The sequence below is a fragment of the Cryptomeria japonica genome, chromosome 4 (assembly GCF_030272615.1).
Source record: "Cryptomeria japonica chromosome 4, Sugi_1.0, whole genome shotgun sequence".
Classification (NCBI taxonomy): domain Eukaryota; kingdom Viridiplantae; phylum Streptophyta; class Pinopsida; order Cupressales; family Cupressaceae; genus Cryptomeria; species Cryptomeria japonica.
The window spans coordinates 412,840,000-412,912,088 of record NC_081408.1 but is presented as its reverse complement, the minus strand read 5'-3'; the positions used below and the strand labels follow the sequence as shown (position 1 = coordinate 412,912,088).

General features: G+C 35.4%; 1 protein-coding gene across 8 annotated transcripts; it reads left to right on the top strand.

The window, feature by feature from the left end:
• The first annotated feature begins 23,409 nt into the window (after positions 1-23,409).
• Positions 23,410-70,736, top strand: LOC131030933 (SKP1-like protein 21). 8 transcript variants are annotated; one of them, XM_059219855.1, is made up of 13 exons: positions 23,410-23,801; positions 24,233-24,344; positions 24,668-24,952; positions 25,083-25,274; positions 25,386-25,496; positions 27,002-27,080; positions 42,560-42,666; positions 42,814-42,992; positions 47,347-47,503; positions 54,048-54,186; positions 69,530-69,628; positions 69,902-70,254; positions 70,420-70,736. In XM_059219855.1, the coding sequence occupies exons 2-10, from the start codon at positions 24,309-24,311 to the stop codon at positions 54,093-54,095; spliced, it is 1,194 nt and encodes a 397-aa protein (XP_059075838.1). In that variant the 5' UTR covers positions 23,410-23,801; positions 24,233-24,308; the 3' UTR covers positions 54,096-54,186; positions 69,530-69,628; positions 69,902-70,254; positions 70,420-70,736. The 8 variants fall into 8 exon arrangements, with proteins under 8 accessions (XP_059075838.1, XP_059075837.1, XP_059075840.1 ...); XM_059219854.1 differs by having other exon boundaries at positions 69,902-70,673; XM_059219857.1 differs by lacking the exon at positions 54,048-54,186 and having other exon boundaries at positions 47,362-47,503; positions 69,902-70,673.
• The last annotated feature ends 1,353 nt before the right edge of the window (positions 70,737-72,089 follow it).

The following is a 72,089-nucleotide window of genomic DNA, read 5'->3' as shown; positions in this document are numbered from 1 at the left end:
TGAATTCTGGTCTGAATCCAAAAGGTTCATACCCAGTATTGCACATTTTTGGGCTTCTTGCATTTCAGAATTTGTCATGAGCGGTGAAGAGTCGGTCTTTTCTTCTTGGGAGCCAGGGATCTCCCCTTCCTCAGGTTGATCCTCTATCGTTTGCGTTTCCTTACCCACATAAGTGTCAGCTACCACTTTAGCTGTGTCATTTGAAGATTCGGTTTGTTTCAGTTCCTCTTTTTGAATATGCTATGTAACAGAGATGTTTACTTTGGTAGACTCATTTCTCAATACTTCCTAGGTTGGAGGATTGGAGACAGAAGTTGAGGACACTTCCTTATTTTCCCCCAATGGTTCAAAACAATTATAGTTAGCTTCCTTATTCTCTGAGTTTTTAACTTGCCATACCATTTTTTCTGGAGCCTTTTTACTTTCAACCTGGGGTTTAGTCTGCTTGGGCTCTACTTTCGGCTTGATTGGACAAGATTTTACCCAGTGACCTACTTTTTTGCAATGGAAGCTGTATACACCTAAAAATGGTCTGAAGATAGTTAATTAAATACGCAGTTATTTGATTGATTCCCCTTCCCAATTAATTGAATTCACAAGCAATTTAATTAATTTCTATTCATCTACTAGTAAATAAATCTAAATGATTTATTTATATAGTTCATCTCACATCCCCCTTTGATTAATTAATTCTCAATTAATTAATGTCTCCCCATACTAATCAATTCTTCTAATCCCTAATTAAGATTAACAAACTCAAGTTTGTTGAGATTAATTACCATTTTTCAATTATTTGAATTTCTAAATTCAAATGAGCACATGGCTCCTAACTTTAACCATCCCCTAACCTAACCCATTCAATCTAATCTTGGGTCTAACTAACCCTATCCTATCTTGCACATTCTAACCTCCTTATCCTAACCTCTCATGGTGTGGATATTCTCTCCTTGAGACACATGGCACTTTTGCCACATGTCTCCTCCCTTGGACACTTGCCCTCTCATGAGCAGGGCTCCTTGACACTTGTCACCATAGAGATGACAAGTGTCCCTTCCTCCAACCTCTTCTCCAACTTCCTCCATCTTGGCCCTTGATATCTTCAGATCAAATCCGAACAGTCGATTCTTCCCACCTCAGCTTTGGTATTGGAAATCCTATAAATACCCCTCATTTTGGAGCAATAAGGATCTCATCTCATATCAATTTAGGCATTGTTACTATAGGCATTTGCATTTCACTTATCTAGTAATTAGCTTTGGATTTATCATAGCATGTTCATCTAGGTTCTTAAATCATGCATTTCATATCATCTCCATAGTTAATCATGATCAATTAGCTACTCAACTCTTGAGTTGTCACTTTGGAGGTCATTGCTCCGCTGAGAGCCCATCAATCCAACACCTTCTAGGTCCTCAAGAATAGAGGAAAATGGGACATTTCAAGGAAGGCTTATGGTTTGCATCTTTGATTTAGTTTTCAATTAAGCTTTCAATTATGTTTTTATTTGTTAAATTAGGCACATAGACTAATTACAATGGAAATGAACAAACATGTCTTACGTGTCTTGATGATAGGCGAGTATGCTCTCACCTTTCTTAGGTGATCAGAAAGCTAGACTCATCCTTTGCTTTCAATTGCATATCTTTAGAGGGCCTGTCACAGTGGGAAAAAGTAATCACCCTGTGAGAACGACCCAAGTGAGTACAGCTGGACCTGAGCATTCCAACTCACTATAATAAATAAGTCTATGATGATTAAAGTCTCAGAGAATGGGATTATTTGAGTTTTCTCTTTGAGATCTCTCATATCGGGCTTTTTGTAGGGCCTCACGGTCTCAATCACGTTTATGTGACTACAACTTGTTTCAGTACCTTGTTGGGCTATAGGCCTCAATCATGCTTGCGTGACTTCGAGGGGTAATTTCAAACGAAATTCCTGACTAAGAACTTTAAAAATAGAAGCTACCCGATTCACCTCCGAAAGGGTGATAATCTTTGTGCAAGAGAGATAGTAACTCTCCCAAGACACTTGCCATATCATGCCCCCATTAGCGTTTGGAGTCAGATAATATGGCGTTGAGAATCCATTGCGTGAGACTCAACGACCGTAATCTGATTAGCTAGTGGGTGTGTACCTAAGTCAGCAAGCAAAGGTTTTCGTTCTCAGCCAATCTCCTTAGGATAGACTGATTGATGTGTTTTTAACAATTAAAACCCTTTGAAACAAAAATATAATTTGTTTTTTGTGTTTGTAAGTCAAGTCAAGATATCATCCATTAAAATACAACAAACATTGAAAACTCAAACTTCAAACTGTCAAATTCACAAGTTTTGCAGCAGATTAGCTCTTTCAATCCAAACAGCCGCACCTACAGTCCAAACAGTCACATCTACAGTCCAAACGGTCTCACATACGGTCCAAATAGTCGCATCTACAGTCCAAACGGTCTCACATATGGCTCAAAAAGTTGCATCTACAGTCCAAATGGTCTCACATACGGTTCAAACAGTTGCATTTACAGTCCAAACATTACCGTTTTCAGCCCAAACAGTTGCTCTTTCAGTCCAAACATTAGCGTTTTCAGCCCAAACAGTTGCTCTTTCAGTCCAAACATTAGTGTTTACAGTTCAAACATTAGCTCTTTCAGTCCAAACGGTCGCACCTTCGGTCCAAACAGTCACATTTTCAATCCAAAGGTCAGCTCTCTTGGTGTTAATGTCAAATTTCTCATATTTCAACATAACTCTCAAAGGTTGAGCATATTACAGAGTTGGGTCAAAATTGAAATCTCCTAAGTTCAAACACTCAATTTGCTAAACCTACATATCATTATTTGAACTTTAGAGTCACTGTATAGCAGAACAGAGTTCCTGGTTTGTCTGTCAATGTTTCTAGTCTGTATGTCAGCATTTTTGGTCAGTATAGTAGCGTTTTTGATAAGTCTGTCAGAGTTTCTGGTTCAAACAACAACATTTATGGTCTAAACAACAGTGTTTCTGGTCTAAACAGCAGAGTTCCTAGTCTAAACAACAACATTTCTAGTCTAAACAGCAGAGTTCCTGGTCATTTTGTCAGCGTTTTTAGTAAAATACATCAAAATCAGAAAACAAAAACAACCCATTTCTCAAACAGTCAAACATAGAGAATAGTTCATCTTGTTGGGTCATTTAATCAAGTTATCTTCTATTAAAAACATATTCACGAACAAGACACACAAAAAAAGCCTCAAGTATTCACCTCAAACAAGTTAAAGATCAAACACCTTAAAGTGCAACAACACATTATATTTGATAAACTGATTGTTCAAACATAGTTTCTCATCAGGATCTATCATCCTTTAATCACGAAACTACAATGCTTGATTAGAATAACCTCGTTCTTTATCATAGGATATATCATTCCTATTTGAACCTGGTCATATCAAAAATCACAAAATTTACACTCCAAAAACTAAGATCGAAAAACTTGTAAACAAGAAAATACTTGAAAAAAAAAATCATTTTGTGTCTATACATCTACAACTTTCACCTCAACAATTGATCACTTATAACGACACATTACTCAAGACTTAAACCTCGAAAAACATTCAAAACACGTGTATGCTCGTTCTAACTAGGGCTCAGAGACGGAAAATTGCGGAAACAGAAACAGAAACGTTTGAGATAACTAAAGACTATATAACCATGGAACACGAAGATGAAATACAAGTTGAAGATGAAATACAAGTTGAAGAGGAAATAACAGAACAAAATATCAGAGACATCAAGAAAGATCCTCAATTCAACAAATTTATGAAGAAATTATTGGAGGGAGAAAAAGAAAAATATTTCCTAATGTTAGCCAAATCCGGTGCTACACTCCCACAAGATTTTGATGTAAACAAATTGAAACAAAAGAAAAGTGGTCCTCCTCCTAATGATGAACAATATGAGGACATCTTTGGTCTCAAAATGAATAACACGTCAATTCCTAGCAACACCAGAAACATTGAGGAAACTTACATTCCCACAAGGGAGGAAGTAGAAATTCTAAATAACGCTCAATCCAACGAAGATACAAGAAGGGATAGAGATGATACAAGAAGAGATCAATATATTCCTAGAATGCAAAATCATGGTCATACAAGAACAAATCATGTTGATAATCCTATCATAACTCTCACACAACAACTACAAACATTGCAAACACAAATCCAAGATATGCAAAGAGGAAATGTTAGGCGATACTCACTTCAAGAAATATGTCCTTATCCGTTTGACAGAAACCTCAACATGATACCTTTTCCTATAGGTTTCGAGACTCTGAGGTACGAAAAATATGACGGAAGCACTGACCCTCAAGATCACATAAGAGAATTTTGCACAATGAGCATGGAGTTTGCACATGAAGATACATACTTAATGAGACTATTTCCAAAGAGTTTAACTGGATTAGCCATGGAATGGTTCTCAAAACTTCCACCAGGAATCAAATCATTTTCAGAGTTGGTGGATAAGTTTGTATCCCAATACACTTATAACATTCAACACGAAATAACCATGCTAGACCTGCGTAACACAAAACAAAAAAGTGGAGAACCCTTCATGACATTCTTACAACGATGGAGGCGGTTAGCTTCGAGGTATCCTCGTACAGTGCCGGAGTATGAAAAAATGGAAATTTTCATAGACAACTTAAACGATCAAATGAGTTATTACTTGAAAATGCAAGGAAATCAAAGTTTTGCAAAAATGATTGATAATGGAATCAGAATGGAAGAAGCCATGATAAAGAAAGGTGAGTTGAAAATATTCAAAGAAGGAGTTCACCCTCCTAACAACACTAACAACAATAATCACAATGATAAACCAAAATTTTGGAATAGAAATCATAATGTTGTCAATGACGGTATAGTGGATAACAACAATGTAAAACCAAAGCAACCGGTTTTCAATTTATCCAATCACTCAGCAACAACTCAACAAGACAACAATCACCAAAAAGCAACTATCAAAACTTTCTTTCGAAGACAATTTACAAACATTGGTGAACCCCTTGGGTCCGCATTAAAAACACTTATCGCAAACAAATTGATTACATTACCAGAAGAAAGAAACTTTGAACCCAAGGTAAAACCTGCTTGGTGGAATGACAACCATTATTGTGATTTCCATCGAAACAAAGGACACAAAACAGATGCTTGTCAACAATTAAAACATGTCATCCAAGATTTGATTGATAACAGAATAATAACTGTGGATGGACATACAACAAATGAATCTCACACAGCTTTCAAAACTTCGCTTCCTAATTATGAGAAAGGTGAATCATCAACAGGGCAAAATGGTAAAGGTAAAGCAAAGGTAAACTATGCTCATACATATGACAATGTGGTAAATGTAATCGTCGTTAAAGAACAACAACATCATGAACCTGCTCATGTTATCACACGAAGTAAAGCCAAAGTTGTTTTGTCGGGTCCTACAATGAACACGTCATCCACTACCAAACAATACAATCTGGTGGGTCACTTATAGAAAACACCCGCACAAATATCCATCTTAGAACTTTTAAAACTGTCACCTGCACACAAAGAGATTCTTGAACGAGCATTAGTAGATACCACGATGTCCAAAGATCTTGATATTGATCAATTCCAAACCATGGTGGGATAGCTCACAACTCCTCACTGCTTATCATTTACCGAAGAAGATGACATGTCCTTGCAACACCCCCACAATGCTCCTTTGCATATTGAAGTACTCGTTCACAAAACGTGAGTTAAACGTGTTCTAATAGATGGTGGAGCTGGCCTAAATATTTGTTCATCAAGTCTTGTTCGTGCCTTAGGATATTCAAAAGATGCAGTTGATCCCCGTAAAAAGATCACCATAAAGCCTATGACGAAGAAGAATGTTCCTCCAAAGGAATTGTCATACTACCATTAGAGTAGGACCTTTACAGAAAAACACAACATGCCAAGTTCTGGACTTGGACTTATCATATAATATACTCCTGGGGAGACCATGGATACATGACTTGCAAACTATCCCATCAACCTATCATCAATGTGTCAAATTTCCCTGTGATGGACAAGAAATCACAATATCTGTAGATTCAAATCCATTCCAGTATTGCAGAAATCTAAAAATAGCTCAAGAAGTCATTGTTCCTCATAACAGGGAGGCGTCATCTTCGAACACACAATCCAAAGAACAATCCTTTGCCTCTATTTTATCAAGTATGGAAAAACAAATGCAGTTAAGAGATCGAGGAAATGGAGAATACTCAATATCACAATTACCACTCTCTCCTAAATCCTTTGGGAAACCATCAAACCCTAAACAACAACCAATTGTGAAAGATCTTCCGATATTTGATGGAGCATTCATTAGTGCTGGAACCTTGTCAGAGGAGACAGAAGACAAAGATGTGCTACAGTGGCTATACAAAGATGAAGAAATTCAACAAAAGGTCAACAATGTCAGAATACCTATAGAAAAATATGGAAAAGGATTCAACATTCTTCAAAAGATGGGATACACTGGAATAGGTCCTATAGTAAAAAGAAAAGAAGGTATCTCAGAACCTATCCAACCTCATAATCAGCAAGCTACAGACAAAGCAGGCTTAGGGTATGGACAAGTTACTCTACCAGAAGACACATCTTCTAACCAACAAAAAGAAGAATATGAAAACAGACAAGAACAACTTGCAATTGAAAGGGAAGAAGCATCTGCAAAGCAACGATCACAACCAAACATGAAATGGCAAAAGAAACAATCCTCAAATCAACAAGAGAAACAAACCAATAATATCTCCCAAGCAGCATTAACTCTCAATCAAAACAAGCATGAACCTAGTACTAATCAAGGAGAATTGATAGTAAAGTTGACAGAACTCAATCTCAGTCCAGAAGAAGTTGAATATGAGAGAAGGAAAGATATAGCAAGACAAACAGAAGAAACACATCAAAAGCTATATGAACAAATTTGTAGATTGCAAACTGCAAGTGAGACAGATTCTGACGAATGGGAATGGGATTCCTATCATTTTGAAGAATCAGCTGAAGAAAATTGCTTTTAAGAAGATGTAGGAGTCGATGTAGTTCACACGTATGCAGGACAAACGTTAGGAACTAGTTCACTTGAATTAGAATCACATTCGGCTGACTTGGAATTAATTGAGGATGATCAAGAACTTCCTGGGCGAGGTAATTTTGATGAGGGTACCGTTCTGGACATTGACATACATATCGAAAACTTTGATAACTCAATCATGACCCTAAATACTCTCGAAACATCTCAACCAGATGATCCTTTACCTCTACTCCACCCCGAACTTATTGAATGGGAAAATGAAGGACATACTGCCATTGATACCTTTCCAATTGACTATGCCATATCTGTATATCTTAATGCAATCGAACCCGCAACAACTTCAACCAGGAATTTCAACAACACATCTTCCAATCAAGTGGGTGCCAAATCTCCTAGTCGCAAAAGCGAAAATAAAGAAAACAATATCAGGTCTAATGTTGAAAACCATTTCTTGGCAATATTAGATCAGGAAAAAGTAAAAAGAAAGGACGTATCTAATGGCAAAAACCTCCTCGAGGCGCCGAAAGATGGGAGATTTGACACTTTACCTGAGTACTATCAAGAAAGGTCATCAATTTTGATTGAACCAACAAAAGCAGTTAACATTGGGACATCAGAGCAACCCAAGATCCTACATCCAACAACTTCTCTGACAGAAAAGGAAAGGAAAGAATATATGGAATTCTTTACACGAAGACAAATCAATTTTGCCTGGTCATATGCAGACATGCCAGGGTTGGATCCAGAGCTTATTATGCATCACTTGAATGTCAATCCAAGAGCCAAACCAGTCAAACAAAAATTAAGAAAGATGCATCCACATATTGCTCTCTTGGTTAAAGCAGAACTAAAAAAATTACTGGATGTCGGATTCATCAGACCTATAGCATATCCTCAATAGGTATCAACAGACAAAAGTATCAGAGTATGCACAGACTTCAGAGATCTTAATAATGCATGTCCAAAGGATGACTTTCCTTTACCTAACATTGAAATCATTGTAGATTTAACAACTGGACACTCCATGTTTTCTCTAATGGATGGTTTCTCTGGATACAATCAGATTAAAATAACACCTGAGGACCAAGAAAAGACAACTTTCACATGTCCATGGGGTACTTTCTACTGGAACGTCATGCCTTTTGGATTAAAGAACGCAGGTGCCACATATCAGAGAGCTATGACAACAATATTCCATGACATGATGCATACATTCATGGAAGACTATGTGGATGACATCTTGGCAAAATCATACAATAGAGAAGAACATATTGAAATACTAGAAAAGATCTTTGATCAGTTAGAACAGTACAAGCTACGACTAAATCCTAAGAAATGTGTCTTTGGTGTCACTTCAGGAAAGCTACTGGGATACATTGTTTCAACTAGAGGTATCGAAGTAGATCCAGCTAAGGTCAAAGCAATCATGGAAATGGCATCTCCCAAGAATATAAGTCAACTCAGATCACTACAAGGAAGATTGCAGTCAATCAAAAGATTTATGGCTCAACTAGCAGATAAATGTCAACCATTCACCTATCTATTACATAAAAATGTTCATTTCAAATGGGACCATCAATGTGAAGAGGCATTCAACAAGATCAAGGTATATCTCATGCAACCACTCGTTCTAATGTCCCCAATTCCAGACAAGTTGTTATTGCTCTATGTCTCGACCACTGAAGTATCATTAGGAGTTTTGCTGGCACAACAGGATAATGAAGGAAAAGAACGAGCCATCTACTACATCAGCAAAACACTAGTGGGATACGAACTCAACTATTCCCCAACAGAAAAGGCATGCTTGGCGGTAGTTTTTTCTTCTCAAAAATTAAGACACTATCTATTGTTTCACTCCATCAAGTTGATAGCTAAAATTGATCCATTGAAATATTTGCTCAACAAGGCAACATTGACAGGACGACTAGCAAAATGGATCATGATCCTAAGTGAGTTTGACATTGAGTATGTAGATAGAAAAGCTATCAAGGGACAAGTCATCGCAGATCAACTAGCAGAGGCACCGCTTCAAGACGATCATCCTCTATAGATTGAGTTTCCTGACACTGATATCCTAACAGTCACAACAAAAGCATGGCAACTATAATTTGATGGTTCATATACACAACACGGATCAGGAGCGGGAATTCTATTTATCACACCACAAGGTCACACCATCCCGAAAGCATACAAATTAAGCTTTCCATGCACCAATAACACCGCTGAATATGAAGCTTTGGTTACAGGTATCAAAATGGTTGTGGAATGGCACGTTACACAACTTCATGTCTTTGGAGATTCTCAGCTCATCATCAATCAAATCAATGATGACTATCAAACAAAATATGACAAACTCATGCCTTACAAAAAGATGCCAAATGACTTCAAGAAATGATAACAAAGCAGCAGATGCCATGGCCACACTTGCTTCTCTATTACAAACACAAGAAAATCATGAGCGTTATGAATTCCTGGTTGAAGAGTTGTTTTATCCGTCTCATAATTGTCCTGATTCCCAAACCATTTGTCAACTTATAGGACATGATTCCTCCCGCTATGGCCAAACTTATACATACCTAAAAGATAACATCTTACCTCCTGACTTATCGAAAAATCAAAAGAGAAACTTTATTCGCCAATCCTCCCATTATACTCTTGTCGCAGATACCCTATTTAAACGAGGTCTAGACGGTACTCTTTTAAGATGTCTTGAACAAGAAGAATCTGAGAAGGCCTTAAAGGAAGTCCATAACGACATTTGTGGCACTCGTTCAAGTGGTCTTACCCTTTCGAAAAAACTCATACGCTTGGGCTATTATTGGCCGACTATGGAACGAGAGTCTTTTCAGGTAGCCAGAACGTGTAAACAATGTCAGATCCATGGAAACTTGATCCATGCACGAGCACAAGAACTTCATGCTTTGGCAACATCCTGGTCTTTTTGTCAATGGGGTCTTGATCTAGTAGGAAAAATAAATCCTTATTCATCAAATGGTCACAAATTCATCCTTGTAGCTACAAAATATTTTACAAAATGGATCGAGGCAGTACCTCTCACAAATATCACAGGAAAACAAATTGCTGCATTCATCTTGAATTACATCATCTGTCGCTATGGAATACCAATGACCATTATCACTGATAATGGGTGACCATTCAAGAATCATGATGTACAAGAGCTATGTGAGAAATTTAAGATCCAACACAGATTCTCCACACCCTATTATCCACGAGGGAATGGGTAGGCAGAAGCATCTAACAAAACTATTATGAAAATCCTCAAAAAGACAGTGAATGATGCTAGGAAAGATTGGCATATTCAACTAAACCCTGCTCTCTGGGCCTATCGCACCAGTATCCGCACACCAACAGGTGCCACACCTTTCTCTCTTGTATACGGATCAAAATCCATATTGCCTATCGAAGTAGAGATTCCCTCTCTACGTGTATCACTAAAAGGTCTCATCCCAGATGAAGAACAAAGAGTGTTTAGACTACAAGAGTTAGAACTGATCCAGGAACGAAGACAAAATGACTTTGACCATTTAAAGGTATATCAGCAAAGAATGTGCCGAAGTTATGCAATAAAAACAAATGGTGAAAACCTGGCAAACAGGCGCTATCTGTCGACTAGCTCTGCCATCTATTGGTTCGCGCTTTCTTCCACTTGCATTCATTTCCATCAGCGTCGTTCATATTCATCATAAAGCCTTTTGTACATATGCAGGCATCCCAGGTGATTCCTCATCATGGTTTGGATCATTTACTATATCATAATAAGGCTTGTTTCTAGGCTGGGGACAAAATCCTGAACCTGGCTGGAGACAAAAAGTTTTGATCATTTTGAGCTTAATCAAAGCAGGTAGAACAACAGTCAGACAATGCTTGTCAAGCGAAAAACTAAGACACATCCAACATTGAACATAAGATCACATTATCAACCATTAACTATCACATATCAATCTAAACATGACAAAACACATATCAATGGATGATATATCTTGACTCATGATCTTAACACTTCGGTAATAATGGTTCAACAGTTTTATTTGGATTTTCGCTATCATGATTTCTGAGTAACTCCAGGATGTCTTTGACTAGAGAAACAAGGAAGGAACATGATATTTTTCTTGTCTACTGTCTGTAAGTTAATCATTAATATGTGCAAAGTTGTCTAAGGAAATGATCATCAAAATATCATGGAAGACATTTCGGACTTGCATATAGAAGTGGTTAATACTACCTATTTTACGCAAGCAACACTCTGGTAATCTTAGTTCAATTATACCTCGATGCTTGTGCTAACTTGCAATATCAAAACCCAGGAAAGTAGTGCTCAAGTCATCATGGTTCAATTATACCATTGATGTTTGCACTCACTTCCCACATTTTAGAGGCTCAATGATGAAACAAAGCAATGACTCCATGACTGGTCCGATCACTGCATTGCATTGCATTTTAGGATAGATTTGCATTTCATTCTGCATGGGATCACAATGCTCATCTTTTCCAAGGCCAAAGCTAACATGGTGTTATCTCTCTTATTATGTGATTGAGTACATTGGACAATAACAAAAATAATCAATTCATTCATCCTACATGATAAGTTAGTTCATCTCAAGTAACCATTGCATACCAAGGCATCATTCATATAAAGCATCAAATCATTAATTCATTTAATAGGATCATTGCATGACATTCATCAAATCTCAAATCATATAAAATAACACCATTGCATTGCATTGCATCCATCTCATATTAACATGCATGAGAAAATTATAAAAATATATATCATAAACATGGAAAGCATTGCAATCGCGCATACATCACATAGAAATTATAAGCATCACCATACATGTTTGCATACATCATGTAAATACTGCATCATCATATATCCATCATCTAGAATTCATAAGCATATAGAAATTAAAGCATACATCATGAAGTAACTGTACATCATAATCACATACCAAATAGAATGCATCCATCATCTCATAGGACATGTAGAACAAATAGGATCGACTACATATCATATCATCAAAACAAGACCAATGTCCAAGGCACAATGATATCACAAAATATATGAGATACATCACAAAATATACATCGCAGGAATCATCAATATCTCATCACAAAAAGGTGTGTACATAGATAGATCAATGTCCCATATCAGTGTGACCACTCGGACGCGGAGCAAAACTCTGTCCTGATGCGACAGGTAGAGTAGCACCAGCTAATACCCTTGTACCTGAGTCCCCACCTGGGGGAGCTCTCTAAAGTGGCCTTGTCACTCCTTGACTCTCAGTCTGGCTCTGTCCCAATCTCCTGCTCAGCTGTGAAAATCCTGGAGCCCTCCGCTCAGGAGGAACAATAGTAAAGTATAATGTCCTGTAATACTCAGCCTCTCAGATCCCCTGGCGCATCATCTTCAGGGCGTTCTTCCCTGAAGTAGACCCTCCTGACAACTGTACCTGTGTCTCATCCTGCCGACACCTATCCATAGCTGCATCTCTCTCGACTAGGAGAGAAGCCATCCAAGTCTCTAGTTGGGCCATCTGAGAGTCCCTCTCTGCTAGTCGACTCTCTAGCTGCTGAACCTGAGCCTCCTGCTGATGCGATGACATCCTAATGAGGATCCGCCGAGGTGCCTCTGCCTATGGCTGCTCAGCCCGTGATATTGTCGTAGGTACCTGCTCAACTGGGGGTCCCTCCTGCTCTGGAACCTGATGCTCCTGCTCCCCTGGACCTGATCTCCTGCATCTGGCCACCCGGGCCATCCAATCTGTGTATACATCCCTAGCAGATCTAGAACTGCCAGCTCCTGGTGTGCCTGTCGCTACCACTACCATTGCTCGACCATCTCCCTCGTCATCATCTCCCCCATCCCCCCCATCATCATCTCCACCATCATCATCCCCAACACCCTGATCTCCTGCATCTCCTCCATATCCATCTCCATCTTCGCTATCATCTTTGTCTCTACCATCCCTCCGTCGTCTAGGAGCTCTGCGTCGTGGCCTCTCATCATCCTTATCTAACACTGGCTCTGGCTCATCTGGACATGTCAGCCTCAGAAACCTGTGTGCAATACAATATATGATGTACTCATGTGTCATCCCGCTATCCATCACACCTGGAAGATAATCCTAATCCATAGGCCCCAATGATCGATACTCTGCGCAGGCATGGTCATATGAAATAGAAGGCCCCCAAGTAGCCACATCCAATCTCCGACGAGCATAATGAGTTGTACCCTGTGGCATCCCCTGTATCCTGCCATACTGTCTCAACACCCTCATACAAGGGAATCGCTTGATGACGTAAGGTGTCGAGCCAATCAGATATCGCGTCATGAATACATATGGCATCTCCAATGCATCCTCGGGTGAAATCTCGTAGTCCCTGTATGGCCTCCATATCACAGTATCTAGGTCATCCAAGGTCCGTCTCCAATGCTCTAATTTGCCCAGCTTTCACTGGACAATGACATCGGGATACCCCTCCGCATAAGGCCTCCCTACAGGCCTATCTCTGTCAGCCAATGGTCGTGTAATAGGTAAATGCTCCCAGGCCTATATCTGAAGCACAATCACCCCTGCTGATAATGCAGCTGACCCCTAATAGACAACTCGGTGCAAGTCATGATATAAGTGTGCTAACATACATGACCCCCATGAAAATCGGGTCCCCTCTGTCACCATCTGCTTAAGCAGACAACCCCATCCAGCAAATAATCCCTTTGACTGGTGATCAGGACAAAGGAAGCCGCCAATAAATCCAGCGAGTACAATCGGCAACGTGGCATACCCTAGCTCCAACATCTCCTACCATGCAATATCGTACCCACCTATCTCGTCATCCTCAAACACGCGACAAAGTGCCTCTGTCCCACCCCGCTCGCTCAGATCATAGTATACTAAATCGCCCATCACCGGGATACGCAAAATTCGGTAGACATCCTCAGGTGTCACCGTCATCTCTCCAGTCGGCAAGTGAAATGTGTTATGTTCACTATGCCAACGCTCTGCTAAAGCTGTCAGTAATCCCCTGTTTATCAAAGGTCGGGGCATGTGAAGAAGGGAAGCTAAACCACACCTGCCAATGTGGTCTCGCTCTGCCTGGCTAAGATGGGGTATCAACATCCATGTCTTCAGGAAACATTCCCGAGACTGAAGAACAGAAAAGTGCTCCTGCAATCAAATCAACTCATCATATCAGTTTCTTGATTTATCTATCTATCAAATCAATCTATCTATCAGTCTATTTTACTCAATTGAGATTTTTGTCAAATCTCGTTGGGCCCCTATCAATGACACTCATCTATCATGAGGTCATTATCAATTTTCTCTCATCTCACGCGTGCATCGAGATAATCGGAACCGATCATCAAATTTATCAATCAGAAGCGCTTAATCAAAAATCAAATCTTACCTTATCAAAAATCGAAAAATCAGAAATCAAATCTTACCCTTTCAAAAAATCGAAAAAAAATCAAATCCAATTGACAGCAAATCTGACGAATCAAATCAATTTATGGAAAAATCAAATTAATTCATCAAACTCGCGAAAAGAACTCATCACCTAATTGACAACATCGAAAAATCGAAAAAAACGACAACATTGAAAAATTGTTCAAAAATCGAAAAATCAAATCAACGCATCAAAATTGAAAAATCTAAAAATCTAAAAATCATCAGAAAACCCAAAAAATCGAAAAATCATCAAAAACCGAAAAAATCACACAAAAAAAAAAACCCCAAAAATCAAAAAACTAAAAAAACTAAAAAAATAATAAAAAAATAAAATTCTAACCCCTGTGGTGGCAGGCGGTGCCGGCGGCACCCAAGGTGCCCGCGGCACCCAAGGTGCCCGCGGAGCCAGTGGTGGCGCCGGTGGTGGCCGCCGTTGGGCCTCCATCGCCCCGCCTCTTCCCTTCCCGCCCAAATTTTCAAAAAAAAATATTTAAAAAAAAAAAAATGCATGTATAAATAATTTTTTGAGATGTGAATCGATTTTTTTTTTAAAAACCAAAAAAAAAACCATTTTACTAATTGAAAAACCCATCTCAAAAATGCAATTTTTTTCCCAACCCAGCTAGCGAAAACACAAAAAAAATGATTTTTTATGCTAACAGCTAATTTTTTTTTTTAAAAAATCAACAAAGCTGGATTTTCTCGAAATATGTATAGGTGGACCATATGCCAGAGGACGCTCATATTGCCGAACTCGCTCGAACCTATGCTGGTGATATGGGATCGCCATTTCCTTCCTCTAGAGCAATTTTCTCCAACAACTGCAGTGCACAAATGAGGAGAGGAAAAATGAATTCACCTTTTTAAACTCATAATGGGGCATTTAAGTGGGATTTTATTTCACTTATTGTTAATCATCTAATCAACTAATCAGTCTGGCAGGACAACATTTTCAAATTTCTTATCGGGAAATGAATAGGATTGACTCTAAAAATTAGAAAATCATTAAAATTTACAAATTTCAAAAATTTCAAAATAAAAAAAATAAAAAAATCGCGAAAAATTGAAAAACATTCTAAAATTATCTGATTCATCTCCCGAGGGGGCATCCTCGCATCAATTTTTATCAACCAAAGTATGGGACATCATATCGAGATTTATCATCTCCAAGATCAAAACCGCATCATATCGAGATTTATCATCTCCAAAATCAAATCGATATCATATCGAGATTTATCATCTCCAAATCAAATCAGTGTCGCATCGAAACCAAAACCGTATCATATCGAGATTTATCATCTCCAAAATCGAATCGACATCATATCGAGATTTATCATCTCCAAATCAAATTAGTATCACATCGAAACCGAATCCGCATCAAATCAAGATCGAATCAACAACATCATCAATCAAGTTTTCTTTGAACCAACGCGTCCTCACACATCGCTTCAAAGAGGGGCAGAATGTATACACCAAAAAATGGTCTGAAGATAGTTAATTAAATACGTAGTTATTTGATTAATTCCCCTTCCCAATTAATTGAATTCACAAGCAATTTAATTAATTCCTATTCATCTACTAGTAAATAAATCTAAATGATTTATTTATATAGTTCATCTCACATCCCCCTTGGATTAATTAATTCTCAATTAATTAATGTCTCCCCATACTAATCAATTCTTCTAATCCCTAATTAAGATTAACAAACTCAAATTTGTTGAGATTAATTACCATTTTTCAATTATTTGAATTTCTAAATTCAAATGAGCACATGGCTCCTAACTTTAACCATCCCCTAACCTAACCCATTCAATCTAATCTTGGGTCTAACTAACCCTATCCTATCTTGCACATTCTAACCTCCTTATCCCAACCTCTCATGGTGTGGATATTCTCTCCTTGAGACACATGGCACTTTTGCCACATGTCTCCTCCCTTGGACACTTGCCCTCTCATGAGCAAGGCTCCTTGACACTTGTCACCATAGAGATGACAAGTGTCCCTTCCTCCAACCTCTTCTCCAACTTCCTCCATCTTGGCCCTTGATATCTTCAGATCAAATCCGGACCGTCGATTCCTGCCACCTCAGCTTTGGTATTGGAAATCCTATAAATACTCCTCATTTTGGAGCAATAAGGATCTCATCTCATATCAATTTAGGCATTGTTACTATAGGCATTTGCATTTCACTTATCTAGTAATTAGCTTTGGATTTATCATAGCATGTTCATCTAGGTTCTTAAATCATGCATTTCATATCATCTCCATAGTTAATCATGATCAATTAGCTACTCAACTCTTGAGTTGTCACTTTGGAGGTCATTGCTCTGCTGAGAGCCCATCAATCCAACACCTTCAAGGTCCTCGAGAATAGAGGAAAATGGGACATTTCAAGGAAGGCTTATGGTTTGCATCTTTGATTTAGTTTTCAATTAAGCTTTCAATTATGTTTTTATTGTCTCATTATATGTGTATGCCTCTTATACTAACCACATTTTTAGCATCACAGAAGCAGGCAAAGGGGATAGATTCATATTCAATTTGTTGTTTCCATGTTCCCAACTTTGACACTAGATCTATCTGTTCTGACATGTCTGCATCATGGGCTATTCCTACACAAAATCTAGCATGAGTGAGTCTCCTTTTTGAAGTTGTGACTGGGTCTATAGAGGAGTTCACCAAAGGAGCTTGCAATTCTTGAGAAGATGCTTTCTGCCCAATATTCAAGAGGCAAACCTGATAACTTCACCCATATTGGGACTTGTGCCCAAAGAGAGTCATTCATGTTCAAATTCAGATGCCATTTTCAAAGAACCAAAGTTGTCTTTCCTACCATCCAGGGACTTCCACAAAGTATCCTTAATTTATCTTCTTCACATGAAAAATTAAAAGACAAGAGGCCTTTAAGCAAAGCCAAGATTTCAACATTACCCTTCAGAGCCCATTTTCATTTGACATAAGCCCTAACAACTTCGATGTTTGGACGCGAACCCATAAATTTGCCTATTAGGGAGTTCGACATATTGTTTATATTATGATCTAGAACCAGATCAGGAATAGAGATAGCGAACTTTCCACCGGAAGGATCAGAAATATTCTTGACAGGAGGTAAAGAGGATTCACCAGATGGTTTTGTTCCAAAAAGGGATGACCATTTTCTAGGTTCTTTTCCGATCTCCAAGGTCTCTTCACGTGGGCTGGGCCCCCCGCTGGACCCCTCCCCCAGAAGCCTGAAACCCTCTTTCTTCTTTGGCAGAGTATTGCCAGTCTGCGGAATGTCAACAGCCTTCAGAATGTCCGGAGGCTTGTCTTTCTCTCCCATGGGGCCATCTCCTTTGTTTTGGTCGCTCCCACCATTGGAACCAAAGTTCCCGCCTTGCAGAGAATTTAAATTTTGAATTCTCCCATTGTCGCTTCCTACTCCTCCAAGCTCTTCCATTGCCTACTCCTACTTATTGCCATTATTGTTGTTGTTGTTATAATTATTGTAAAGTTTTAGCTCTCCTTTCTTTACCATTGCGTTTTCTATTTTCGGACCATTCTCAATCATCTTGGCGAAGGAGGGAGGACATTGCATTTTTAGTCGATAACTCATTTCACTGATAAGATTATCAATGAATATGTTCATCTTTTCTTGATCAGGTACATCTCTTGGATACCTATTAAACATTCGTTTCCATTGCTGCAAGAAGATCATAAAAGATTCACCATTCTTTTATTTAACACTGCATAAATCCAGCATTGTTATCTCATTCCTTACATTGTAAGAGTATTGTGAAATAAATCTATTCACGAGTTCTTCAAAAGATTTGATTCTAGATGGTAATCTTGAAAACCATTCCATTGATTGTCCATTTAAACTCCTAGGAAAAAGACGCATCAGGTAAGTTTTGTCATGTGTAAATTCCATACTCATAGTACAAAACTCCCTAATGTGATCCCGAGGATTAGATTTTCCATTGTATTTGTCATATTTAGGGATCTCGCAATGCTATGGAAATGGTACCATATTCAAATTTTTATTGAAAGGATATGGGTAGATATCTTCCAATGAATACTTCTTGGAGCTTGTTCCATTTTGCATATCCTGTATCTGTTGTTGTAGAGTTTGCATTTGTTGAGTAAGGTTTAACAATGAATTGTCCATAAAGTTTCTCCTTATTTCTTCGTAAGTTCTTTTATCACTATGCTCTCTTCTTGTGTCATCACGTTCTTTTCTTGTCTCTTCATGAATTTCTTTGTTTACATCTTTGTTATTTGGATCATCTATGTTTCGGGTGTTACTTGCCTCCGCATCTTGTTTCAAGCTTTCGATGTTAAAGTCTTGTGGCAATTTAGCTCCTGATTTTGCCAACATCAAAAGATATTTATCTTTTTGTTTTGCCAATAATTTTTCCATTAGTCTATCAAATTTGAAATCTTGCTCTAGGTCTCTAATGTTGTTATTGACTGCTTCTTCATCAACAACGGTATACCCAAAAGTTTGGAATATCGGATTATCTTCTTCCTCCATTTGTTTTTGTTGTTTTCTAAGTTGTTTGTATTGAGCTCTATTCCAAACTGGCATGTGATTGTTTCAATTTTTTTTAAGTTTCCAAAGGACAACTCAATAAGTGATTATTTGTTTAGGAAGATATGCTTTGTTGATTTTACCACTATTGTTTGTTCGTTGTGATAAAGTGTCTCTTTGTTGAAAAGCATGTCCTTGCAAAATTTCTCCATCAAACTCTGTCTTGCAACAACGTAAATAGTGACAAAAACAATGTAGGAATGTCCTGTGTTTTAATAAGATCTTGCGATTGATATACACGAATCTTATTCTTTTTTGAGTAGCTTTATAACTGGGATTTCTTTTCTTAAGGCGATACTTAAAAGTCATATAAGCATCTAATAGTTTACAAGTTTGTTTGATTCCAAAGTTGGTGCAATTTTGATTTTGATATGACCTAGGTTCAAAATATGAAATATATATCCAAGATATTAAACACAAGATGAATTGATCAAGCTTCTTGATAGAGGATTTGATATATCCTAATGAGAAACTTGACAATGATTTTGATTTTTTGCACTTAAAATGTTTGAATCAATAGCTTGTTGAATGTTTATGCTTATGGAAGCCTTTCGGAAATAACCTATTTGATTAGTGATCCAGTTATTGAACTAGTTTGAAAATGTGTGATAGTTTAGAGACAAATCTACTCAAGAAGTGTTTTGATACTGATGTTGAAATTTTGGTTTGATATGCTTTTTTAGATGTGAAAAAGCCTTTGTGCTAACTCTTGTGGCAAAGAGTGTTAACTTATGGGATAAAAACATTATTTTGTTGCTTGAAAGTGCTATTCTGATTATGTTTCAAGGATTTTTCTCAAATCCTTCAGCAAGTTGTTGGATTTTCGCTCATTTTTAGATGATGATTTTCTTCAATTTTTGACCATTTTGAACATGTCATAGACATAGAAGACACAATGTTTTTGAAAAACAAAATGCATAAGCAAGTACAAATCCTATGGCAGGCTGAGAGAATAATTGTTGAATCTCACATGGGGTTTCCCCCGAGGCTACGCTATTCAAAGTGGATATTTAGATGCTTGACCCCACTGGCTCCACCCTCGACACTCACTTCTCTGGGGCAACCAAGCACCAATTTCCATGAAAAACTCCCCATGGCAAACTTTATATCTCTACTAAGAACCGTATGTGTGTGAGCCACTTCAGAGGTCCGACCTCCTACGCCAACAATTAGAGGGATTTTGGCAACTAGTTTAAGAGGTTTTTAGTAAAGGCTTCCGGTCATGTGGCCATACATGCGACACTTTTAGCTTTGTAAATACAAAAGGTTCCCAACCTATAGAGGTTACGCTCCAAAGGGTTTATGGGGAAACATAGTGTCGATATGAACTTATCAGCACATGTTGCTTGTGACTTTCATCACAAACACAATTTATTTAGAGTGGATTGGAAGGACTCAGTATTAGCCCGTTTCCACTTTGGGTCGTTACCTTCTCATTGGCCCCCTTAAGGCAGCTCGGGAAGGCAAGTCCTCTAAAGGTTATACATAAAAGAAAGTAGGTATGATTTTTTGATCATCGTATGATGGTGAGAGCATACTTACCTACTACTTCATCAAGCACGGAAAACACAAGTTCATTTTAGCCTTCTAAAATCTATGTGCAACTATTTTAAATAAGTCACTCAAAATGCAAGTTGCATGCTGTTAATTTATCCCCCTTAGTTAAGCTAAATGAGCATGACATGATGTGTTACTTTCCAAAATAGAACTTTTAATTAACTAGGTGAGGAAATGCATGAAATTTGCTTTAAAAACAATCCTGCACATACATGTCAGTAGTTTGAAAAAAATTAAAGTTCTTGGACATTCAGACCTACAAAATTTTTTGTCAGTTGCAAATAAAAGAGCTATCCTAACAAATGCTCTATCTTTCACCTCTGAAGTGCTAACCTAAAGGACAAAAGCTCTAACCTAAAACACAAAAACGCTGCTCTGCAAACTAAGAAGTGAGAATTATCTGACAAAAGCGTTAACCAAACTGACAAATGCGCTAACTTGAAGAACAAAAATGTTGTTCTGAAGATTAAATGCATTGATTTACAAACAAAAGCGCTAATCTAAATGACAAATGTGCTAACCTGCAGGACAAAAGTGCTAACCTATCAAATAAAGGCGTTGTCAGAACTCACACATGTGTGAATCTGTATTATAAGTACGTTAAATTTACTTTTTGCAAGAATTAGACAGGATATTAGAAAGAATATGCGAGGCTCTGAGCCCCACGGTGGGCACCAAAATGTGTCGACTTGAATTTCATCATCAGAATACTACCTGCAACATGTTAGCTTCACAAAATACAAATGAAATGCTACAGGAAATCCAAACTCAACCAATAAAACTATATGAAATTGATATAAAATAAAAACACTATTATTACCTTCATGATTTACGTCTCATTGTGTCCTAACTCCACTATTCTTGGTTGCAGATGGCGTGCTCTCAGACAAGCACTGATAACTTCCAAGATGGCATATGAAAAATGGACTGATAACTTATAGTTAACTGATACTATGATATGCAATGCTAAATGACTATGCTAAATGATTATGCTAAATGATTATGCTATTTGCTTCAAGATTAAAACTCACAGATGCATACGTTTTCATAAATGATTAGCTTGAAAACTCACTTGAAGACTAACTCTTTCTCAACTCAAACTCCTGATTTTATAGACTTTGAGAGGATAAGATGATGTGGCCCAGATCAACGGTCGTGATTAGATCTGTAGATTTGGATGGCTGTGAGCAAAGGTGAAGGTTGAGAGAAAGGGGGAAGGAGAAGACAAGTGTCACTCATCTCACCTTGACTGGGTTGTTGACTGAGGGGATCTAGGGATGGTTGGAGAAGATTTAGGCATGAGAGGACAAATGGACTCAAGTCCTTCCTAAGATGTAGGGATGTTGGAGGGAATATGGAAGAAAATTTAAGAAACATGTGTACGTACACAATATTTCATTAAATTTGGATGTTGAAGATAAATGATGAATTAATATTTAAGAAATATTAACATCTTTAGCCACATGATTGATGAGTTGGCAAAGGAAAGATGAAGTGGAGATAGAAGGATGAGTTGGAAAAGAGATTAAATAATTAAGAATTATTTAATATTTGAGACTATAGGATAGAAGAATAACCATTAGATATTAGATATTCAAATGGTTGGAGGAAATAATTAAATATTTAGATATTCAATTAACTTGACTAGAAGAATAATTAAATATTAAATATTTAATTAATTAGAGGAATATGATAAATGAATTAATTAATAAAATATTTCAATTAAATTAATTAATAGAAAGACACGAAATGAATTAAATTAATTAATCTTTTCAAATTAACTATTTAATAGAAGAATAAACATTAAATAAATATAAAATATTTATTTAATTGTTCATGGCCATTTTTATGTGTATACACATATCACTATAAACTTGTAATTTGAAGTTGTTAAAAGTTATCTTGTAATATTCAATTAACATTGAGATGTTTGTCTTGTTTAATGCTTAAAAAAATTCATGGTTGCTTTTTTTAGGTTGTTATGAGTCCTTAGCTCAAAACCTGATGGAAATACTATTGCAACATGTGTCACAAACTAATTCACTAATTTATTAGATCTTCTTGTGATGTTAGACAAACACTTTTAAATTTGATAAGTTCTTGTTTGATACCGTGGTTCACTTTCACAAGTGTAGAACTAGATTTTGTGAATGCAAATATGAATCTAGAGCAGGGATTTGAACTTCACTATGTTTTACCTTTATGATTTGCTTGCGTTGGTGTTCATGACCCATAATTGATTAATAGTGTTTAAAAATATCTTTTGAGATTTGCTCAGTAGGGAATTCTCTTTAGTCAAACTATTAGGACCAAATTTAATATTCATGGAAAAAAGATTGAAAACAACAAAATAATGCAGCGTGATGTCTTAAATGATGTGATGTTAATGCTTTATAATGATGCTATTGATGTATCTTGAATGCTCATACTTGATAACTCTCTTATTGATAACAATGAATTATGATTAGCCTTTAAATATAACATCTTAACACACAAATTACTAAATTCCGTATTTTTAATTGATTCATAACAATTGATATGAAGTCAATAAGAATCCAATTTTAAAATTGAATTTAATAATTCACTTCATAAATCTAACTTGAATCAATGACAATTATAAAAACCTAAAATAAAAAAAAAATAAAAATGAAAAAAAATAAAAAATAAAATTAATTGCTAGATATACTAATTCCCACACTAAAATACACCATTTTTACACTAAGAACAAATCTCGTACTAAACGAAGGCAAAAATTGCAGGTATGCAATTTCACCATTACAATAAAATAACACACGTTATTAGTATTAATTCGTCTGACATATATAGTTAGTAAGAAAGGAGGAGATATGCCCTTGCATGAGCGGGAGGAAATTCGCCATCGCATTGAGGAGCATTCCAATGATTGTAAGAGAATTTGGAGGAAGAAGGTAGTGCTGAGAGAAACAAGGCTTTGAAACCCTAGACAGTCGTTTTCAAATATCCCGGTTTTTTACTCTCTACGCTGCACATTCTACATTCCTTCCAACGCCCTAATTGGGATTTGTACATAGTATCAGGCACAATATCTTCCAGCCAAGTTTTTTGCTGTTGCTGCAGTACAGGCGCGTAATATGATATCCTATGGTAAGCTCTTATTCCTTTTTGCAAATATTACCAGAAAATACAATATATTGCAAAACGCCAAAACCCATCATTACAAAGTTTGTTTTCACTTTAGCCCTTTTCGTTTTAACACCTTTAATGGAATCCTCGTTCACCCATTTTCTATTGACTTTCGTTATTCTCTTGTTTTTTGAATTTACTGCACATGCAAGTGCAAATAATATATATATTCACCCAAATTCGTTTGAATATTAGAGGTTGTTGGAGTTTAAACAGCTTTATGAGTATACTACTTTTGGTTGGATTTTCTCGGTATAAATTGAAGTAACCAGAATTGCATTTTAATGCGCAGTGTTGTTTTTTGTTTGGGAAAAATATGGTATAATGTTCGTTTGATTAAGTGCAAGGACTTGCCTCAGTGAGTTGATGTTAAGAATTTTTAGGGTAGGCAGGTATGCAGCTTTGGAGTTCAATCGTTTGTTGTAACTGCTGTTAAACTTGATACATGATTTGCAAAATCAACATACGATGTCGGACAGTGTTATTGCTATCAGCAAACACGAGGTATGAATGGATTTTGCCCTCAGTCTCAATTGGTTTGAGAATAAGAGCTGAATGTTATTTTCAAGAACACGTTGAGCTTGATGTAGTTAACTGCAACCAATCGCTTTTTTTGTTTTATTGTGATGAACCTAGTGGATCTAAAACTTCTAGTTGGCGTTCCCAACCAATCTTAGGTTGTCATTTATGGCATACAATTGATTGCTAACGAATGCAAGCAATGCATTATGCATGATAATTACCGTCATAAAAATTTAATTGTTTTGTGAGGACATCAAAAGCCTTATCATTTACAAATCAAAACTCACGTGTCAATTGGTTCATAGGAAGAAAACCATCTTATGTTGAATGCCACTAAAAGCATGCTACCTGGAAGTTCTCTACAAGGTGCTAAGTCCTTTGTCTGGCTACAAACTGCTGATGGTTCCATTCAAGAGGTGGAGCAAGAAGTTGTAATGTTATGCCCATTGATATGTCGAGAAATTTTGCAAAAGGGATTAGGTTCTTCAAAAAGTTTTGCAATTATTCTCCCATCCCAGGTTAATTCAAGCATCCTGAGGCAGATTCTAGAATATTGCCGCTTTCATCAAGTATTGGGTCGTTCAAACAAGGTATGAGTGGTAATGAGTCAATGACGTCGCAAATCTTCTGTTACTTTTCTATTTTGGAATTAATTTTTTGTTTGTAAATACTCCGGCTCTTTTAAAGTGGTTTTAAACTTTCATTCGCATTGTACTTCAGGAACGGAAGCTATTCGATGAGAAGTTTATTCGTCTAGATACAAAGAGGTTATGTGAGCTGACTTCTGCAGCTGACAGCCTACAGATGAAACCTTTGGTTGATTTAACAAGTCGGGCACTTGCCCGGATGATTGAAGGTAAAACACCAGAGGAGATTCGAGAAACATTTCATTTGCCAGATGATCTCACAGAGGTGGGCTGTTTTCAAACTTAAAATTTGTGCTTTCTAGGTTGCCATGGTGGCATATTTTTGGAATTGCATATTATTTGTTATTTGAATTCTAAATATCTTTTTGGCATTTAGGAGGAGAAGTTGGAGCCTTTAAAAAATACTACTGATGATCCTCGCATTAGACTCTTGAATCGATTGTATGCAAGAAAAAGAAAAGAGTTGAAAGAAAAAGCAAAATTGAAGGTCAGAATTGCTGGTACTTCTGCCCGTGCACTGTTGAATATGCTTATATTCTGTGTTGACACATAAACACTTTAAGTGACGATTTGTCTGCCAGAAGTTTTTTCATATTGACTATTTTATAAATTTATTGTGCATTTCATAACCATTAATATTGACTGGCTTTGAAATTTTTGGTTAGTGATTATTCTAATCCAAAATAATTGATACCAAAACTCACTTCAGTTCAGTCATGCCTAGTGTACCATTTCCAGGCCTGCACCCTAGGTTACTTTTTTTGGTGCTTCACACATTTGGAGTTGAAGTCCATAGTGTATATTTGATTTTGCTTGTGACCCATTTACTGAGGGTTCTCTATGATTGTTCCTACTTGGCACTACATTGATTTGACATATTTGATTTCTTAAGCATTAAACATTCCAAGTTAATTCTCATTGGTTGATTGACTTTGACCTTGTAAGCGTTGTGATGATAGGAGATTCTTGTATTGCGTTATTGCTAGTCTTGTCACTGTACAACAGCATTCATTTGGGCATTTCATTGCTCAATCCTTGCATATGTTCGTTGATAATATTGTCTCTTATATATCCCTCGTGTCTTTTTCATATTTCTCTTAGATTTTTTGGTTAGTGGATTGTCGGATCCACTGGACCACTATGATAGATAGCAAAGCCTAGTTCAATTCTATCTACACCAATAGTTACCATATTGTTGCGTTACATCCATAGAGTTGAAGTTCAGAGTGTCTATTTCATTTCTTCTTGAATGTCTCTCTTAAGAGATCCATTCACTTGTGGTTGTATAAGATTGATCTTATTTGGTTCAACATTATCTCAAACATTTTGAATTTTCAAGAATTAAATATTTCAAATTCACTGTTCATTTGACTTGCATTTTCTTAACATTTAAGAAATTTAATTGTCATTCCATTGATTTTTTCTCTGTTAAAGGAATATGTTTCCTAATTATTTTTTCTCATTAATGGAATCTCACCAGCTTGATGCTATGAGAATGTTGTACTTCATTATTGGCAGTCTTGTCAATGTTTACCAGCATTTTTATGGATATCGCCATTGTTAACCCTTGTTTAGGTTAGCTGATTATTCACTGATAATATCGTGCCTAATATATCAAGTGGAAGCTCTTTACTATTTGAGGTTGCCCCCCTGTACAGAGGACCTAGTTCTATTTTACCTCCATGCAAGTTGGAAATTAATTCTAGCAATTAACTCAAGGTAAACTATTTGTAGTCATACTCTATATCAATAGTTTAACCAAAACCACAGGTCAGAGGAATTGAACGTATGCTGTAGTCTCAGTCAAAGTCTCTGAGACTTGTCTCAAGATGCCCGTAGAAAATTTGGATTCCTTGTAGTTTTACACTGTAATCTAGGGGATTATTTGCTTGGCTTTATCAATGCATGCAATATGTTAATTCTTCAGTAGTGAGGCTTATCATATATTGCCATATAGTAGCTTACTGATTACTGCTTTATATGTTTTTTTAGAACATTGAAGCAGAGGAAGAGCATGCTGATGAGCGATCAGTTGAAGATCTATTATTATTCATAAATGGAAGTGATGGAGGTATTATATATTGTATTGATTGTTCTAAAGTGGGATATTGCATTTGAAATTCGTTCCATGGATGGCAAATGATATAAATGACCTGTTGATTTTATTAGATCACATTGAAAATCTGTTCCTCGGATGGTTTGGAATAATTAGCTTAAGTTTTTCCATTGAACAAGAATGGTTAAATAGAAAAGCAATCTGATGAGGGAGGATATAATAAGTTTTCTTACTGTACTAAAATATTGATATTGTATGAAGATATTATTTTTCTTAACGTGCTAATCTTTTTTTTGGAAACAATGTATTAATTTTGACGTTAGTGTTATAATTTGTCCTTTTTAGGACAACACAAAACAGAACGCGTCTAAGGTAAAACTTTTCTCCATAGGAGAGGGGGAAGCCCTTTTTTAAAATAAAAATTCAACTAAAATCTTAGAAGACTAGTTTATGGACAAATTTTCAACTTTCTAAATGTGTACAAGTTTGCTTTTGGGAGTTTCAACATCTAATAGAAGGCAAACTAATCTGCCACATCTAACTACAGATAAACAGGGATTTTGTATCTTTTATGGCTTTACAAGTAAGCTAACCTATTATAACACAACACACATGATTTCTAGCTAAATTGCCGACATTAGAAAGTATGGGCACAAAGAGTTAAATTGAAGGTTTTGATTATCCAAACAAGACAAAAATGCATAAATTAATGTACTTAAGTATTAGTATGCAGGGCTACAAAAACTTGAATTAACAAAAATCAAAATACAAAGCTTGCGATTAGTGATAATTTAAATTGAATAAGTGAATTCATTCACATAAGACAATATCAAATGGAGACAATGAAATTTATATAAAGCAAAATTTCATTGCATGCACTTGAAGATATTGAACTTTAAAGTTTTGCATTAAGTGTACCTTGTATACTTTGAACACCATGAAACAACTTACTTATTCTTGATAATATATTTCATCCATTGTTTATATTTGGGAACAAAACCATTATTATTTCATTTTGTAGCTATCAAAAATAGCTTTTGCAGTATTTGGTACTTTTGGCACTAAAAAAAGGTTTATAACTTCAATGCTACCACATGCTGACACATTGTGGTGGCATTTTGGCTTTTTTTTGCCAAAATTGCCATTTGGTGCATTTTCTCCACCTAAAGTAACTTTAACTATTTATTTTTTTTCTTTCATTTTGGTTTTTTACTCGACTCAACACATTGGTGAATTGTTTTTTGCACTTTGAATTTGTAGAGTGTAACCAAAACTCATTCACACTAACAATTTGGGATAAAAATGCTTATTTTGCATTTAAATTTTCATCAAAATCTGAAAAAGTTGATGTTTTGGCTTTTTGGTGTGCTAGTGGAGCTTCTTGCATTCCATACATGCACACTTTCACTTGGTGCTCCTCTCTCCCATTCGCACATTTTCACTCTGTTCAAATGTTGTTTTGACCATCTTGTATGTGAAAAGAGCCTTCCATTGCTTCAAAGAAGATGAAAAAGGGAATCTAGATGCAAAGTTATGGTCTTTTTTGTGTGCCTTGACAGTATTTTTTCTGTTTTGGCAGGCAGCTGTGCCATTTTCTCACTTAATACAATTTTCAATTTTCACTTAAGTTGACAAAAGTGCACCAATATGCACCTATGGCCCTTTGTGCATTTTTGCTAAAATGTACAAATTGGTGTTCTTTTGTGCTAAACTTGTCAAAATGTCATTCCTTTTCTTTAATTCATTTATATATTTTGAGCAACCCTCAATTTTTTGGAAATTTGTTTGCACCATTTTGTTTAGCATGAATCTTCACCGCTGTACATTTTTGTTGAATTGTGATAATTTTGAAAATTTGGCCAAAGGGTGCTGCGTTAGAACTTTTGACACTTTCACACACGTTTGCCATTTGAGCTCAAATCTTCTCCTCTTTCTTTTGTAGTTGACATGTATGTGCATTTTTATGATAATGAAGAGATTTTTCTGCATTTAATTGGTTTAAACTTTAAACCTATTTATCCTAAGGACATGTCTCCTATGCTTTTAGATCCCATCCCCTAGCGGAAACATTTTGAGGATGTAGGGATGGGTCGAAATGTCCTTTTAACATCATCAATTAGAAGCAAAAAAAAGAAATGTCCTTGTGAGGAAATGATAGGGGATGGCTACCCACCTAGTTGGGGATTGGCTAGCACAACCCAAGCAAAAAGAAAACATCAGATTAAAAAAACACAAAAAATAAAAGAAAGGGGTAGATGGACCGGACCCATAAGGAATTCGACACCCATTTACAACAACCTTAAACTTAATTACATTAACGACTATAAACAAAAAACAAATTCATTTTGCCATTTTACATTTTGAGAAGAAGACAAAAAATAAAAAAGAGAACAACCGTAAGAGGAGAAGAAAAAAAACATTGAGAAGAAGGCAAGTGAACTTTAAAAATTACATCATTTCAAGTATATGCATTGTTTATGTGCACAATTTCTTTCACTTTTTTTTTCAAAGTTTCAAACACTTAGAGAGGAATTTTTGTTTTATGCTTTCAGTTGCAGCTATGTTTTGAGTTTTCAACAAAAAAAACTATGAGCAACAATGAAGGTTGTTAGGGTGAATAGGTTCAAATTCAACAAAGAGGCCCTAGAGGTATTGCTAGGGGTTCTTCTGGGAGGAAAAGTGTTTTAGGGATTGTGAGTTCAAATAAGCCATTTGAATGCTTTCTGAACTTCTCAAGACATATGCAAAGGGTCCAGTTAATCCTCATAAACCCTTTTTAGAATTTGCAACTGCCACAGACAAAGACATTTCTTTTTAGTGAAGAGTAGAATATGGCTATGTCAGTTATGCAACAAGGATTATAGGGGCTGCTACATAAGGGTTTACTCTCAATTTTGGTTCATAATTGGAATAGGGGATAAAACTTTGTGAGAAATAATCTTAGTTGAAAAGGCCAAGGTGTTTAGGTTGTACATGGAGGGTGAGGCAAGAAACCAGAGAAGTCCAATAGAGGCTATGCAAACTAATATCTTATTATCTGTCCTGATTGTGGATCTGAGGGCTCTACCAAAGGAAAGAGAAGGGATACTAGTGTTGCAGGGATGTTCAGTATGCATTCATGGCAAGTGGTTGAGTCTTCTATTTACAATTATTTTGATTTTTTCTGTCCCATACCATTTTGTATGGCATGTTTTCCTTATTGCAAACAAATGTTTAAAGATGCAATTGTTGTTGGTCCCTCATTTGCACCCTTGGAGAATAGATTACATACTAGATTTCTTAATAGATAATAATCTAAGGTGTGTGTGGTGATGTGGAAAATGAATCAAACTTGGATAAGGATAGGTTGCTTTATAATGATTCATTATGGACTAGTGGATTGATATTAAACATTGACTAATCAATATCATTGTCAAAAGAGGAAAGATGCAAACTTCTAATTTTAAATTTTAAACTATGTCATTGAGGAGGTTGGGCACTCAAATGTTTTATAGGTGGTGATTGATGCAACCCATCCATGTAAGTTAGATAGCTTGATGGTGAAGGCTGCTTACAAGCACAGTTTTTGGACCCCATGTTGTGTTCATGTATTGAAAGGTATCGGGAAGATAGATTGGGTGCAGGGAGTGGAGGTAGAAGCTAGAGGCATATGTATGCTTATTTGCAATGATTATACTTCACTTACTTTTTTCAAGACTTTTTTGAGCAAGGAATTCCTTAATCTTGTGGATACTAGATATGCTAGCTACTTTATTTTGTTAGAGAGGATGTTTGAGGTGCAGAAATCTCCACAATTAACAATGGTTAATACAAAGTGGGGTATATGGCTAGAGACAAATACGATAGAAAGAAAAAAGCTGGAAACAAAAGCTTCTCGATGATGATTAGTGGCCCATGTAAGGCAATTGTTGTTTCTATCATAGTTTGCAGACTCAGACTCAGAGAGTATTCTTCAAGACCAAAATTTTCAGCTCAGCAAAAACTCGACAATTACCCCAAAAAAATTCAGCAACTTTGAAAGTACTAATAATTAAATTTTCTTAAAAAAACATATTTTTTTGCAAAATTCAATTTCAAAATGTATTAAATTAAAATGTGACATCTCAAAAGAGAAAATGTATGGAATTTTTTTGCTTTGTGAAGTTTTACAAGTTTAACTCACGAGTTTTTATAGACATAGGAAAAACATATGTAAAAGTGCCAACGCAAGTAAAAAGCATTTTTCACATGTTTTTTTCGGAGAGTACTTGCAAAGTTTGCAAACTATGTTTTTTATTATTAAACTATTAATTTATTAATGTTTCTAACTTTGAAAATCATTGCCATTCTTTGTAATAGCATTCACTATTTCAGCCCCTAGGTTGATAACCACTTCCCTCCAACTCATTTAGGAGACTAGTGGCTCTAAATGACACTTAGATATTGATATTTCACACATAGACATGGATAGACTTGCGAGATGATGTTTCTCACAACTTTTGCCCCAACATGTTCCTCCTTAGAAACATGCTTCTACTTTTTCTTGGTTGTGCTGTTCGATTCCTTTGCAATGATATCTATTTTTCTTTGGCCTATTCCCCAACCATAGGGACAAACACATTACACGCTGCTTCACTACTATGAGAGTTACTTCGGCCTTTAGGTGTTAGATTTGATTTTTAGAGGGGCTTATGTTGTTTGAGGTTCTTGTGCCACCTACTTAGCTTTTTGTATTGTTTTTTTGACCCCATGTTGGTGGTCCCCAATAGTATTGAAGTTTTGTTTCTGGTTGTTCCCCTTTGTGGACCTCTCTAGGTTTCTCTTCATAGAACATTCTATTGTAATTTGATGTACTCTCGAGTTTCATTGGCCTATTTTTGGTCATTTATGGATATCAATATGATTTCTTTCTGTCATTTTGATTTTGAGTCAATCTTTTTTGAAAATTTTAATTTTTGTTTGCTTCTTCCTCTCACCTATTGTACAATTCATGAGACATATTGATATTCTAATCATAGAGAGATTTATGAGACCTTGACAACATGCTTGGATAGATGAAGCAAGGCATTCATAGCAGGGATCCTAATTTGGGTTTTGTGAAGAACATATTAGACCCATTATGACATGGTTGTGGAACATTATGAATACTTAGCTTTATATGGTAGCCTATGCTCTAAATCCTAAATGGAATGCAACAAGGTGCCTCCATCTAATGATGAAGAGATGAAAGAAGGGTCTATGGAGGTCCTTTGAAAGATGTATATTGACGAGCATTCTACTTTACTTTGAATGCAGTGGCTAGCCTTTGTTAATCTTAGCGGTCCAACTTTGAGCAACCCAAAAGCAAAGATAAGTAGAGCTAAATTCACTCAAACTGACCTGATTAGATGGTGGACATGGCATGGCAAGGATGCACTAGAGTTGGGGATGCTTGCCACTAGCCTCCTTTCATAGGTTGCTAGTTCCTCTTTTGCAAAGAATAATTGGTCCACATACAACTTCGTCTACTTAGTCAAGAGGAATAGGCTTATCCTCTGATGATTGAAGAAGTTGGTGGCTATGCATTGTGCCTTACAACTTTAGGATAGATAAATTCCAGCCACACCTTGGGATGCTGATCCAAAAGATGCTACACAAGTTCATGAGGAGGAGGCACATAAGGGATTGGTTGGGGTTTCATTGGATGAGGTAGTCCCTCATAGTGGCAGCCATTAGATTCAAACTTCCATTGTGATGTAGTGTTAGCAGACGCTTGGTTTTGACAAATTTTCTATGTTTTTGTCATTTTCTTGTTGAAACTCTCCTTTGGCTATTTTGTTGTAATTACATTGACAATGAAAGCAAGGTGTTGATTCTCTTCTGAAATCTATGTTAAGCTTTAATGTTATGTATTAAGCCTCTATAATGAATATGAAAAACACCTTATCAATGTTATCATATGAGTATTTGAAATTTCCTATATTTTAAAATTGACTCAATTTTTTGATAGCGGTCCCTTAAAAAATGACCTCGCAAAAAATCTGTCCTAGAAACATGTTCTCTTGTCCCATAAACTCTAGCCACACCTTGGGATGCTGATCCAAAAGATGCTACACAAGTTCATGAGGAGGAGGCACATAAGGGATTGGTTGGGGTTTCATTGGATGAGGTAGTCCCTCATAGTGGCAGCGATTAGATTCAAACTTCCATTTTGATGTAGTGTTAGCAGATGCTTGGTTTTGACAAATTTTCTATGTTTTTGTCATTTTCTTGTTGAAACTCTCCTTTGGCTATTTTGTTGTAATTTTTAGATGATATACCTGCACATTGACAATGAAAGCAATGTGTTGATTCTCTTCTGAAATCTATGTTAAGCTTTAATATTATGTATTAAGGCTCTATAATGAATATGACAAACACCTTATCAATGTTATCATATGAGTATTTGAAATTTCCTATATTTTAAAATTGACTCAATTTTTTGATAGCGGTCCCTTAAAAAATGGCCTCGCAAAAAATCTGTCCTAGAAACATGTTCTCTCATCCCTTGCTGTCCCTGTCCTGGAAGATTGATGTAATATAGTTTTAAACACATTTGGGTCACAAAACCAACATTTAAAACAGACAAAAAAGGGTGAAATGTCACAAATGAATATTTACAACATGATGAATGGGTGTTTTAAGTATGGTTACAACATTCTTAAAGATGGAATTGTCAATTATTGTACTAAATTTAATATTTGCTTAATTAAATGCTATTTATATCTCGTTCAGTTTAGCTAGCCAAAAAATTATTTGGAAGGGGGGGTGAGCCATTGTAACTAATTAACATCATGTCCTCAGGACTATCTCTTGTTTAGTAGAAGAGCAAGATATACGCCTATGTTTACTTTAAATTCTTAGAATAGTCAAAAAATAGTATAAGCACTTATGACAGTAATGAATGCTACAAGCAGTGTGAACAGAATAGTTACATGTAGGAAGAAGTCATGACTGGCACCAGAATTAACTACAATAGGCTGTTTGAATCAATATGTTAACATCAAAATCAACAAATGATTTAAGGACATGTTCAGTTTAGCTAGTCAAAATTTTATTTGAAAGGGGGGTTTGGGGTGGTGGTGAGCGATTGTAACTAATTAACATCTTGTCCTCAGGACCTCTTGTTTACTAGAACAGAAAGATATATGCCTATGTTACTTTAGATTCTTAGAATAGTCAAAAAATAGTATAAGCACTTGTGACATCAATATGTTGATAGGAAGAAGCCATGATTGGCACCAGAGTTACAATAGGCTGTTTGAATCAATATGTTAACATCAAATTTAACAAACAATTTAAGGATATGACATTGCTTGATCATTCTCTTAATTTGTGTTCGTATATTTTTTCTATCGATCAAGAACTAATCAGATTTCTGACTTACTTTAATGTCTTGCTATGCAATACTTGAATTAGTTAGATGGATTTTTTTTCATGTTTAGAGAATGCATATAATTGTTTTTCTCAGCATTATATCCATTTTTTGACAGAAAAAGTAAGTAGAGCAATTACACATTTCCAGGTGATTGGAAAATAATACCTTGAGTGGTTCTTGTTCTGTGGATGATGACTGACACAATTAATTTATATATATATATGATAACTTGAAGTGCTGACACAGTTTTTAATGGTTTAGAGACATACCTACTTTTCACTATTGTTAGATTTGTATCGAATTTGAAAGATGGAATGAAGCAACTACATGTTCAGGCAATCAACAAATCATACTTTTAGTGATGGATAACCATTGATACATTTAATATATATTAAGTATGACAACTCTTTAAACAATCATAAGATTGCACCTAAAAGGATTAGATGTCATAAGAGTGTTGTGTGTGATCAACAAAGCAAGAAGGGAGCAGAGTCATTGACTTACGAAGGGAGGAAGGGAGAAATAATGGAGAATAACAGTCACTTTAAGAAGGTGTTATAGTGTGTAATGTCCCTTTTTTTGAAATTAAGTCAATTTAAAATCCAAACTCCCATCATACATTTTTTGTGGGTTTTGGAAATTAGGCACTAAGGAAATGGGATTAAAAATATATTGAGAGGAGCCTCAAGTAAAGTTAAATACAAAATTAGAAGGTCTCTTATAATTTGAGTTACAGGGAGACATGTCTCGAGGATCAGGATATGTTTCTCATACCAAAAACATGGGCAAAGATGTCCTTGCTTGTAGGAAATGTCCCACCCGTGTTTCCTTAAGTTTTTCTAGTTGTAAAAACAAAACAATTTGTGCTTTGACTGATTCATGAGTTGTTTTTGGTTTTAGAGCGGTTTTAATGGTTTAAACCTGTGTTATGATTGGGTTTAGAGTGGTTTTGGTAGGTAAAATCCTGTGGTTTCAAGGAGTGGGGTGGTTTTGGCAGGTAAAAACCCACTGTTTTGAAGATTAACAGCAGTTTAAATGTGTTGAATGTGGTTTTGGCACACTGTTCTTACTCAAATGTCACAGTTTTAAAGGAGATATATCACCCTCACACAAGCTCTATCTGCCTTGCAATTTGAACCCAATAAACAGCAGTTTTAGCAGTTATAGCAGTTAGGGAGTGGTTTTAATGGGAAAAGCCAGTGGATTTTGCTGATTAAAGTGGTTTCACAATGTAAAACTCACATATATAATCCTCTCTATGCCTGCACTGTGTATCTATTTGGTATTGTGTCCTAGGCACTAAGTTTGCATATAAATTAGGCAGTTTTAATGCCTAATTTGATATTTTTAATGACTAATCCCACGTTTTCCAAAGTTGAGGGTGTCTGTGATGATTATGTATATATATTTTTCAAGGATTAGGGGCAACTTCTAATGGACATGCCCATGGTTTTTTGGGAAGTTGAGTACTCCTGTTTTTTTAAGTGTCGTGGGTGTGGTTGGGGCCCATCAGACTCTTAGGGTTAGGGTTAGCAGCCCAAATTTCAAAAAAGTGTTCATTTTAAAAATATCCCTTTTGAAGTGCCAAACATTGGGGGGGGGGGGTTGGTTGCAACTTTCTAGGATGTTTGAGGGAATGGTTGAGTTCCTTGAGGCTTTAGGGGACGTCCTACCATTCCCACAACATCTCCATTAGGGGAGGACACCCTAGAAATGTGCCCTCTTTGAGGGAAAGCTTGTGGGGATGTATCTTGTCTTTCTTGGTGTGGGCATGGGAGAAATTTTCTTACATCTTGCCATCCCAAGGATGTCCTTGTCCCTGAAAATGTCAAATTTTAGGGTGGGACATGTACCTATGGAACACTAGCAAAATTAGAAATTGTTTTTGATCCATGCTTTCTGTGGATGAAATTTGTGTACTATTAATACAGATATGTTATTACCAATAATAATAATCATATGGCTTTGTGGTGTGAATTGAACTTGTTTTAAATCTATACATGAAGGAAAACTATTTATGGCCTTTTTAAAGTCAATTTTATGCACACTTTTTAAAATTATGTATATATTTATGCATTATTTAATGTTTGAAAATTTTGCCAAGTCCAAGTTTTAGAATATTTTTTTGGGTCTGCCAAGTGATTGCCGGCTCTGAATTTGTCAATTATGGTTTTAAAAATGATATACCAGGGATTGTTGAAAATGATTATTTAATATTTTATACCATCTTTTTGTATAAGCTGATGAAGCAGTGCTATAGTTCACTAGCACAAAAGACCAGGTGATGCTTTTTCACACTTTATCAATTGATTTTTTTCTTCTTGTTAGTATTACTTTTGACCTCAGTCACAGCATTTGCCGAATTTCGGCCATGAGGCTTGACATTTGGCGAACTTTAAAACGTGAAAAAAAGTTTGTTTACATTTGCGTAAAATTCGTATGGGTCAAGCATATTTTTTGTAACAAAATATATTTTAAAAACAATGTTTTTAATGGTTTCTTTCAAGTCCGAGGAGAAGAAATCAAACACATATAGCCCTGCAATTTATTCATGACGATTTTTCCACAGATAAAAGCTTGTGAGGTCATTCCTTGTTCTAGCAGTTGGTCGAGCTGAATCACGAACTTGTTCTACTCGATCCACAAAAAACAAGAACACATTGACTATATGTTTAATATTTAATATTTCAACATTAATTTTTAGGGTTCGTTTGCGATGTGGCTACTGTTTTAATATTTAATATCTCAACTTTAATTTTTTTATTTTATTTTTTGTTTTTTAACAAAATTTATATCTTTGTATTTTATATTTAAACTATGTTTTTTTTACTAAATATATTAAAATTTATTATTTTAAAATAATTAGATTAGATTTTACTTATATTATATTCATTATTTAACATTTAAAATTTAATATATTTATTAATAATAATTGAATGAAATTTTTATATTTAAACCATGTTTTTTTACTTAATATATTAAAATGTAATATTTGAAAATAATTAAATTAGATTTTAATTATAATATATTCATTATTTAACATTTAAAATTTAATATATTTATTAATAATAATTGTTTAAATTTTTAAATATATTATATTATAATTTTTAAAAATGTATTATAATGTATTCAGATTTAATATAATAGTGTTTTATTTTTTATTGATTTATTATTTATATTTAAAAAAACAAATTTATAAAGGTGAATTTAATCACGAATTTTTTTCTGAACTTTTTTCCCTTGTCGAATTTCATCCGAATTTAATGGCTGCCGGACTCAAACCTTGTGACATAGCTTTTGACATTGAAGATAAAAATTCTCTTGTGCAGAATACATCCTTATGTTTTCAAGAAAAATAATTGTCTATGTGTGTTATGTTTCCCTTCAAACAATTATCAGCAGAGGAAAACAGAATACCACATGACAATTTTTTTTTTTGAAGAGGTTGCCTGACTTATAAGAGATGTTAGCTCAGGAGACATAACCATATGTATCTTCAAGACGTGGATGTGTTTCTGTGTCAGATGAGTATCAGGGGTTAGCATAGGAATCTTTGGGTAACTATGGGGAACAGTTTTTGACCCAAAATTGGTAATCCCAGGTGCTAAAATAGATGGAAAACTATCCTCCTCAATTCAGCCCAGATCTTACAAGTAGAATTTTATGGCTAACTTTTTGACTTCCTCTAGGGTTCATCAACCTTGGATGTGAGGTAAAATCTAACTTTTCTCTTTGGGTAGAGCATTTCATACTTCTGATTCCTGAGAGTATCTTTGCCAACTCTTTTTCACCCATTTCCTATATAACATCATCAAATAGCATTACAAGTTCCCAACAATTTTTATCGGGAAAAGGGATTTTCTTTTCTTTGAGCATGCACTTTTCTCCTCCGATGCACTTCATTTCTCTATTCTCTATATTATAGGGACACTTCCTTTTTATATTGAACATATTTTTCTTAGTAAACCTGTAAATCCACTTCTTGCATTTCCTTAAACATAAAGGCTTCTGTATTTGGACATTTCTTAGTCGCTTTCCCTTTGTGCTATCATAGTAGGCTGTACACGAGTCCCTTTGACCTATTTTAGGAATATTTATATAATTTTTTATTTTTTCTTCCTTTGTCAATATAATCTTGGTGTTTTTCTTTGATTCCATTTATAGTTTGAATTCTAAGAAACTATTCATGGTTAATTGCACCCATTTATAGTTTGAATTCTAAGAAACTATTCATGGTTAATTGCACCAGGCCTCACTTCTCATCCGGTCATTAAATGTCTCAAATACCTTCATGTATTCAGAATAATAATCTGACCATTTATCTCTAAGGCAACTTCAGATAATTAGTCTTTTTAAACTTGCATGCAATGATTTTTGTTGATGTTTATTATTGTGAATTCCACTGTTTTCCCAACCCATTCTTGTCATTTTAGAGGGCATTATTGAGCATTCTTTGTTGACCTTAAATAGCCCCATGTATTCATTCTAACAGTATATTTTAGTTGCAATGAACTTATACTTTCTTATATATGTTTTCTAGGATTTCCTAGGAGCTCATTAAAAGGTTTCCGATATATTTTGCAGAAGGTTTCCCTAAGGGTACCTTGGAAGGTTGCCCTGACGGTATCCTGGAACATTTGCTCGAGCATTTTCTGAAGGCCTCATGGAATGCTTTTTAGTTTTTGGATATATTGGAAGGTTTCTTGCAAGATTCACTGAAAGATTAGTGTGGAATGATATGGTTTGATGTAATGAGTGATAATTGTTAGTCAATGAATATAATGATCTATTGGACGCTGTTCCCCAGCTGTTATAAAGCTCCAAGAATAGACACATTATTACTTATGTGAGGCTCCCTATGTGTTATTAAGGTAAGAGTTAGGCAGATATCTATGGAGAGATACTATAATAGACATACCCAATATGTAGTTTAAGAGATACCATAATAGACATACCCAATATGTAGTTTACAATCTCATTTATTGATCATCACAATGTGTACTGGTTAGCTAAATAAAATTAAAAGGTCTACTGATCTGGAGTGTGCTTTTGTGACATAATTGGGTTATATTATTTGAAATGTGTTTGCATGTCTGCGTCTTTTTAATTGCCAATTCTATCTAACTTGAATTCAGGATACTGTAACATTCTCTATGGTTTGAGGTTTACTTGCTACAGGTTTACTTTGAGCTATGTTACAGTTTATTGTGTTTTGTTACTTTTATAGCCTAGTGCATTTTTAATGTCACTTAGTGGACTTTTAAGTTCGTCTGATCTACTTAAGCCGTTTCTGGGCAATCACATAATGTCTTTCTTTCTTTCATCTGATGTCCAACACTATCAAACAGATTTGGTAAAGAATATACAAGTATCAGAGCATGTAGATGTGAATCATTACTTACTGATATTAGCTGGATAGATATAATTCTATGTTTGTTTCTCTAGAGCAAAGCAATCCGTTGATATACTTTCAGAGGTTACCAGTCCAGCTACTTAGAAAAGATTGAACTTTTGTAAATTTTTTTGTTGACTGAAGAGGAACAGGTTGGGATCACAAGGGCTCCGTAATGTTGTGGGACATGTATAATGGGGAAGAAGTGGATGTTTTTCCCTTGAATATGTTTGATTTGTCAATATATTCAGAAACACATTAAAAAGCATTTTCATGGAGCAACTAGATGGGCCTTCAGTTGTGATTTGCACTCAACATGTATCTATTTTTTTTTATTCTTGTGTACCCCTTATCATCAGGTTCAGGTCCTTATGGATGATATTATGCTGCACATTGTATACAATTGAAGCTCCAACTAGGAATAAGAATCTTTTGTGTTTTACAGTTTTGTTAATTTATTTGTGGAAACCATATGAAGGAGATATTGTAAAAATTGAGACTTTTAGCATTTTTATATATGTGACTATTTATGTAAAGTTAAAACACTATTGCTTATAGGCACATCAAAGAGCCTGTGGTCTGCAGCTGTTGTGATATATGATTGTTATCTATATTCATTATGATATGTCAAATGTAATGGTGTGAGTGATATTTGTATGGATCATGATCTCGTTGTTCATTCTCTCTGTATTTGTGTTAGCAATTATAGAAGTTTACATTATGTATGGTTACAATGGTGTTATTTCGCTAATTCATTTTCCCATATGCACATATATGATTATATGAAAATATTCACATTACTGAATTCCCAAAGCCTAAATTGAGGAAATCTGCTACACCTGCACTCAACATTTGAAAATTCTTTGTTGGTATCTTTTGTTTTAATGGAACATTGTAGAATTATGGATGTTGCAAAGGAAAGGTGTCAGACCAGTTTTCATTTGGTTATTGATGTTGGAATTGAGAATGCCGCTGGTCCAGTCTTTCAAACATAGTGAACAATAATCCCTTTTGTGGTTGATGTTAATTGAGAAAGCTACCGGTCTACTGACTATGGAACTGACACAACTTGATTCAGCTAAGGGAATTGAAATTTTATTCAAAAAGTTGCTGGTCATATGACTGTAGAACTGACTGACTCAACTGCAGGGGATGATGTGCTCATTGAGTCAATAAAGATTCATCCCACTGACAGGTGACCCAACCGGATTTGGCAAAGTGGACTGAAATGTTTTGAAAGCCAATTCCCACATGACTCTTTGATACCAACTTTTTGCCAACAATTATAAGGGGTTTGATCCAGCAGGAAATAAAATATGTTGGCTACCCTACCTTTTTCTCTTCCTCATCAACAATGGGAGAGGAGGGGTGTGCTTTTCCGAACAAGAATGAAATGATTCTGAGGGACCCAATCCAGACATAACAAATAAATTTTGCTGGTAAGGAACAAAACTTAAGATGCTGAAACACAGATGTTTGTGAAGATTATGGGTGATGAGTCATTTTACATATGTGCTAAGTTGCTGGTTGTAGTTTGGATCCTGGTTGGGGTTCATAGATCAAGTTTGTGTATCCATTATTTTTTTTAATGGTTGGGTTCATTTTAGGTTTGTAATAATGTTTGTATGTATTTTCAGCCTAAAAGCAAGAATTAAGTTTAGAATATAATCAACAAAGCCACCATAAACTCGAATGTCATTTAAAACATAAATAATAAATGTTATAAAATATTCATTATTCAAACTTCAAGTTCGATTTAAAAAAAACTTAATATCAAATTCAACAATCAGCTTCCAGCTTCATCTGGATTTTCCAAATCATCAAAGTTATCATCATTATTGACATTAGATGATGTACGAACATTTGAGGAACCACAAGCAGTGTCAGTGCCACTTGCACTAAAAGTGTGCTTGCTTTTGGACTACTCAACTGCAACATGTTGGGAAGTGGAAGCATCCAAGTTAGTATGCTTTGGATCCATGTCCCACAACTTTGTGATGGTCTGGGGGCAGCATCCCTCGTGGGGTCCCCTGGCATTGTCCTGGGACAGCCTGGTTTTGTCTTGGACAAACTCAATTCTCCATGGATGTGCCTTGCCAGAATCTGTAGGGGAACTGGACTGGACCACAGATTCAGTTCAAACTGGACTTTGGATCTGGCTATTCACTAGGTGGATCGGGTAACATAGCATATATGTGAATAGACAATATGAGTGATGTCTCGTTACATGCACCCAGACAAGTAAACTGGGTGCCTGTAATTCATGAAGGGTCTGGATGGCTCCTGGTCTAGATAGTTGCTGGATTTGGTGGTCACATAATTTGTGATGAAGATCATTCCTCTTGATATAGCAAGTGGTCTTGGTATAGAGACATGGAGATTGATCCAAGAAGAAAGAGAGTGCTCTGGTCTTAAACAATGGACAAATAGGTTACAAACATAGGGTGGCTAGTTCTGTCTATCTAGGAATGGGGAATCGCCTCAGACACAGATGGATTCAATGTAAAAGGCACATGAAAAACTCAAAAGGTCATTGCACTTTGGAAGAGATTTCTATTCTTTGACAGATTAGACAGATCGGTTTCTTTCTTCAGGGATAATTAAATTCTGAAGTTTTCTCTCAGTTGTTTCTGTATTTTACTACTGTAGCATGCATGGATTCTAGAGGAATATGTTTTTTTGCATATATACAATGAAAGTTTTTTATTAATTAAGAATTTTATACAGATTCAAAGGGAAGTAAAGGAGGAAAGGGTAAGAAGAAGAAGAATAGGAAAAAGAAAGAGCAGGCAAAAGATGGCATCTCAGGCAGTGTTAATGGGGTCCCCTTAAAGGTTTTTACTTTTGATCAAGCTTAAAATTTATGGATGTTGTACTTTGTGTCATGGCTGTAGCAGTTAAGAACAGCAGTCTAACTAGACAGTAGAGCTGGTATTTCAGTATGATGATAAATTTATATTCATGTTTATGCAATGCATCAGGTCGATTCTGGAGCAATTAGTCCTGACCAGAATGGGGAGTTTCAGAACATTATTATTGCATCTAATACAAATAATATATGTGGAATTGAAGAAGTTAGTGATGAGAGATTTTCGGGTGACTTTGATGATGCTGACAATGATGATGAACTGGACCCAATAATGAGGGAAAAACTTGACAGGTACTGATTTAATTTGCATTCTCCTATAATTTGTCTCTATCTTATAATTTCTATGCTTGTGGTACTTGATTATTCTAACATATTGCATTCACTATCCTAATCATGCACATAAAATAATTATTGTATGGAAAGTGATAATTGGATTCATGTATTGCATAGGTACAGTGTATTATACTAGATTTCATTACCTATGGCTTTTATGAACTTTTACTATTTTATACCTTTATAATCTTTTCCAGATATTTTCATGACTGCACACATTTTGGTACCAGTCATACTGAGTTAGCATGTATTCCAGTCAAAATGGCATGTTGTACTGATGATATGATGCTCATAAATTGTCCCATTGAGTGAGATATGTATGACTTACATGACAAAGTAGATTAAGTGATGTTATGTTACTTTAATATTTGCAATAAGATATGATACCTTTTGTATCACATTTTTAGGAACAGGCCATTTTGATTGATCACTTTCTCTTTTTTCTGTATGCATAGCAAGCTGTAGATTTTTATAATCGGGATGTGAGCTATGGGAAGCCATTTCAAATTGGCATTTTTTGCATCATTCCTATCTGAAATGTGCAAAAATGTTGTCCCAGTTTAAGACAACAATGTCGGTTTTAATTGCTAGTGCATCTGTGAGAGACAGAAATGAGTGTGGAACTAATGTCTTTGTATTCAGTGAATATCTTGCATAATAGTTGGGAAGTGACTTGATATTCTCAGATTGTGTGAGGTTTATGTTAGAATTACTTTTCCTGATAGTATATGTAATTTAGAGAAAACATCTGCACAATTTTTTTAATCAAAGTTAAACAACAATCTCAGAATGTTTTTTTTTTGTAGTGACAATAATGACCATCCGAACTGCTGTTTTCATTTAGGAGGTTGACAAACTTGGCGATTTAAAATATTAAATAGTTAGTGGTAGAAGTTTCAATCCATGAACATTAGTTATGATTATTTTAGCATATCAGATAGCACATTCCCTAATTTGTATGGTCGATCATGTTAGGGATTCTCAATGTCCCTTTTTGGTATGACTGGATTTTATGGTTTACCACTTCCTTTTCAGCTTAAGTGTTCTGGGTACCTCACAAAGCTTTGAGTATATTGTGCCCTTGTTTATAATGAAACAGCAAATAGTAGGATCTCTAAAGTTGGGTTTGCCAGGAACCCTGGCCGAACCTGGACTAGTGTGGGCTAATTTCTGATCCTCGTCTGGATCTGGCCTAGGTTCAACTGGGGTCCAGCCTAGATCTGCATGCTTGGTGTGGGCAAAGCCTCCTTTTGTTTGGTATCTTTCTCTTGCAAAATTCTTAGTTTCCATGGCTTTGATGTTTCTAGTCACGTACCTCTGTTTTTTTTCCCACTATGAGGATGAAATTCATCAGTCAGGAAAATTGAAGTTAATTTCTTAACCAAAAAGATGTGATATTGAGGAAATATTAGAAGGGAGAATATATTGTGAAAGAGCAACCTGACGAGCCAAAATCAAGAAAAACAACATAACAAAATTTACAAAAGAAATCTTAAGAGAACGTTATCATGAAAGCATCTTACAAAAAAAGCGAAAAGCTATTACACTGCAATAACAATAACATAATCTATAGAAGCTGTCCTTTCCAAAGAAAAGCTACAGTAGCTTGGATTTGTAGACTCAGCAGGAGGCTTTGAGTTGAAGCTTTGCATTCTAAGTTCACTGCTTCATTTGGAAGCTCTTTTGGTGTGAGGTGTTTGGACATTCTATGAGGAAATTTGTAAGATGTAAAGATTGATTGGGCCTGCCATTTAACAATATTAGGTAAGGAGGATTTGAACTTTAGTGAAGCTTATAGTTTCCAAACGTACAGTTCAAATTGCTAATATCATGCAAATTGTTCCAAGTTTATGTCGAGGCCTGCTATGCACTCTTAGGTTGTAAAAGTCAACTTCACAGTCAAATACCAATAAGAAGGACTAAGACATAAATTTGTAATGTGGTCAGAATTTTGGGAATAGACTCATTTATAAAAGAACCTAGGGCAATACTTGAAGTATGATTTAATAATATCAATCCACACGAAGCATAGGGCCTTCAATTTTTTTTGGACTTATGTCTAACATTTATGTTTTGACAATTGAAAGTTAATTATCAATTATCAGCTGTGTTCTCAGCTTGGTATTTATTTGTGTATATTCCGTGCGGATGGTAATAAGGCCAATCTAACCATATAAACCTAGACCAAAAATCGGTGAACTACCAAACCAAAAAATAAACCAGCAACATTGAGTAGGACCAAGCAAATCTTTGATTCGATTGTAGTTAAACTGATAGAAACTATTTTTATTGGAAAAAAAATATGTATGTGGCTAAACTTAAACATGCAAATTCTGTCGTAAGCAATAGATATTTGAAGTGAGCACAAATGTCTTCAAATTTTATAAGTAGTATTAAGATAATGGATCACAAGTACATGGTTATTACCAGTTAGGATTCTTTTTCATTGAACTCCATACTATGGTTTCCATATTGTTTCAGTAGGTTGTTAAAACGTAGTTGCTGAATCAGAAAGCTAATTTTTTTCTTCATCCACCTCACTATGAGGTTCTGGGAAAGTATCATGCCCTTGAGGTATATAGCTCAGAAGCTATGTAAATAGAGAAGGATAAAAAAGATAACTGTTTGCAAAAAAATATATCTGGTAACTCCCGCCACAATGAGGCAGACATGCCCTATCTTCTTTGTATTTCATTACTCAACTGGGGATCAATGCATGATGCAGATAAGTTTTGATAGGATTTACGAGTCTCATTTACCTCATAACTCTTAGATCTTGTTGTAACAAGCTCCATAATACCCTCTATTGTAACATACATATAGTTGGTTGCATGTGGGGTCCACAAAGTGGTGAGGTGTCTTTCTCCTTTACAAATTACAACAACTTTCTGGTTTATCACTTATTTATTTTAATCACCATGTAGACAATCCACTTATCACAACTAAATGAAACTCATCAAGTTAACTTCAATTTGACAGCAACTCAAGTAAATGTGGGTCATGTAAATAAGTTTTGATAGTCTTTCTTCCACATCAGATTTCACTATAGTATGTTGCATAACAATAGGTTGCATGTGGGGTCCAGGAAATGGTGAGATATCTTTCTCATATATATATACAATGACTTTTTGGTTATCGCTTGCTATATTCACTACTGTATGGACAATTTAATCATCACAAGTCAATGAAACTCATCAAGTTGACTTGAATTTGACAGCAACTGAAGTAAACTTGTGTCGAACTTGAGAATCAATTGGACTTGCAGAAGACTAGCAAGATTCACGAGAATTTTTGAATCTTGAATCATGATGTGACTACTGTACAAGCCCTTAAGAGACTCATGTTTCTGCTCAAATGCTATGCATATCTTCATTTCATTATCCCATGTGATCTTACAGTGTATTTTTGGTCTGACCCATAGCATTTGATGTATTAAAGGCAAACTGATAAAGGTTTACAAATTCTAATCTTTATGTGTGCGCACTATTATGCTATTCTTTGTCGTCTTTGACTCTTTATGTGTGGTTTTGGTATCATTTTTTTAAAATCTGTTTTTTTTTTAATTTATAAATAATGTAAATGGATCATCTGCATATTGATGCCTAAATTTAGAAGCAGATCACAAACTTTGTATTATATCTGCTATTCAAGATGTATCATTGCTCATCAAAGATTTGTTTGTAACAGGATGCAATCTTTTGTAGTCCTTTTTTATCAAATTTGGGGTGGTTGCTTTCTTATCTATCCATTAGGGGAATAATATCTTTATTTCTGTGAGTATTGAGTGTGTTTCTTTTGAATTAGCCCATGGAAACTAAGTCTAATTGTTTGTGAGTATGTAAAACAAATATTATGCATAGAATGTGTATTTCTAGCAACAGCAATTATGTGCCTTTGTGACTCTGGGATCAAGCAAATTGACATATTGTACATTGCTGTTTAAATAAAAAACAATACGGTAACAATTTTTCTTCTTAATGAACTTTGGCTGAACAAGGAAACACCAAGCTCATGAGATTGCAGATTTTTTATAAACATAAATATGATATTGTGAGTCCTCATTTATTGAATACTTTTTTAGTGTGTGTGTTCAAAAATTCGCTGCTTTATTTACTTCCATGGGTAATCATGGAAATGTTTTATGTACAATGATTCAGATAAATATTGGACTACAAATATTTTGCTATTTTTAAATTTTCAGAATAGGGTCTGATAGTATCAGGAGAGTCAAATTGCACACAACCTTTTAGAAAAGAGCTTAAACAAATCCCATATAAGTACATATATAAGTACTTTAAAATATGATTTCTAGATCTTACTATTGCAGGGAGGTTGAGGACTTTGCAAGGAGGTTAAATTCAGATTGGCCTGAAAGAATGCAAGAAATTCTTGCTTCAGGTCAGGATCAAAGAAAAAATCTTCCAAGCTCTCTTAGCAGTGATTCATCTATAAAGAGATTTGCAAATAAGGTATTTTCCTCTCATGCGATATACTGTTATTTTTCATAAAATGTAAGGAATGTTTGATTTATTTAATGCAATATTTGACAAATACAACGTGCTCATTTTTCTCTAACACAGAATATATTTCTGACAAATTATGGCATATTTGTTAATGATATTTACCACACTTTTTCTTTCTGTTCTACTATATTTTTATTATATATGCTTTTCATGGAATGGGCTTTTAAGCCATGCAAGCTTATCATTTATTATCACAGTGTTTTTATATAAATTGTATACATTTATATTTGTGGCTTTCAGAGCTTGAGAAGTTTGAAGTGTAAAACACTAGGCATACAATCAACCTATGTCACAGGATACGGCGATTTTCATGGATGAGGTTCAAATTTAATCAAATTTCAAACTTCTATAAAAAAAATCGAATTTAATTGAATTTCCTCTATAAAGCACTGCTATCCGCCTCTAAACACAACTCAGCTGGTCGTGAGTATTCTTTGTATATGCTTTGTATCTATTGGGTCATGGGTGTTTGCAACTGCTGGGTCGCCCTCGGATTTTCTCCAACAAGGGTCGCTATTCTGATAATTTATTTGAAGTATACATTTATTTAAAAATAAACAAAATTATAGAAGGCGAATTTAATCCGAATTTATTTTCGAATTTTTCCCTTGTCGAATTTCATCCGAATTTCATGGCTGTCGAATTCGAATTCGAATTCGAACCTTGTGACTTAGCAATCAACTGATCAAGTAATGCTGTGGCTGACAATTCCATCAAATGCTTTTCATGGAAAGGGCTTTGAAGTTGAACAAAATTATCTGTTTTTATCATAATGTTTGTATACAAAAGTTTGTGCATTTATATATTTTCCTGTTAGTAGTGTAAAATGATAAGTAAACAACTCCCATTACCCATTAAGATTCTGTCTGAGCCATTGCGGAGGGTTGGTATCATTGCATATAGAATTTAGACAAATTCTTTATCACTTTACCATCAAGTATGTATCAAGTATATCTGATTTGTATATATTTCCAGAATTGTAATTAGTAAGCTGCATGTTGATCATGTTTAGAGCTGCTATAATCAATATCCTCTTAAGGGATTTTCAGGTTTTCTTAGTCATGAAAGTTTGTATTTAAGTTTTTGAAAATAAATGCTATATCTAACAAACACAAATGGTTTGAATTCGAGCAAAGGATGTACTTAGGGTTTTTAAAATGAAATACAAGATGAATTGTGTAACATGGTATATAAGAAACGTTTTAAGAAATATTAATCAATTTGTTGCAGGTTTAAACTACTGAATTTAAAATAGTGAAGATGCTGCAGTGGTTTATTAATATTTTATTTTTTAGATAGATTAGCTGTGGGTTCTATATGGGCCCACACCCAAGAAAGCAAAATGACATTTGGCAAAATGTCTACAACACTATGTATATAGAGAGGCCACAAACTACTACCAAGTACAAAAAACTTATAACAAAAAGCATAGGCACTAAAGCAATGTCGATCAGCTGCAGCTCCATCCTGCCTATCAATGATCATAAACCCAGGCTTGACAAGCTCATTTTGTTATGCCTGAACAACACATTAACTTGCAATGGCAGGATTCGTGAACAAAGTAGATATTTCCAGATTAATTTTTCTGAACACAACCTTCACATTATACAGAACCATTGCTAAATCCATGCAAAATGCTTCAACACATTTGACATACTGTTATCCACTGCAGCAATACCTTCCGCCATCTCTGCAAGCTTTCCTTCCATCCCAGCTAGCCTGTGAACTGGCTTTCTCCTCTCCTCATTAGAGTTCTCCTCAACTTGATGCTCCCGCTGAGGCGGTATGAGAGAATGGATAACCCCTTGATGGTAGTAGAATCCTCAACCCTGTTCAAATAATCGATATTAAACAAAGGAGACAAAGGCTCTTTAAATAAAGATTACATGATGATGTTTCTAAAAAGAAACAATCGGTTAACTGAAGCTAAAACAGAAGCTAAAAATAGCAACAAGCTATTCTTGTAGACACCTAAAATTGTCCTAGCCTAATTAAATAAATATTTTTTATATACTAAATTATTTTATCCTAAGCCTTCTATTAATTAAATAGATTTTTATTTATTTAATTAATTCATTTATTCTTTTCTAGCCTTTACTTATTTAAATAAATATTTTTATTTATTTAAATTATTCTTTCCCTAATAAATATTTTATTTATTTAATTGGTCCCACTTCTTCTATTAATTAAATAGATCTTTATTTATTTAATTAATTCATTAACTTTTTCCCTCCATGACACTTGTCATTTATCTCTTCATTTTATCCTAACTACCTCGTGTTATTTTATTATTTTCTCTACCCACCCTTTAATCCTAGCCGACCATTTATCTCTTCACCCCTTAATCCTATCCTTCCATTTCTTAAAGTGTTCTCTATATAAGAGGATACTCTCATCCTTATCAACGCTAACTAATGCGTCTATCAAGCCTTCAAGCGATCAAGCGATCAAGCAACTTTACAACCACAATCCGTTCTCTCGTGCACATACAAAATCTAAGAGCAAATATATCAAACAAGATCAATGGAGATGGGAAACAATGGAGATCAAACCCTACTAAGCATGTGAATGGTTTAATCTTTCCTATTTTGTTGTAATTTGCATGTTTTAGGTTTTTTCATTGGTGTATGGTGGATTCTTGATTGTAAAACTAGGGTTTGTGTGGTTGGATTTTTTATGGTGTTGCAATAGTTTTAATCTTTCTAATTTCATTGTATACAATTCTAACTCTAAGACTCTAAAAATAACTTAAGATGACAACTAAGATGACCATTATAGAAATAATATAATATTATTTTAATACCATCCTTTAATGGTCATTGTACTCACTATCCTACATAAGACATTGCAAGTCTTTTGATCACAAATGCAAAGAAGGCTGCCCCTTCCCTTCAGAATACCCTGTTGCTGCTGAGACCCTTCTTGGATCTGCCGAATGTTAATAACCAAGAGTAGTAGAATCCGTCCAATTTGATGTAACCCTCACACGTGAAATACAAAACTCTCACACATGAATTATTGAGCCGAAAAAAAACCCTACAACCACGATTTTGAGGAAAAATCGACAAACCCTCCAAAGAGCAACAAACACGATTTTGTCAAAAACTGCAAAAACTTTTGTAGATGAGCATTGAGCATTGAGCACTATTCGCTCTAGCAACTCCAAAACAGACTGCAAGATACCACGTTTGCAGATATTCGCCCCAACAACTCCATTATTTTATCAATTTTTAATTTCACATTCTTGGTGATAGCTATAAACCATACAACAATTTTTTTCACTTATAGAGAAAGTTCTCTTATCTCTTCACAAAATTATCAAGCTATTTCATAACATTCTCTATCAAAGTGTCCATGTAGAAAAATTATTTTTACATTTGTTTTCTCTACCTATGAATCTAAAGCAACAACAAAAGTTAAAAGGATTCTATTAGAGTTTAGCTTTAGCCATATGAGAAAAATCTCACAAAAAATCAACTCATTCAATATGAAAGTACCTTTTGTCACTAACCTAGCCATGTACTCCTCCAACCTAGCATTTGATTTGAATTTATTTTTAAATACCCATTTATAAACCCTCGGTTCCAATTTAGCAATAAAATTTGCAAAAATAGACTCCTGTGTACGCTTAACCTAAGAACTGCAGAAACCATCCTCATCAAGGACAATCTTTACGAAGGCCTGAAACTCTGCATCCAAATGTGGGAAATCTTGAATAAGCGCTCATCTCTTGCAGCTCCGCAAGATTCTCGCCTACTTTTTATCTTCTCCACTTGCAGACCAAAACAAAACATAAATTACCATGCAATCGAATGTGCTAAATGGATTTAAAGAAGAGAGGAAATGTCCACACATAGCCAAAATCTTATTTGTGTTGTTGTAAGGACTCCCATTTAAAATGCAAAATCATTGTACTCGGTGGTGGCCCAAAACATTATTGGCACACATACTACAAAATACTAATAAATTGTAGGCAACTGGATATTAGGATGAGGAGATGGAATCTCCTGCGGGTCTTAAAAAAGAATTGAGTCCTTGATTGACCATTCTTTAGGGTCCATGCTTACCCTAGCTGCAAAGGGATATTGACTGTCCCCTAGATTTGCCAATCTATCTACAAAACTATTGCATTTATTAAAACAATGCTTGAAATATTCTGAAAGCTATTCCCATTTGACTTAACTTCCTCTAATTGATGATATGAGATTTCCACAATCCATAGAATTCATCTGTGAACAAAGACATGATATTTCCACAGTCCATGAAGAAAACTGTGTTGAGTTTAACCTAAGTTTCTGAATCGGGTACGGGAACAAGAACAAGTACACGGCAGATATTTTTTTGGGTGTTGGGTACATTTTTGGTACGTTCATAAAAAATAACACACACAAACACACACATGTGTGTGTGTGTGTGTGTGTGCGCGCACGCAGGCGTGCGTGTGTGTGGATGTAAGTTTAGAAGGTTATATACCAATACATATGCTAAGCAAAACCATAACAAATTATAAATTCTGAAACATAACATACTAATTAAAATGCAGTTTTCAATATCAAAAAGATCAAACTGGAATCTCATGATATATAAGTTCCAAGTTCACTAATCAGCACTGTAGGTCTTAAGAATATCAAAAAGATCAAACTAGAACCACTAAACATTCCTGAAACATTTTGACATCTAAAAACACGAACCCCAGATGCACCCACAGGAGATTCATTTCAAAATTTGATTCCGGTATGTTTAGTATGCGGACTTGCCTGAAAAATTCCACGATTCAGCAACTTAGAGTTTAACAAAGTATGTCAAAAATATTGATACAAAAAACTCTTATTTTTATTATAGAACTGGAAGCATTACAACTCATTTTCATGGACTGTGGAAACATCATTTCTTTAGCATGAGAGGAAATTCAGCTGAATGGGAATTGCTTACAGAATATTTCTTGTAAGTAAGTATTCTGTAATAGAATTCACTAGGTTTGCAGATAGATTGGCAAGTCTAGGAGTTAATCAATATCCCTTTGCAGCTTTGGTGAGTGATGACTCTAAAGTCTAAAGAATGGCAAATTGAGGACTCAATACGTTTTGAATCTTAGTGCTTTACGGTCCCCTATGATTTATTGGTATTTTGAGGTAGGTGTGGCAATAATGTTTTGGGCCACCGCCAAGTACAATGATTGTGTGTTTTACATGGGAGCCTTTACAAGAGGACAAATAGGATATCAGATATGTTGCAAATGAAGATTTCGTTTCTTTGAAACATTGATACAGAAAAACTCTACAAAGTTTTCTTTTAGAAGTGTTACAACTTCTCAACTAATATATTTTTCAAATTCTATTCATTCATATGCCCCCTTTAAGCAACCATTAATAACCATTTGAGAGTCCCATTCAATCTCTAGCTTCCTACAATCCATTGCCTTTGCCATTTTCAAATCTTCCAAGAGCTCAATTGCTTCTGCTTCATTATACATTCGGACCTGAAAAGAATGAGGGACCTTTGACAAACAATCTATTGAAATCTTACAACACAGCCCTTGCACCTGCTTGCCCTAGATTACCCTTAACTGCACCATCAAAATTAAGTTTAAAATATCCTTCGCGAGGAGAATAGCACTTATTATTGTTGACGGTTACTGCTTCAAAAGGGAGCAGTCCTTTATTGTTACTAACCTTCTATATGGTCAATGCTTTAGACATAAAATTGGATATATTTAAAAATAAGAACTGACAGTATTTAATATATCCATTTTGTCTCTACTATTGACTAATTTTAGTTATTTTTTGTTTTTGAAAGTTTACATCTTAAATTCCATTACAAACAATAATTATAAGATTAAGATATTCAGCAGCTGAGTATTAGTTATGTTGAGGCTCCCTAATAGGATTGACTGTAAATTCCAACATTGTTGTCTGTCTCAGATGAAGGTTACATGTATTGTCATGAAAAGTTGCCTCGGGTTATTCGAAAGGAGGAAATTTCTGAGTTGAATTCTGCTCTAGAATTCTCTGCCTTGCTGTTTTGTAAGACATATTTTTCCACAAACCAGATGAAACAAAGTAAACAAAAAACAAACTCCATTAAGACACAAACCCAAAATCATCATGGAACTTGACAATGCTAAAAGATAGGCTACAGTAACTTGCTTCTGCTCTATTGCAAGAATCCCATTGGTAAGTCAGACTTCTGTGTTCTGGCCTTGTTAGCTAGATTTTGATGGAGGATCAGCCAAACTATTACTTTTCTAAGTTATCTTTAGAAAGCCACTCTTGATTTATGGACAACCTGATAAATTCTTATCTACCTTGAATCTAGAGTCCAACAAATTGCTCTCCTGTCTTGTGGCAACAGGGGTTTTGGGTTTAATATTCTCTCAAAGATTTTTAACCTTCATGAAAAGAAGGGGTTTGCCACAACTTGTCTTTGAAGATTTTCTTGTATATACAACTGCATATAAGTCAAATTATTATTGAAATTTAACAGCATGCAGGGAATTGCTTTTGTGACTTGTCTGAGGTTGGGAATTGTTGAATGCTAGCAACTGCTGTCCAATATAAACAGCTATTTACTTATGTTCCATGGGAGGTTTAGCGATGAAATTCGTGCCAAACAGATCTCCACACAAAACTGTAAGTGCATTCTAATTGTTCATGAGATGAAGTTACAGTCCAATTGATAGATCTTCCAAATATATTTCATTTCTTGGGCCATCCAATTTGAAGAGTGTTTTCCTGCAATTGAGCTGAAGAGTTGCATTATTAGTAAGAGAGTATTCTCAGTGCCCCCCAAATCACATGGATTGTCGACACTTAGATTTCAATGAAGCAGAAGATTGGAAGTTGTTTGAAATCGTAGCTTTTTGAATTTTTTAAATTTGTGTCCCACTTGCTCCAATTTGTTTCAATAGGTAAAAATAACAGAGTGCATCATGAAGACTAATTTTTCCAAAGCTTGTGTAAGTTGGGAGTAGAATCAACATTGGAAAGTCAACTCACTTGTCTCTTAAAGAGGCAGTATTGCTTTTTCTACACAACAATAAGATGAATATAATGGTGCACCCTTTCTGCATGCGAAGTTGGCTAAAAAGAGAAAGGTAGTGTAAAGAGAAGGCAATTGGAACCAGAACAAGAAGGGTTTTAGACTATTTTGGTTTATCCTCGCAATAATTACATGACTTGGACATGGCAAAGGCCCAGCAGGCTGGTATTTTGTCTCAGACATGGACACAGCAAATTGAAAAAACCATGGAGTACAGAGAAGTTTTAAGGAGTTAAAACTTTTATCATGCATCCTTCACTAAATCAACTTTAAAGACATAATAAACAAATTTAAAATTGAAACTACTTTGATCACATACACAAGTTTAAATCGATCAAATGAGTAGAAAAGCGGATTTGAGCTGGACAAAGTAACATTTATAATATGTAGATATCCTTAACTGTTTTAGGTATAAAAATCTCATGGATTATGAAATTTTAGGCATCAAAAACAAAAATCAAAGGTATGGTGAGTCTTGCACTTGTGTCTTAGATAGGTCCTTGATGCTGATGGAGTCATGATATCTGTGTCAATCAGTGACATCAACATTCAAGGGATTTGCTCATACTTTACCTCTTCCTCTGCCATGGCTATTGCCTCTGCCTCAAGATCAACCTGACCATTCCATGCAAGATCATCCTTAGTGAAGACAGGTCCTCAGCCTTAGTGATCCAATCTGATTGTGGATCAACCTCCTTTAATGTGATGGGGAATAGGTTAGAGCCCAAGATTTGCTTGTGATAGACGTGTAGGTTATAATGAACATATACAAGATCATTCAACCTTCACATTTACAATTTGTTATGCTTCTTCGAGTTTATGTGGCTCTCTCACTAATTTTCAGTTTGCTTAGTTTGCGATAATTGCAAACCAACAACCCTTCCCTATACTGGGGGGTGGCATGTTCTTAACTCCGGTCCTTTCTATCTAGAGCCAACATTATAACAATTTATAAATTTCAAGTACGCTGCAATAAAAAATAAAGAAAATTTTAATCAACATACAGAGTTTATAGATAAAAGAGAAAAAAAACACATTGAATTTAGGGTTTGTTAATAAAAAAAAATAGAAAACTGAAAAAAAATTCTCTATAGAACTATAAAGAAGACTTTATTTTTCCCTCTTTTTATTCTTGTTGCATGAAACTAAAATGAAAAAAAATAATACTAATGTAGAAGCATACCGACTAAAAAACAAACAAACAATTAGAAGATATTCAAAATAGCTCCAAATTTATAGTTCCTTACTTAGGCCCTTTCTATCTAGAGGCAACATTATAACAATTTATAAATTTCAAGTACGCTGCAATTCTTTTTAATTAACATACAGAGTTTATAGGTAAAAGAGTTAAAAAACACAGATTGAATTTAGGGTTTGTAAATAAAAAGAAATAGAAAACTGAAAAAAATTCTGTAGAACTATAAAGAAGACTTTATTTTTCCCTCTTTTTATTCTTATTGCATGAAACTGAAATAAAAAGAAAAAAACTAATGTAGAAGCATACCAACTAAAAAAAACAAACAAAAAGAAGATATTTAAAATAGCTCCAAATTTACAGTGAGCTTTATTGAATGCATATAGGCTCTTTTAGATGCACCAAGAGTTGCTACTAATTTCAAGTTCAATTCAATTAACACTTACTGGTTTTAACTTTTTGTTTAGTGAATTGTATTATTTCTTCAATATTCTTTTTTTGAACTTGTTTGTACTTGGAAAGGAAATGTACATGTTGTAGGTTTAAATTTTTTTGCCTTCCTGTTTTTCTGCTGCTTTTTAGCTGCAGAGTCTTACCATTGGGACTCAGTGAGTCTGATCAGACTTGACAGGAATCAGATCCGAGTCCCTGGGACCCTTTGGCCAGGCTTGCCTTGGGACCTTTCAAGTTTGCTGAGCACCCCACAAATCCTAGAAACATCGATCCTCACAACTGTTATTTTATTTCTGTGAGGATTACATGGGCTGTTTCATGAGCTTGTGTGACCCATATTGGGTAACGGACTTCCCATATTTGTTCTTCAGAACTTTTTGTTCATAAAATTATTATGTGCACAATTTCTTCTTTGTAGATTCTATGCGGTTCTTGTGAATTATTCTTTTTTCCCTTGCATTGCAATATTGTCATAAATCTGCTTTGGCACACACGGTATTGTAGCCACTATGTTATCCTGATTCCTATCCACTGGCAAATTATTAAATAAAAAAATAATTATTGTGATAGTGGTAAGTATTATCAAAACATAAAATAACATGAGTATGGTTCTGTGTTGGCAATGTCAAAGAAACATCAAGACTTGGCTTGTCTGGTTTGATATAAAATGGTGGAAATGAAAAGATAAAGAGGTTCAAAGAATGATGATTGTTGATTATGTGTTGTTAAAAACAAAGAAATAATTGTATTCTGTTTTGAAGCAGCATAAAAGTGTAATTTCACATCCTTTTTGGAGCTCAATGTATAAGGACTTTAAAATTACTAGAAGGGTTAGAGTGGAAAAATTGTTTGCAGCAATGTTTTTATAAGAAAGATCCATGTTGTAGTCAGAAATGCTGTGTAAACAGGCAGAACAGATCTAACATCTTCCAATGAAAAAGGCAGTATCACAATTGAAGCCAGAGAAATTGAGCCTGAAAAGGATTGGTTAAAAATCATAGCCATTCTCATTCCCTTCAGTTTAGCTGAAACACTAGTGCAACTGCATTAGCAGTAATGGAATACATAAAAGTGGAAAGAGCATAGGAAAACAAAACTAATCAAGCCTCAATGTTAATTTTAGACCAAATTTTGGAGAATTCAATATCAAAGTGTATGCGAGAAATCTAATCATCAAACCATAGCCATATGACATTATATATCAGTCAAGAAAGAAGATGAAGCTAAAGATCTCAACAGGACCTTGTACACGATATATTGAGGTCATGTTCCATAAAAGGATTGAGTTATTATCTGATTAGACGGCAGCTTAATTGTGGGGAGCATAGGAACAAACGGAATTCAATTTTAGATTTCAAGGTGTTGATATCTTATTAGTGTCAAAGCAGAAATTTTAGAAGTTGGTTGCTGGTTTAAGCTTGAAGGAAGACATATAAGGAGTCTGTCTACCAACTCACAGCAATCCTATATACAGCCAACAATAGAGCATATATGACAGTCAGACTGAAATCAAGCGTGGCATGACAAATATTGGGTTTACGATGTGTTGTGGAGAAAAACTACTTTAGAGATTATTAAAGCTTAATATAGGCTCCATTCAAAATTTGTCCAATCATGAACATAAAATAAGAAAGAATATATAATCAAATTTTACTGATAGCGATAGAATATGGATGTCAGTCAGCCTGAAATCCAGCCTGCTATGATAAATATTGGGTTTACAATTCAGTGGAGAAAACTGCTTTAAAGCTTAACATAGGGCTTCATTTGGAGTTGGACCAAATGTTGAGCAGAAAAATAAAAAATATCATTAAGCAAGTTTTTATAAACAATAAGAAGAACTGTGTCATGTACTCCAGCTAACATCCAAATTATATATAAAAGGGGAAGATGACTTCACTTTGTGTTTGAATAGGGCAGCTCCCTTTTTCCAAAACAAAGAAAGTTTTGTGTTTTCAATATACAATGTAAAACAAACATGTGGCACTATTTTTTAGCTCTTACTCTGGACTTACGCTGAAACAACATTCAAGCACTTAATCCAAATATTTTCTGATTTTTAGAAGTATTAATGAACATGCACTAATTTTTTAATAGATTGTAGAGAGAAGAAATTATACGTTTACTAAGAAATACTAATTGTTGGAATAAAACATAATGAGGTTTTACAAATTAGAGAGAGACTGGTGCAGTCAGGAGCAAGTAGCATTCAACAAGTGGTAAATTTAATTCAAAGTCTGAATTCATCCCTTATTTTTTTATGACTTGCAAAATCTTTAACATAGGACTGCAAATCAGATTCAACAATGAAATTGCATATATTATAACAAAATCCACCGCTCATGTAGGGTTGCACATTAGTTTGAGAAATAAAATTGCATATATAACATTGAATTTTGTTATTCCCACAGGGTTGCACATTGTGTTGAACTGTTCAACATGAAATTGTATGTATGAGAAGAATTTTCAATCTTCAAATAGGGTGCACACAGAGTTCATTGCAAGGTTCATGGTTTGCATAGGATTGATCGTTAAGAATGGGGTAAACAGATACAGTGAAAAGATAAACATAAAGTATTCAAATCTGATTTAAAAGATAGACTAACATGTGATTAACTATTAAATCTGAAATATAATAGGGAAAAGCACATGTAACAGCAAATTAAAATTAACAATAACACATAATACCTGATAGATGTTGAGAAACCGTCTTAGGAAGAGATTCCACCAGGAAAGAGACATCGAGCTTGTATTAACCTTAACAAAAGTATATCAATACAATCCACTCTAACTCATCAGTCTGACAGCATTCTGACATAACAATACTTCACGTACATGACACTCATAAGCTTCCATTTAATGCCTCCAATAAATAGAGCAAAGGAAATAGGAAACCATCAAGTGGTTTCATGAAACTAATGGTCACCAAGCAAGGCTCACAAGTCAAAAACTTACACCCCGCTATGAATTGAACAATCACCCAAGATAAACATCACCAATAGACAACATCTTTGACTCATAACTGCTGGTAGGCACCACTCCCAAGACTAGTGCTTCATGATAAGACCAATAACACTTGAGTGCCCTACCATTTATGACATGATGCCCCACTCCCTAGCACTTCAAGAGAGCGATATAGAATTGCATTTAAGAGTGACAATTGTGTAACTTCCACTATTGACCTTTTTTTTTAATAACATCATTGTTCAATGCCACTCCAACAATATTCCAATTTCTTAGGAGAATAGTATAGTAATTAAACAATATCACAGAATTTCTCATGTGTGTCTAAGTACCCATTCCAAAAATGTTGGAGATGTAAACATCCAACATAGTATTGCAAAATAAATATCTAATCAAAATCCTCACATTCTGCCACTTGATAACTTACATTGCAATAACATGATAGGAAACATAAAATTAATCAAGTGTAAGAAGAGGTAAGGTTCATCGCCTCCATGCACCAACAAAAATTATTCGTGCTCACTGGTTTGTAAGAAAATTTCTTAAATAAAGTGATATTGAACATCTATATGCTTAGTAGGAGCATGGTACATGAGCTTCTTTACCAAATAGATAGCACTTTGACTATCGCACGTGACCCTTACCTTCTTGCACTCAAACCAATGCCTGAACATAAGCACTGTAGCTAGACCACCTTCTTACAAGCATGTGTAGCAACCATATACTTAGCTTCTGCAATAAATAAAATGAATGCGAGCTACCTTTTACTCATTCAACTGACAACACCTCCAAACAGAGTGAAATAGCACTTCGACTTTGCACCTGATCTGATCCTTCTTGCAATCAAACCAATGCCTGAACACAAGTACTGTGGCTAGACCACCTTCTTACAAGCATGTGTAGCAACAATATTCTTTGCTTCTGCAATAAATAAAATAAATGTGAGCTTCCTTTTACTTATTCAACTGACAACACCTCCAAACAGAGTGAACACATAATCTCTTGTGGACCTATTGCCATCCAATTTGAATCAACAAAGCCCTATATGTCCAACTTCTTGCCCATATCATTGGTCCCATGATGACATAAGTAGTAATTAGAAGCTTCTTGCAAACATTTAAACAGCATCTTAACACAATTCCAAAGCTCTCTAACAGGGTTAGAAATTAACCTGCTAAGAACTCTCACTGCATGGGCAATATCTTGTATATTACGTATCATTGTATGCATCAGACTACCTACAACACTAGCATAAGGAGCATTATATGTGTCCTCAAAATTATTGTCTGACCTAGGACGCTACTCCAAAGATAACTTAGTACCCAGAGGTAAAGAAGTACTCATTCGCATACAGTCTTGCATAGCAAACTATTGCAAAATAGTCTCCACATACTTCAACTAAGCCAAAGTTTTTTGTGAACTTGATCTTTGTTGATGTCTATCTCCAAGATATATTTGGCAGCTTTTGAATCTTCATATCAAATGCACTAGAAAGTTGAGTTTTGAGTTCTCTAATCATTACCCATGTTTCCAAAAAATATTCCATCAACATACAAGATAATGATTAGTAATTGATCATCATTCAACTTTAAAAAAAACAATGATAGACCCTCACTCCTTGCAAAAAACATCAATTCAAATCCCTCAAACTTCTGATATGACATTTGAAGTGATTAGTTCAATTTGCAAACTGGGTTTATTTCTCACTTTCACTGTAAAATTATCAAGTTGTTTCATATAAGTCTTCTCTTCAAGATCCCTGTGCAAAAAAAAAGTAATTTTAACATCCATTTGATCTACCTTTAAATTATAAGTAGCAACAAGAGAGAGGAAGAATCTAACAAAAGTAGGTTTTGTAATAGGATAAATTATTTCACCAAAATCAACTCCCTCTCATTGGTAGTATCCTTTTGTCACTAGTCTTGCCTTGTACCGCTCCAAGATACCATCTGCTTTGAACTCTTTCTTAAACATACACTTGCATATCCAATGGGCTTCCTTCCCTCAAGCAAACTCACTAGATCCTAGGTATCAACACTTTTTCAAATCCATTTTCTCCTCTTGCATGGCCTCTTGCAAGACTTAAGCTCTTACATGGCCTTTTTCGATATCTATGATCAGCCAATGCTAGATTTCAAGGAGTTGGTCATTCCATTAGATTTCTTCTATTAGATGACGTGATTAGATTTTCTAATGTTGTCAATCCTAGACTTCGAAGAATGTTGGTTTGAATTCATTAAGGAAAGGTTGGATTCTTCTTTACTAGATGGCACCTTGTTGCTTGAGCTACCTTTTTGACCGTGCATTGATTTTTGTGACCACCATCTATCCTACATCGTAACACAATTGACATGCACTAAACTATGAGAATTTCTGGTCATTGTTGGGTTTTTAAGTGGATCTTAGAGCCTGATTGCAGTTGCAAAGAGTCTCTACAAATATCTCTAGGATTGGATAGCATAGTGCAATTTGGGTTTCACATATTGGTGGCCTTGTGTATTATTTCCATTATCTTCTGCAATTTCATTTTTTCCGTTGTTGGCTCATCGTTTCTTTCTTGTTTTGCTTCCATTCGTGTGCTCTTTGCCCTTGCTGGATGATTGTTTGTTTGATCACCAATCAATAGTTGCACTAACATTCCATTAATGAAGCTTTTGTGTGAGTTGTTGTTGCATTATAGGTGAAGTAGTGAAGATGGTTGATAGAGCAGGAAGACGAGGTGCAGGAAGGCCAATGAATGGCTTGTGTTGCAAATTTGGTTGATGCTTTGGGATCCATTCATGATTGGCTCAAGGCCATTGAAACCACATAGTGAAGATTTTCAATGATAGTGAAGGACATCGACTAGGATGAGAGCAAATCGGGATGTGTAGGGAGGTGTTGCGGATGTAGATGGTGATGAAAACATCACAATAGAGGAATTATTCGCTATTGCCTTGTTGAATGCTAAGAGCAAGTCGAGATTTGATTTGCTTGGCTACTAAGGAAGCTTAAATGTGGAAGAGTTAATTGATTGATCGTTGAGATTGAGAGATATTTTTTGTTAAAAGAAATCAAGGACTCAAGAAGAGTCAAGCATGCTAACATGAAGTTGAAACATGTTGCCTTGTGGTAGGACTTGGTCTAGAAAAGCTATATGTAGGAGAAGTGCTAGATTCTTGTTGTGGGATAGTATGGTGGCTAAGCTTAAGAGTAAGTTTTTGTTGACCATTAAGCACACTGCCATGAACTTGAAAATGTATGTTGCCTTGTGGTGGGATTTGGTTTTAGAAAAGCTATGTAGGAACAGTGCAAGATCTTGATGTGGGAGTGCATAGTAGCTAAGCTTAAGAGGAGGTTTTTATCCACCAACCATGTGTTAGATCTACACAAGAAGCTCCAAAATCTATACTAATGGGAAGTCATGCATGAGAAGCGCAAGATCTTGTTGTGGGATTTAATGGTGGCTAAGTGTAAGGGGAAGTTTTTCCTACCAACTATGTGCAATATCTACTCAATAAGCTCCAAAACCTATGCCCACAAGAGGCATACGTGACCAAGTACACAAAGGAGTTGTACAAACTATTCATATGCATTGGTCATATTGGATAATGATACTAAGAAAGTATTAAGGTATGTGAATGTATTGCACAGCTCCATCTAGGATAAGATGTGTTAGCTTGCCATTTAATTTGTTGAGGCGGCCTATTGACTTGTACTCAAGTTGGAATAGAAGTGCTATAGAGTCTTAGAAAATAGATTGTGTGGGGTAGTGGTTAAGGCAAGGACTAGAAGAGCAAGTAGAGTGTAAGAAGGCATATCTTTGTGTGGAAGGATGGTGTAGAAACTAGTGGTGTCATGCTGAGCATGAAGCTTGAATAGATCTCCAATTGAGATGGAGATAGAATATGAAGTCATGGAAAGGGCTTTGTTGGGACTTGCTCCAAATGTGGTCAAGTAGGTCACTACACATTTTAGTGTTCTAACGTTGTGTAGAGAAGTGCACGCGTGTTGCGTAGGTTGAAAAGGCAAGCTCATTAGGTAGTAGAGCAAAAAGTGCTTACCTCGAGGTTGGAGAGAACTTGATGATGCACAAGGTTTTGTTAAAGACTTGCATTCAAATATGATTAACCTTTGTTGATGAAGAGCCTATTCTAACGTAAATGCAAGTTATGAGGGAAGTGTTGCATGTTGATCATTGATTGAGGTAGCATTGACAACTTAGTGTCTTTGAAGCTGATGCCAAAGTTGGAGTTGAAGGTTACTATCACACATCTCACACTATACAAGGTCTCTTGGTTTCAGAAGGAACAACAATTCGTAGCAACAAAGCAATGCCAAGCTGCAATGTGCATTGAACAATGCATGGATTAATGATATTGATGGATGCTTTCCATGTGTTATTGGGAAGGTTGTGGTTGTGTGATTGAAATGCAATTCATGATGGGCGCAAGAACACCATCACCATCAAGAAGGATGGGAAGAAGTTTGAGTTACTTCCCATGAAGGACAAGGAGGAGTTTATGCAAAAGGGCAAAGTGTTGCTCTTGCTAATAGAGGAATTTCTCAAGGAGATGAGAGACATGTAGGATTGCTACTAGTAGTCATGCCTATGTAAAAAGAGCAAATAGAGTTGTGCAATTTGAGGAGCCAAATGTCTTGGTGTTGGAAAAGTTCATGGATGTGATTGATGAAGGAATGCTAAATAGATTGTCATTGATGTGTAGCATCTCACATTGCATGGATTTGATTCCAAGTTTTTGTTTGCTTGAGGAATTTTGCTAGAACAAGGTTACGTAAGGGAAAGCATGATTCCTTGCAAGGTGCTTGTAGTACTTGTGCTAAAGAGGGATCAAGAATAGAGGATGTGTATATGTTGTCATGTGAACAATCAGATACACCATCAAGTATAGTTTCTTGTTGCAACACATGGATGAGATGATGAATTTACATTTGATGTCATGAGGGGAAATTATTAGGGCTAACAAACACCCTAAGCACATTCATGTGATTGATGAACAAGATTCTGAATTCATTTCTCAATAAGTTTGTGGATGTTCATTGCGATGAGGTTTTGGTGTTTAGTAAAATGAGGGAGGATTATCTTGTGCACTTGCAACTGGTGTTGGTATAATTGAGGAAAGAAGACCCATGTTTAAATTTAGTAAGGAGTTAACATTCTTGGGATCCATATCTCAAGTTGGATCGTGAATGGATCCGAAGAAGGTTTGTGCAATTGTTGAATGGACTAAACTGAGAAGCTTAATGGTGGCCAAAAGTTTGCTTGTGTTGTTGAACTTCTATTGAAAGCTCATTAGGAACTTGTGACATTGTGCGCCCTTGATGCATTGCATAAGAAAAGGAGGGTTCAAGTGGATGGTTGCAATTGCCAATGATTTGGCACTCTTGAAGAAGGTGACAAAGGAGCTCGTGCTCATGCTACCAAACTTTGGAAAAGTATTCCAAGTTGACTACAGTGCTATAGTGGAATGGCAATCAATGTTGTATTGAGATAGGATGTTAGAGCAATTGTGTATTTTCACAATAAGGTGAATAAGGCAAGGCAAGGATACTTTGTTTATGACCAAGAATTTCATGCCATTGTGTAAGCTTTGCACAAGTGAAGGTATTATTTGTTGCCAAAGGAGTTTTTGTTATACATAGACCGCCAAGCATTGAAGTTCAATAATAAGGCAAATCCCAACTAGCACGAGGTGGGTAGTTTGTAGGGTTATTTTTTTATGTTGAAGCACCACATCAGTGAATATGGAGGTGATGAAGGATTAGTATGGCATATATTCAGACCTTGGAGACACATGGTGCACATGCATAGAGCCTTGGCCTAGAGATGAGCTTGTATAAGGAATACTTAATGCCAAAGGGATGCTTGTTCAGGTTGCAGCAACTATGTATCTTACGAAGTTCAATGAGGGAGAATCTCATTAGAGAGTTGCAAGGAGGTGGACTAAGAGGACAAGATGCAAGCCATACAGGAGGAGAGGTATCTTTGGCCAAGTTTGCACAAATATGTTTGTACAATTGTGGAAATATGTGTGTACAAAAGGAACAATTCAAAGCACTAGGCTGCACAAGCTATTGTGTACGCCAAATAGATCGTGGGAGGAATTGTCCATGAATTTTGTCCTTGAATTGTTGTGCGCTTGGAGGGGTAGTAACACTATCTTCATAGTGGTGGATGCATTTTCTAAAATGGCATATTTAATTCATTGTTAGATGTCAAATGAGGTGTCTAGGATAGTAGATTTCTTCTTCAAAGGGATGTTTGATTGCATGAGTTGTGCAACATCACATCTTTTGATAGTGTGTCAATCCTAGAGCTCGAAGAATGTTGGTTCGAATTTATTAATGAATGGCTAGCTTTTCTTTGTTAAATGACACCTTTTAGGTGGAGCTACATTTTTTTCTAGGAATAACCTTTTATCTTGCATGGTAGTGCAAGTAGCATTTGCTATATAATGAGGAGCTTCGATCGTTTTGGGGGTCTAGATTCATTGGTTGGATTGTTGTTGGGTTTTTGGATAGAGTTTAGAGCTTGATTTTAGTTCTAGAGAGTCTCTGCACATATATCTCTAGGATCAGGTAGCATAGTGTGATTTAGGTTTCATATTTTAGTGGCCCTTTGTATCCTTTTAATTATTTTTTGCAATTTCATTTGGCTTCCATTGTTGCACCATTGTTTCCTGTTTTGATTTCATTCACATGCTTTGTGCACTTGTTAAATGGTTTGTTCACTTGACATCTAACCAACTATTGCATAATGACACTAACTTGCTTGAGAGCTCTAAAATGCATAAACTTGCATGAAAGAATGTTTAGAAATATTAGAATGGAAGACGAAATTACATAAGAGGTAAATGAGGTTTAAAATTGCTTTTGTAAAGGTTAAGTGGTGAAGTGTATGGTTAAAATATAATAAGAACATAAAGTTAGGGCTTTTTAGCAATTCAATGGTGTTAATGGTATGGGACACTATGCAAGTGTGCTACTATTCAGGTTATTTGTGTGGGCATGCTAGTGTTTAGGGTCACAAGCATTTTCGCACCAGTGCCCTTGAGAACATAGCAGCAAAAACCCTAGGGATGGGTTGGTAATAGTTGAGGAATCATAGTTTGGTTTGCATGGCACATCAATGATGGGTTTTAGGATAGAAATTGGCAAAATGGGACATAGAGTGAGAAGTGTGGAATGTGCAATTTTTGACTCCGCACATTCTTGGCCTCTCTCTTCTCATTTTGATGAAAAATTGCACTTTTTGACTCTTTGCTACCTTGACAAAAAATGTGTTGTTACCACCTCTTAGCACCTCGACAAAAAAACACTTTTTGACCACCTATTAGCACCTCGACAAATAATCACACTTTTTTATCCTCTCTTGTTGCTTGATGAAAAGTTAATATTTGATCACCTCTTGCCACTTTGATGATAAATCATACTTTTTGACCCTTTCTTGCTTCCTTGATGAAAAATCATAGGTTTTGACCTCGTTTTGTCACCTCAACATATTAATCATTTGTTACAAAAGCTCATGACTCGTGATTTCCTCACCTTTGTCAGTTTTCCAAAAACTTGTCAGTTTGCCAAAAACTTGTCAGTTTGGGTGAGCTGTTTTGGAAATCTCACTTCATTCCCCCCACACCATTTCACCATTTCAAAAACTTGTCCATTGGATATAATCATGTGCAATGTGTCCTTTATCCCTCTCATCACTTTGAAGAACCCATCAACCAAGCATCTAATTGCAAGTGGGGTGCCCGTTTGGCCTTGCTTGCCACTTTCAAGAACATGTCAAGCCACCCAATTGCATGTGGCACACCCTTTTGGCCTACTCATCACTTTTGACATTTTTGATTTTGGGTTTCCTACATTTCAATTGCGTGGATTGTGCATTTCTAGCATGATACTTTGCCTCTTCATTAGAAATTACATGTTTTTGGCCCCTCTTGACACTTCTCTCCCCTTGGGCCTTTAGCCATATCTTCCTCTTCCAGAGTCCAATTTGAAGCTATAATGTCTCCCCACTTTGAATAGGATTTAATTATAAATAATACTAGTAAAAAAATTAAAATAAAAATATAAAAGAATAAATTAAAATATAATTAAGTTTAATGAATGGTCCAAAGGTATGAAATGAAAAGTTGTGACTCCTTCAAACATGAGATATAAAAGGGAGAATAGAACCTCATTTGAAAGGAGGATGGGGAGGAGGAGGAAGAAAGAAGGGAGCATGTGAAACAAGGAGGGATTAATGGAAGTAGAAAGGAATGGGCAGAAATGATCAAGGGTTGTAACTCTTCAAAGGGTGATAATTATTAAAGGTTGTGACCTTGCAAAGGGGAGATATGATGAAGAGGTGTGACTTTCCCTCACATGGGAATTTTTAAAGGGGAGAAGATATCATTTGAGGAATATATCCAAGGCAGATCATCTAGGGGAATAGAAAATAAGCGTTGTAATGAATAATCAGAAGTGCAGATCTGATTTGAATAATAAGACAGCAATGAGGAGACATTATCCATTTGAATGGATATCTCTTTCCAAAGAGATGTGTCTCCTCAATGAGATATGAAGGTATAAAAAGAGTAAGCAATTAAAGGAAGAGGAAATAATTCTTATAAAGGAAATAAAGGAATTTCAGATCAAGCGTCTAGTCATCCAACGGCAAATACATCAAAGGAATTAATCTTCAGATCAGGCCTAAAACAGCAGTCTGATATTATTTTCGGATCTGCCCTTCTCAGCACTTTATAGTCTATACTCTCACAATTGCTGGTGGTATATATAGACACGTTACTTATGCATAATAGATAATGCTTATGTGTATGATTATATGATAGAATATAAGATATGCCTGATTGTCTGAAATCCATCTTGTAGGGAGGGCTTGGGGTGTAAGCGAAAGGGGTTTAAGAGGGCTAAGTAAGTAGACCGTCCTAGAGTTGGCCATAATGGCTTCGAGGACTAGAGGGAACTTACGTAGAAGAGCCAAGGAGCCCACTTACGACCTCCGCCCAACTCCACAAGAAGGCATTTTTCTTTAGGGAGATGAGACACTGATGGGGAAAGTAGGTACAAGCAACCCACCAAGTAGGCCACCTCCATGGATGTCCATGTTGACTACCTACCAAGGACAAGAGGGCTTTGACATTCACTTCGCTCTTGGGCTTAGTTGTAGAAATGGCTTCGGGCAGACCTATTATGTCTCTTCCTCCAAAACCTAATATGCATGTATAATAATATTATGGTTAGTAGTTGAATGCAATGTTGTCTTGTGATAATAATATTGTGTAAATGTTTTTTATGTTATGATTGCAGGATTTAAATTCAGATTCACATTAACCCTAACCCTAATTTGTTGCAATTGCGATTCTAGGGCAAATTAGGAAGGGGACATCACAGAAGCATCAAAATGCTTTTGTTGCTGGCTATAAGTTGAAATCAGTTTGGCTTCAAAATATGTGAAATCAAGCAAAAGGCATGAATATTTCAAATTGAAGCGTTGAATTGAGGAAAGGTCAACATCTATGTGCAAAAATGACTTACAGAGAAATTTTTGATTGGTTGCAATATGGAGTGGACTTTGGGAGAATGAAATGAGTTAAGGGAGGGTAAATTTGCTTCCGTTGAAGGAGAAGATCGCCACAGAGGAGAACCAACTTTGTAAAAAAAAATCTGGGTGAAGAAACATGATGCATTTAAGAAAAAAGGTGCATTGAGAGAAGAAAAGATAGGACTCTATCTATTTATTGCATCTGTAAGGAGGATGAATTAACTCTCTTTTAAAAACTTCTAATCTGAAAATGTTGAGTCAGGTAAATTTGCTCTTTTTTGCAAGCATCTTGAAAAAAGTTATTGATGTTATTTGCATTGATAAATTATTTTGAAATTTGTTTTACTAAGATCAAACATAATTTGTTTCTTGAATATGGCAACTATGAATTATCTTCCACTATATGAGATTGTAAAATAAATTTTAATCTTATATGCTAAACAACTGACTTTTTGAGAAGATTAGTGCCTCCAAATTTATATTACATATGCTTTCAGTTTTAAAAATTTATAACAATATTTTAAAGCATGGATTTATCTTTAAGATTAAGAAAGAACATCGTAGGCATTGGCACATATATAACCTGGTGAGTTGACATTGACATGATCATAAATTTAATTTCCTGAGAGCTCTCATGGTCTGGACGAATTATATATTGGATCCCTGATTTATTGAGAGTTATTATGATAGTCAATAGCTCATATTATCATCAGAAATATACTATTTTTTTGGTTGTTTGCAACTCAAACCTGACTAAATTTTTTGTGTATTTCAGGCTTGACGATGTGTTGAGCTTTTGCACGTGTAACATTGTTGAATTTTATTCCATGGTGTATCTATTGTCAAAGTATATTATCAAACTCAAGATATATAGGTATGATCTCTTATTGTGTTTCTTTTTCTACTTGAGATTTCAAAACTGAAACGTGAGATGTTGAGCTGCATGACATTGGGAACTTATCCATACCTGTTAGGCATGATAAAACTATCATCTTGCATTTATTATGCAAGATATTTGTTTCAAACTTTTGTAGCATTATGGATGTGTAATTATGCATTTTATAGTTGAGTACAGGGTACTGTTTAATATGCAAGATCTTCCTTACACTCTAATATGGGTTTTTTCTTATGTTTTTTTTTTTTACAGCATGCATATACAATTTGTAAGCAGAGAAAAAATGGGTCAAGGGTATGAGTATCAATATATGTTCGGGCAAGAATCAGCAGAAGAATGCTCAAATAGCCTGCACCATTTTTTAATGGCATCCATCTAATTTTTAATCTTTTCTTGCTAATCTTAGGGAGCATCTCTTGTTTGGCGGTGTATCAAAATTCTTTAGATTCAAGTCAGTTTGCATTGCATTTTTCCGGCCATTGTTTTCAATTGAATGTAACTGCACAAAGCAAAATAGCTTTGTACAAAGTTCTCCAGGCCAAGATACTACTTGGTACGGCATTAATCAGAGTTTATTGCATTACGTGTTCAGATGGACATGCTTTGTAAGTTCTGCCGAGGATAAACAAATTTTATGATTTTTTTTGTATGGCTACATTCTATAAGATGGCACTGTTTGATGATTAGTTTTGATCCTTATAGAATAACTTAATAAGGCAGCAAATCAATTAAATCATAATTCAGTTCAGTCACATGGCTGTGCACATCAGGTTTTGGAATTTCGTTTCAAGTGAGGAATGTGTACCTGTGGATAAGAATGAGGCTTCTCTTAGCCAGAACAACACGATGCATATTTTTTGATCTGAGTAATGTTGTGGCTAGGTTATGGGGAGAAATCTCCGGTAAGCATTTTTTTTGTAACTTACAATGTGAACATTCTGAGACGATTCCTGATTTTTGTTGGTTCAGTTTGTCAGATAATATGATTGTGGGCGATCAGTTGTGCAAGTTTTTCAAAATGAAACACTGACCTGTGTGCAATTCTTTTATAAGCATCAACTACATGGCAACATTCTCTTCGGGTCAATGACCAACTTTTAAATGCAATTCCTGCATTATTGGCAAATTCTTGAAGATCTTTGTTTGGTGGTTCATTTGAGATTGGATAATCGATGTGTTTTTAATACAATTTTAAAGGACTTGCAATATATTTTTAATGTATAGAAAATTGATTCAGAAGATTTAATATGTTTTTTTCAAAAAAAAAGTTTTTGATAGTTTTTCCTGTTTACCTAACAATTACACAGGACTGACAGAAGTTTACACCCAGTGGACTGTGGAAAGCTACAAAGATGTGTGGATAATTGCAAACTGTTTGATAGATTCCAAAATATGTTAATGTTTTTTGATGAATGTCTTTGATGTGGAGAAAGTGTAAGATGCAAAAAGTGTAAGATGCAAAATTTAGTGCATTGACTCCTACTAAAGTAAGCTGAAGCTAACGAGTAGTCATGGAAATGTTCAATGACACATCTTTCTTATAAACCATTACAAAATAAAACTTTCCGAGGTAGTTTGAGAAGATGCGTCCTTAACACAAGAAGGGTTTACAATTGCTATATGTATATGGTAAATTTCAACTCTTGAAAGTTATTGATGATCCTGATATTTGAATACAAGGTGCAGGAAAATGTTGTTTGGAGTGTTTTCATACTCTCTTGTAAAATGTGTCAATGTTTAGTGTTAGTTGCCCAATCATGGATCAGGATTTATTAAGTTTTCATAGTCTTGTAAGTTTCGTAAGAGTAAAATTCTAATCAGTTTATGAGAAGCGAGATTGCATCATGTTGTATCATTCATTTCTATATCAATAAAATGTTTTTTATAAATGCCTGATCTTGTGATAACCTTACATGGCAACTTGTGTACTGTCAATCTGTAATACACTAAAAATGCTTTGTTTAATGTTCAACACACAAATCTTTCGCTTGTCTAATTTATTTTCTTTTTTTTGGAATGAGCACTTTTAGTAAATGATTTGCAGGCTTTGCAGAAATACTGCAAGGAGTACCATATCAAAACCATTCAATTGCCCTGTTTGTAATGTTCACAAATTTTAGTGGCAAAGGGCCAATGGTAAAATTTGGATACAGCTTTGGATGACACTATTGGGACTTGAACTAGGGTTCAATTTGCTATGGCTATTTAATCAGACAACGATCAACCATTTTTGGCTTGATGATATTTTGTTTGCAGCAAATTTCATCGCTAGAAGCTTCTGGATCTGCATCTGTATGGTTTTTGAAATCTGTCATTTCATGCCTCTGCTAGACCTTTGCATGACATAAACTTTAGTGAGGTTGAATTGTCGGAATTCTTATATTATATCAGGTAGATACAAAAAACTCTTAGCAATAATTATCTTATGGAGGAATTATTC

Coding starts and splice junctions, on each gene's coding strand:
- LOC131030933 (XM_059219853.1), top strand. CDS start 24,309: ATGTCGGACAGTGTTATTGCTATCAGCAAACACGAG. Junction 24,953..25,082: donor TATTGGGTCGTTCAAACAAG/GTATGAGTGGTA, acceptor ATTGTACTTCAG/GAACGGAAGCTATTCGATGA. Junction 42,667..42,813: donor TTAATGGGGTCCCCTTAAAG/GTTTTTACTTTT, acceptor GCAATGCATCAG/GTCGATTCTGGAGCAATTAG.